The 70,728-nt window shown below is 38.4% G+C and overlaps 7 protein-coding genes across 8 annotated transcripts; 3 read left to right on the forward strand and 4 right to left on the reverse strand.

Moving 5' to 3' along the window:
• Positions 1-5,532: 5,532 nt before the first annotated feature.
• LOC131332650 (uncharacterized) lies at positions 5,533-8,935 on the reverse strand. The gene is made up of 7 exons (XM_058366947.1): positions 8,645-8,935; positions 7,934-8,573; positions 7,398-7,423; positions 6,763-6,825; positions 6,580-6,672; positions 6,335-6,424; positions 5,533-5,646 (listed from the first exon to the last, which is right to left on the reverse strand). Exons 2-7 carry the CDS (start codon positions 8,547-8,549, stop codon positions 5,533-5,535), a joined length of 1,002 nt encoding a protein of 333 aa, XP_058222930.1. The 5' UTR covers positions 8,550-8,573; positions 8,645-8,935.
• Positions 8,936-9,013: 78 nt separating this feature from the next.
• Positions 9,014-11,151, reverse strand: LOC131331866 (uncharacterized). The gene is made up of 3 exons (XM_058365809.1): positions 10,089-11,151; positions 9,754-9,979; positions 9,014-9,669 (listed from the first exon to the last, which is right to left on the reverse strand). The coding sequence occupies exons 1-3, from the start codon at positions 10,608-10,610 to the stop codon at positions 9,194-9,196; spliced, it is 1,224 nt and encodes a 407-aa protein (XP_058221792.1). The 5' UTR covers positions 10,611-11,151; the 3' UTR covers positions 9,014-9,193.
• A 2,698-nt stretch (positions 11,152-13,849) lies between these two features.
• LOC131331867 (guard cell S-type anion channel SLAC1) lies at positions 13,850-18,302 on the forward strand. 2 transcript variants are annotated; one of them, XR_009201542.1, is made up of 4 exons: positions 13,850-14,542; positions 15,159-15,964; positions 16,976-17,443; positions 18,212-18,302. XR_009201542.1 is itself a non-coding variant. In XM_058365810.1 (3 exons), exons 1-3 carry the CDS (start codon positions 13,874-13,876, stop codon positions 17,346-17,348), a joined length of 1,848 nt encoding a protein of 615 aa, XP_058221793.1. In that variant the 5' UTR covers positions 13,850-13,873; the 3' UTR covers positions 17,349-17,517. The 2 variants fall into 2 exon arrangements, 1 of the variants encoding a protein (XP_058221793.1); XM_058365810.1 differs by lacking the exon at positions 18,212-18,302 and having other exon boundaries at positions 16,976-17,517.
• A 5,638-nt stretch (positions 18,303-23,940) lies between these two features.
• LOC131331868 (1-aminocyclopropane-1-carboxylate synthase 6-like) lies at positions 23,941-29,001 on the forward strand. The gene is made up of 4 exons (XM_058365811.1): positions 23,941-24,653; positions 25,374-25,499; positions 27,289-27,449; positions 27,535-29,001. The coding sequence occupies exons 1-4, from the start codon at positions 24,207-24,209 to the stop codon at positions 28,388-28,390; spliced, it is 1,590 nt and encodes a 529-aa protein (XP_058221794.1). The 5' UTR covers positions 23,941-24,206; the 3' UTR covers positions 28,391-29,001.
• A 935-nt stretch (positions 29,002-29,936) lies between these two features.
• Positions 29,937-35,350, reverse strand: LOC131331869 (uncharacterized). The gene is made up of 4 exons (XM_058365812.1): positions 34,734-35,350; positions 33,353-33,589; positions 33,030-33,247; positions 29,937-30,451 (listed from the first exon to the last, which is right to left on the reverse strand). The coding sequence occupies exons 1-4, from the start codon at positions 34,995-34,997 to the stop codon at positions 30,271-30,273; spliced, it is 900 nt and encodes a 299-aa protein (XP_058221795.1). The 5' UTR covers positions 34,998-35,350; the 3' UTR covers positions 29,937-30,270.
• Positions 35,351-47,932: 12,582 nt separating this feature from the next.
• LOC131331871 (zinc finger A20 and AN1 domain-containing stress-associated protein 1) lies at positions 47,933-48,906 on the forward strand. Its single transcript, XM_058365813.1, has one exon. The coding sequence runs from the start codon at positions 48,189-48,191 to the stop codon at positions 48,654-48,656; it is 468 nt and encodes a 155-aa protein (XP_058221796.1). The 5' UTR covers positions 47,933-48,188; the 3' UTR covers positions 48,657-48,906.
• Positions 48,907-53,194: 4,288 nt separating this feature from the next.
• Positions 53,195-57,213, reverse strand: LOC131331872 (serpin-Z10-like). The gene is made up of 2 exons (XM_058365814.1): positions 56,804-57,213; positions 53,195-54,247 (listed from the first exon to the last, which is right to left on the reverse strand). The coding sequence occupies exons 1-2, from the start codon at positions 57,179-57,181 to the stop codon at positions 53,432-53,434; spliced, it is 1,194 nt and encodes a 397-aa protein (XP_058221797.1). The 5' UTR covers positions 57,182-57,213; the 3' UTR covers positions 53,195-53,431.
• Positions 57,214-70,728: the final 13,515 nt, after the last annotated feature.

The following is a 70,728-nucleotide window of genomic DNA, read 5'->3' on the forward strand; positions in this document are numbered from 1 at the left end:
TTATTTTTCAGGTTAGTTCATGGAGCATTATAGTGGACTCTGCGGCGTTGTCGGGACCTTGTGATTGGACCTCTAGGACGTCTGCATTTTTATTTCTTTTCTATTGTCAAAAGTTTCCGCACTTTTATTTATTAGCTTCCGCACTTTTATTAATTGGCAGTTCATTATGGAGTTGGAGATTGAAAGATATGAGTTATTGTGTCATTTGCTTAAGAAAAATATTGATTTTGGGTTTGCACATTTTGCTTTAATAAAATATCCAGTTTTTACTTTATTTGGTTTAAGTTGCTAAAACTATTTTTTTTTAATTAGGCTTCGTGTCTCATGATTGCTTCATGGTACACGGCCGGTCATGCTCCCGAATTTGGGGCGTGACACGAACAGGGTGAACTCTACACCTTGGAAGCCTTTGGAGCTAGCCAGGATAGAGGAACAAGCGGAGCAGTAGATAGAACCCTAGTTCCCCCTTATTTTGTTGAATAAAAGTACTTTTGTTAAAACTATGATGTAATAATGAGCCAGACTCTATTTAATTTTTCAATGAAATTGTTTATTTAACGTTTCCAAAATTCGGGACGTTACAATTACTACCAACAATATTACAACTACACCCAAACACACATTCAAATTCACACCCACCCACCCACACTACACACTAGGCCTGTCAATGAACCGGATCCGATCCGAAAAATTCGATCCGAATTCGGATCCGAATCCGATAACATCGATCCGATAATCCGATATTCCGAATCCGGTAATTCAATACGGATCCGGATCGGATTCGGATCGGATCGGATCGGATTAAATCCGTTATCAATCCGAATCCGAACTTTATTTTTTTTAAAAATTTTAATTTTTTTTTAAAAAATAGTAAAATTTTTATTTTGAAAAAAAAATGTTTAAGAAGTTGTATTTTTATTTTTATTTTTATTTTAAATTTTTTAAATTTTTTTTTGGAAAATAATTTTTTTTGAAAAAAAAATTTGTATTTTTTTCAAAAAAAATATTTTTTTTTGCTAAAATTTTTGAAGTAAAAAAAGTTTCCGGATCGGATTCGGATTTTCGGATCGGATCCGGATTTTCCGGATTCGGATCTGGATTACCACTATCGGATTTGAGTCTTATCGGATCCGGATCGGATTGTGTCTTATCGGATCCGGATCTATCGGATCCGGCCCATTGACAGGCCTACTACACACATCTAGTGTGTGTGAGCGGAGATGTGTGTATTTTAATGTGTGTTTAGATGTGATTTTATCCACAAACAAATTTTTTTAGTTTTGTCCTTATTTGAATTTTCTTCGCGTTTGTTTGTTTTGTGTCAAATTTTTTTAACTTTTTGATTCGTCTCGTTTTTTACTTTTATTCAAATATTTTGAACAAGGATCACTTTTAATATGGTGTCAGCCGTCCCCACCCTTTTCCATGTTACTACTAGCTAGCAAAAGAAAATATTAAATCTCATTTAATGTTTTCTACAGTTCACAATATTAAACTTTAGGCTGACGTTTTCTTGATTTCAAAGTAATTTTTGACAGGCATTTTCCATTCGCGTCTTTTGTGCATGATGAACAGTTTGGATCCGCTTCGGAATTAGGCTTTGCTTATAGTGGTGCCGAAACTTCACAGTTAAAGCACAAAAAGAAAACTAACAATACCGGAGTACATTTCCACACAAAAGAGTATAAGCATTTGTCATTCACACTTTTTTTTTTTTTTTTTACAAGGTGATTCACACTTCGCTAAACTATTTTACATATATCTATGCATATGACAAAATAAAAAGATTTTGAAAATGGAGCCGGGGGTTTAGTAGCGCCGGCCGCCACGACAAAATTTTTAGAAAATGCAATTATTATGTGAAAAAAAAAAATTATTCCCAACTTATATAGACCCGCCCCCGGTAGATATTTTTTCATTATTTTTTGCTATATACTAGTCCTTAATCCTATAATTTTTTTTTATTTTAAGAAAGGAGACCCAAAAAAGTATTCTAAAATTAAATTCAATGGGTCAAAGTGAAATAATATAAAGGATGAGGTCTAATTAAGGGACGGCTCACCTCTCACGTCGAGACTTCCGTAAAATTAAAAATTATTTATCATTTGGCGTTTTGTGTAAATTTCTCAAACTCCATTCAAAAAAGGTGGCCTAAATCAATTTTCAATATTCAATGGATCAGGAGCACACTGGCACGAAACCACCCGAGACCGAAGGAAAGGCAAGATGTCAATAGAAATTCCAAAAAGAGAACACAAACAAAACACCTAAGCAAAACCCAAAAAGACAACATAGCCCAAAGCACCAAACTAACCCAAAGACCAAAAAACAAACCTCCAGCAGCAACACCAAAAACCAAAACACTAGAAAGAAAACTGAACAAACCGGAAAGTCAAACACCAAAAAAAAAAAAAAAACTACTAAGCAAAGACCCGCACGGCAAACAAAAAACTGAACCTGAAACTCTAGCGAAAGAGAAGCATCATCTTCCCCATCAGAACGACATGAAAGAGTGTTGGACACAATTTAAGATGCCTCACTTTAGAAGATAGACTAAATTAAAGTTAGTCTTTTTTTATACTTTATGTGCAAATGACAAACATCATTTACTATAGTTTTTGTTATGTAATTTTAATTTTTCCTAGAGTACTCGATAACATTCATATTGTAATGGATCTTTTTTATTTTTTTTAGTATACATTTTGCCAGTACTAGGATAAAATCTTGACTCCGTCCCTATTTTGAATATATAACTCAACCAATCAAAATAGAACTCGGCATTTTTTCAAGTCATGAGTATTTTGGTTGACCCGTTTGTTTTTCAAATTCCTTTCTTTCAGTGACTAGTTTCTGTTTTCCCCAATATTTTGGAAGCAAGTTTTCCGATCTCTTTGATGCTTTTCTTCAAAATTTTAAGAGTTCATTTTAGTGTTGTGTAATAGAATTATATAGAAGTAAAAGAGAAGAAAAGTCTAAGCAATTGGGAAAAGGTTAAAACCTACAAATTCCCAACTAATTGGGTTAGAGCTAGCACAAAGAATAGCCCAATAAACTGTATTTTTTTTTTTTGGAATTTATAGAATGGGGTTTGGGTCTTGTCTGGTGGGGGTGCCATTGCCAATATCATGTAATCCTACATTACACGTCTCCCACTGGTTCGGATCATATTTGTGAGCCGCTGCCGCTATGGGCTGACAAAATTATAGAATAAGTAGAGGTTATGGAGGTATGCTGCACGTGCGTTATGGAGAGGAACTGATCCCTTAAATCATCAAGGCAGGGAAAAGGGTGAACAAAAACAAACCACAACTATATATCTGGCGATCGAATAGAACATGAAAGTGAAACTGTTCCTTGTATCGTTGGATCGCTCATCCATTCTGATTTACGAGGTCACTTTAGCTCATTGCCTCTAATTTTTTATTACTAGGTTGTTCCACTTTTTGAAAAAATTATTTTTTGAAAAAGAAGGTAAATTTCAAGGTCAAAAATCATGTGTTTATGCAAATAATTTTTCTACCAATATAAATCTTATTTGATAGATCTCATTGAGATCTTTTAAACGGTGCCAAAAAAATTAAAAAATTATTTTTCATTTTCGTTATATTTGAGTTTGAAATTACATTCTTTTTTTAAAAAAAAGATTTTTGGAGAAAACGTAACGGGGTTAAGCTTGTTAAAGATCAAGACATATGATCCAATACAACAGGCCTCATTTTAACTATAGAATAACTTCTTTACGAAGCTTTTCGTAAACTGAGTTTACTACGTACGAGGTCCAATAGCTCGTGGAAAGTGTTTTTGAACGGTCCGGATTGAAAATCAATTTTGACTGGTCAAAATTGAAAAGTAATCTCAACCATTGATTGCGCAAATGGACGTGCGAGATTGTGCGAAACCGTGAAAAACTTATTCTCTTTTAACCTCCGTGAATAAGTTTCTCTCTTTTAGCTAACCTTCGGCCGAAGCCTCAAAACAACCTTAGCCCACCGCCTCAAACAAATTAAGGGCCCGATTGGATGCGGTATGAGTTTTGGGTGTATTATTTATGAAGGGGGGATAAAATAATAAGGGGTATTAATTAAGAAGGAAGGACCCATATTGATGTGACATTTATAGAGGGTGTATTAAAAAGTAGATGGTTTGGATGATGTATTAGAGAAGGAAGATAAATTAATACTTGATTTGGATGAAGGATAAAATGGGTGTATAAGAAAGGGTGTATGATGTAAAAAGATGTCAAATGACTCATTTGCCCTTGTGCAGTGTATAATTTGATTATTTATTACGTTAAACATATAATTATGAAATCCAACTTTTAATTTATTTTTTTCACAAATAATCAATAAAAATTAGTTAAGTAATATAATAATATTTAAAAAATCATTTTTTAAACATATAATTCGTTTTTTAAATTAGTTAAATACCACCCACATGTTTCCATTTTTATAATAATATGAAAAATTCATTTTTAAAATGGGTTATTATATTTTGTTTTATTTCATTAATATTGGTTAATTTCATTATAAATAGCACTCATTATTCTTATCTCATCCCACATATCTCCATTTAAATATCTAGTTTTACATTTTTGTTTTTTTGCATCATTTGAATGGCACACCGGGCTTGGAGCGAGTAGGAGGAGGAGATGTTGCAATTCTATATACACTCTTGTTAGCAAAGATTTTTCATATTGTTCATGTATTTTTTTTGTAGCTGAATCCACGAGTTAGACACATGAGGGACACGCAATTTACCAATAAAAATCATTTGTCTAAAAAAAGAGTTATAGTAATGATCCAATGAAGAAATTCAAAATTAACAACTCGATTCCATTCAAGAAATGAACAACTCGTGTCCATTCACAAAATTTTGCTCTACATAAGACAATCTTCATTTCGAAATTCTCAAACTTATACTTACACCTTCATTCTGAATCGAATAAAATGTGCCAACAAAATACAACATATGAAACCTAAGAAAAAATTACAATGCTTCATCCTCTTCTTGGTCTTCCATTGCTTCTTTTTCCTGTAGGACTCGGTGGCGTGCTTAGATACGTGTCGAACAGTTGTTAACATTTGGCTCAGATAATTTGTAAGTTCAAGACCACTTTTTGAAGGACTAGTAGGCTGCAACATTAGTGCCCAATTTGACCTTCTAATGTTGCCCCGCCTAAGTCCTCAACACGTCTTTGAAAAATTTATCATCATAGCCAAAAAAATCTGGATAAGGGCCCGGTTGATACATCAAGCACAATCTTGGACACAGTTTGGAACCCAAAATGCATTCAAACCTTTATTTTTTTGAACAAAAAACCTGATTCACACACGACAGTTAGTTTGAACAAAAAATCGGCCATAACAGTAGCAGCACCAGATTTTGTAAAAGGTGTATCCTGTTTGGACACAACAGCAACACAAACACCTCTTTGGATGCTAAAACCACAAACACACCTACTGGAACACACACACACACATACACCTACTGCAAATCCCTCAAAAAATTGCATTAAACAACCTCCAATCTCCATTAAAACTGCAGTTTGGACACACACACACATAGAGCAGTAGCAGATGTTGCACTTGCATAGCAATGTGCAGTAAAACTGTATTCAAACCTCAAAATTTTTGAACCAAAAACCTGCTGCACACACAACAATCAATTTGAAAAAAAACCCTGTACACTGCATGCCGAAGTGTAACCAAAAACTTTCCAGAACAGCAGCAACAGTCCAAAAACTTTCAGCAGTCCAAAAACAACAGCAGCAGCAACAACACAACACACACAGCAGTCCAAAAACAGGTACCAATGCAATTTGAAAGCAACCTTGGGCTCAGATCAAATATCATCACTACCAAACCCACAAAACAGCCTTCTACATTGCAGAAAATAACATGCAGATCAAGAAAACAGGTTTCTAAACCCATAGCTAGACTGGATTGAGCTCAGAAAATTTAATTCGGGAATCATAGAGTACTCATGGTTGCATCTAATGATACCCCGCCATGGTATCTACCTTAATTAATAATAGAATTGATTCATCATTATCCATAAATAAAGAGAACACACACATTCATGCCCATATACCTATTTTCTGAGTTTAGCATGTTGTTTTCTGAATTTAGCATGTTGTTTTGTGTCCAGTGGCAACCACATACAGCCCTGCTGATGCACACACTCACAACAATAGGACGGTCAAATATATCTAAATCAGAGGGGCAGCCCAAAAACAATCCAAAATCACACCCCAACGGTGCCCGAAAACAGTAGCACACATTGGATAAGGCACACGTACACACACACACCCATCAGAAAAAGCATGCTAAAATACCTGCTGTACACACAAGCTTGAACCAAAAATCTGCCCCACTGGTTTTAAATCCAAAGCCACTTGAGAAGTGGGATTATAAATCGACAGTACCTAACATGTTTTTTTGTGCCTTTTGGCTCAGATTATTTAACATCATAGCCAACTATACAACCTTTTCATAACCCATAAAAACTGTAGAAAAATGCATAACATAACACTTAAACAACAAAAAAGTGCATGGTAAATGCAGAAAACAGCACTTAAACAGCAGAAAACTGCATGGTCAATGTAGAAAACATCACTTCATAAGCAGAAAACTGTCCTCCAACAGAATAGAATAGCATGGTAACAGCAGAAAACTGCCCTCAAATAGAACAAAATAACATGGTAACAGCCGAAAACAGCATTGCCAATCAAATTTGACTAAGCTTTTACAACATCATAGCCACCTGTAACACACACTCACTTAACATAGCAATTGAAACACCAGCAGCAACAGCATAAACAGAAAGCTAAGCTAGTCATAGCAAGACCATATCCACCAATATATGTCAAACCACCTATCCTTAGGCTCAGAACAAATATCATCATAGCCAATCCACTAATTTTACCAACTAACCTGCTATTCATGGGGTTTCTTAACCAACAAACCACTGAATTTTCAACCATCAACCAAGACTTAACTTGGACAAAAAATCTGCCCTTTTTTTAACCACAAAACCTTGACTTTTGAACCAAAAATCTGCTGCACACACAGCACTTAACTGAGCACACACACACACAGCCTGCCAATTGCATGGTAAACCCAGAAACAACACAAAACAACAAGAAAACCCATGAACATAGCCTGCTAAAAGGGTACTCAGAGCTGAAAACTTTTTTGGGCTCAGAAAATATAAGTTAGGAATCATAAGGGTACTCATGGCTACATTTAATTATACCCCGCCAAGATATCTACCTTAATTATTCATTGAATTCATTTATCATTGCCCAAATAAAGGTACTCATGACTGCATGTAGTTGATTTCTGGGTTTGGCATGCTGTTTTCTGCAGTTTAGCATAGTGTCTAGTGCTAAGTAAAACCTGTGATACTTGCACATTGCACTGGACTGCAATCACACACACACACACACACACACTGACACTGTCTAGTTGCCAGCAAGCACAACTAAAAAATGGTGAGGGCTCAGCAAATATAAGTTGGGAATGAAAATGGTACTCATTGCTGCATTAAATTATACCCCGCCAAGGTATCTACCTTCATTAACAAGTGAACTCATTCATCATTGCCCATAACCTGTCATGCAAATATTTTTCCCGTTAGAATCTCACATTCACCAAAAGGTACACCAAATGCAACAATACATAGCATTGTGATCATCGAACCAAGGTTTAGTGTCAAAATATTACAAGGTTTAGTGTCAAAAGATTACAAAGTTTAGTGATTACACATCCACCGGTGCTTAATTACACAAAAAATTGATACCACTAGTTATAAAATTACTTAGTTACACAAAAAATGCCAACCCTATTTATATCATTTGCAATATTGGCCTCTTTAAAAAATAGGTACCAATATTCTCACTGTTGGCCACTTCAAATTGGTCCATAGATCTCACCATTAAGGATGACCTCAATATATTCTTGCCTTTCCTCCTCTTTACACCCATAGAAGTTGTCCACCCTTTGTTCCTCTTCACAAATAACAGCACTTAACTTGAATTTTTGTGTAAGTGTGATATTAAGCTTCCCGAGCTCGTTCTGAACGTTCTGTCGACGTTCCGATAGGTGTCGTTCATACCCAACTGAGTTCACCATTGCCCCCATATGGCTGGAGGTATCCTTCATAAAAGCATTCATGTTTGCATGGAAGGATTCTTCCTCCTCACCCATTCTTGTCCTCTTTCTCCCCTTCTTAGGAGCAGGATTAGCCGGGGTCGAGGTCGGTCGGGGAGTGGTGGTCGGGAGTGACCTATGCGGTGTGGAGGTCGGAGGTGTGGAGGCCGGAGGTGAGGAGTTCGGACGTGTGGGAGTAAGGGTGGAAGTGGAAGGGGTTTCATTGAAGAATGAATCGTCAAATTCTGGACCAAAGTGGGGCATGTAAACATCATCCGGTCCACCAAATACATCCGGCATTGCCATTTGCACCGGATCCTTTGCACCCTCCCCCGTTGCCCTATCCTTTCCAAAGAGGACAACCCAATCATCAAACATTGGGAATGGCTTCATGTTCATGCCTTTGGCCTTTTTTGATTAGGCCTACACAAACATTGTAAGTTATTAGTACAAAATCACATGCATGAACTATCAAATAAACCATTGATAGTTACCTTTTCGTACTCCGCCCACACCGTTGGGTCATCGACCACAATGCGTTTGTTGGTATGGTCCCAACTCATCCCACTAAGACCAGTTATATCAAGTATATTATGGTATGTTTGTTTCCAATACCTTACTTTTGAGTCAATGTGGGGATTGGCCTTAATGTGTGCATCTGGTAACAACTTTGCCAACTCGACCTCACAGTGTGTGAAGAACCCGGGTCTAAACCCATTTTCAGCAGGCCACTTCCACTTTTCGGAAAGCTCATTGATCATAACCTTGAGTAAGGTATCCTCTTCCACTTGCCTCCAAGTTTTACGGGGCTTTTTGAAAGGACCTTCAATTTTAACAAGTTCGGGTTCTTCGGTAGTCATTGCTGCCAAGTGCATTCAAGTAGTACAAGGTATATAAAAGGAGTATAACATTGAATAATGACTTCGATTAACTAGGAAAGCTGGATGTCGCAATACAAAAGCATTAAAAGTTACAAGATCATACCACACAACAATTACTAAGTTCAATTACAAATACTTCAAACACTTATTAATACAAATGTCTCAAATATTTTCCACTAGTCCCCCACCATTGCCTAACCAATTGTTAAACATAGCGGTAGCCAATGCATCCCTCCCCGCAGTCCATTCATTGGAAGCCTCAATGGTACCAATGTTGTCATCAACCTCCACATTATGTAGATTGTCTTGCTCCCATTGCGTATACTCGGCCTCAATAGGATTGTTCGACATCTCTCTCTTAATGAGGTTACGGACAAGGCAACAAGCTGTCACAATACGACATTGAGTCCTTTTGGGGTAATAGAAGGCACATTTCAATAGTGTGAATCGCATCTTAAGAACACCAAAGCTTCTCTCAATGACATTCCTAGCTTGGGAGTGCTTCATGTTGAAGTACTCCTCTTTCGTAGCCGGGACGCCACCTTGCCTCCAAATGTTAATGTGATACCGTTGGCCACGGTACGGTGCTAGAAAACCATCCCCATTTGTATAGCCACCATCCACAAGGTAGTAATGTCCTGTAACCAATGGAAGTTACGACATTGACTGCGGAAAATGTAATGGACTCAAAAGGAAACATGAACTTAGGATTTGAAATGTACCATGCGGGACTTTCAAGCCAGTGGGTCTTGTAATGGCATTGTGAAGAATTCTAGAGTCTGTGGCCGAGCCTTCCCAACCAGACAATACATAGGAGAACTTTTGATCCCGAGTACAAACACCTAAGACATTAGTAGAGATCTCACCCTTCCTTGACCTATACCGTGGCTTGTCAACTGCCGGGGGATTAACTGGCACGTATGTCCCATCCAAAGCCCCAAGACAATTCTAGAAGAAATTATGAAACAAGTGAAGTGAGAACTTATGGGGAAGAGTACTTATGGGAGAGTTTATGATTGAAAATGAAAGAAATAACATTCATTGAACTTGAGTGTACCTGAAACCAACTCCATCTACTGTCGTGGTAGTTAGGAGGAATAGGCTTGGGCTTTTCTAGGAGCATGTTGTAAAGCCGCAAGATGGCTTGAAGCATGGCATTGAAATGCCTGCTTACTGTTTCACCCGATCTCCAAAACTCATATTTCGTACACCTCTGCTTTGTATGGTGTGAAATGATCCACAAGAAAATGGCAACCCTCTCCTCAAGACATACGTAGTGTGAATCCCCTAATCCAACACCTCGGACTAAAAAGCACAACCTCATAAACGTATGTCTATTCACCCTCAACTGATCGTAGCAATCACTTTCATTACCCCTCATAAGCCGATTGAGGTTATCTACTTGGGTCTGGTAAAAGTTCGGATTAGGAGACAAGTGTGGACATGGACGTCGTTTTGTGGAGGTGATGAAGAAGTAGAGGTGAAACACAGCCAATGTAGAACTAACGAAGGCGGATAACGCCATGATTGTCATTTCATTTCTTCTTCTCCTTATTTGGGTCCTGTTTAATCTTGCCATCCTATCAACCCTAAAGAACAATAGTCATAGAGCAGAGACGTTCAATAGGTGAGAAAGAACTTGCATAAAGTTCTGTCCTAAAATATAGGACGGTCAAATATATCTAAAACATAAACCATCTGAATTTGGGTATGAGATGTGGACATTTTAGTTCAATGAATTATTAGCATAAGCTTGTTTCTATATTCAACTCTCAAACTACCCAAACTAGTTAACCAACTATTTGCATCAACACATAGCTTTGTTTCTTCTCTCCCATCTGTCAGTAAAACAAATATGAACTGTGCAATAGTTGTTCCATTACAGTAATAACGCACAACTATTATTCAAAGATACCCAGTCTAGTATATATTAACATTCCTATCTTTACTTATGAAGCAAAAAAATCTACCAAACAAGTGCTTGACTGCTAGACATCTGCTTAAGTCCCCTTAGTAAAACGCTGTAAATTTATTGCCAACAGTTGGAGCAATAAGAGTGTCTAGTGTGATATGAAGCTGCTATTGGCAGGTCCGTATTTACAAATATAAGTGTTCTCTCCTTTTAGGTAGATCCTATTTACAATGAAGTAGGATTAATATCACGTAAAGATTTCAGCAAAATACAATCACGACACTATTTTAACTTATATATGAAACAACAAATAACGTGCCCGATTCGATGCAGCCTTAGCAAGGGGGATAAGCTTATCTGCCTGGATAAGCACATAAACCAAGGTTTGCCGTTTGGCAGCCCATTTCAATACCCGGATGAGTTATGCCTAGGACTATTTAATCCACCCAAGGGTGGAATTAATGGGCAACATCAACCTCAGCTAGCTCTCTCTCTCTCTCTCTCTCTCTCTCTCTCTCTCTCTCTCTCTCTCTCTCTCTCGTTTGTATGTCGTTAGGCACGTATGCCTCAATATACATAATTAGTAAATACCCACATATGTATACTAGTTCAGAATCTACAGACATGCTTGCACATGGAAAACAGACTCAATGAGTTACTAAAACATGAAAAGAAGAAAAAAACAATAAAAAGCAAAGGAAAAAAGGAAAAGGAATTGCAGAGCAAGATGAGTGAAAAAATGCAGTTGATGCTCAATGTGGCTAATGCTCAACTTGTTTCATCAACTATGATCAACTGAAGGCACCAAAACCTTTACCTGTACAATGGAGCTTAAAATGGACCTAAAAAACAAACACATCTTGCCCAAACCAGGCAACCTAATCACAAAAGGACACTACTAACCATATCCAAATTTTTCTTTAATATGTTTTCCAATGCAGAATGTTGCCATTAATAAATACTAACAATTTTTTTCAAAATGACAAGAAAACTACAATGGGAACCAAGTTATCAGTGATATACATGCAATGCAATGGTGACAGTAAAACTAAGAAATAAGGAGTATCTGGTACAAGATTATTGAGATACAAATTTAATTACCAAATTTCAAGGAACACATCTCTTTCTCTCTTCTTTTTTATTTTTTTTTATTTTTTTGTAATGAGCACATCTGTTTCTGTTAGTATATACAGAGTCAGACTTATATATTGCAAAACTAGTTGATGCTCAATATCAGGAAATCCTAACCAAAAAATGGCATAATCTACTGTTTTCTGGTTTGCATGTTCTGTATTCAAGTAATAGTTGATTTTTTGGGGGGTTTACAGTTGTTCTCTGGGATTAACAGAAGAATACCAACAAATCAGGCTGAAATCAACAAAAACGAAACCATAATCAAGTCCATATACAAGAAATCTAACAGAAATCGAAACCCTAACTACAAATCGAAATCGAAATCAAAAATCCTAACAAGAAATCACAAATAACAACAGATCGTTCCTGCTAGTGTAAATCGAAATCAAGAGCAGGTGTATATCTTACCAGAATCGTGCAAGAAATCGCTCAAAATCACCACCAAAATCGCACACAGAATCACACAACAAAAGACAGCTTTTTTGCGTTTTTGTACAGTGTGAAAGGAGATAAAGCGATCGAGGATGAAGAGGGGGATTAGGGAGGGCAGAAATGTTAGAAAATCACCTGTATACAACCAGATTATCTATTGCTCGGTCCAGAGGTAGCCATAGTTTAGTACCTCTTCCACCGTATTGGGGTGAATACGCGAAGAAGGGGGAGAAGCGAATATAGCTGCAAATAGCGATGCCAAAGCATCCTAAACCAGTCTCATCACCCCTTATCCGGGGTTATAAGCGAATACACCCGAGATATACTGGATCCAATCGGGCCCTTAAGGTAGTAAATTGGAAGAATTTGTGTTTGTTAGAGGCCCAAACTATGCAACGACTCAACAAACTAAGAAGTAATTAAGATCCGTTTTTAATCACCAACGTCATTACCTAAACTCTGCGTGGGCTACACACCGAGCTTCACTGTATAGTAATCTTAAAATTTCTAGTCTTGAATTTTAGACCATACAATTGAATACTTGGATCAAGCATTTATTGCTATTGCTATCCAATCTATTTGATTCTTCGTTCATCCAAATAAAATGTGAAGCCCTACAACACCAACGCAGATCTGATCATTCAAGTGGAGCTCGGTGTGGGCTGAGTGGGTAAAGTTCACCTACTTTTTTGGGTGGATGATTGAACAAAATTGTATTCCAAACTCGAACAGTACTGCCTTTTAAGTTTCGTACTTCTATACTAAAAATTGAACAATCTACCACCCAACCTTGCTCAACTCATCTCTAAGTCAATGCAACTTGTTAATTAGAAGTATAGTGTGTGTCGGGTGTGTATTAGGATTTTCCCTAAGGCTCCGTTTGGAACTTAAGGAAAGGAAAGGAAAAGAAAAGGAAAATGAGAGGAAAAATTTACTATTCCCTAAATTTGAAATTTTAATTTTCTTCTCTCTTTTTCTTCCATCCAAACAATAAAAGCCAAAAAAAAATAAAAAATCCTTTTTCTTTCTTTTCCTTGAGTTCCAAACAGAGCCTAAATTTTATGCTGTATGACTTCCCCTTAATTTCCAAGCCCCGTGACATGCTGAAAACCATCTTTCTCATTGCATGCCACACTCTCTTTTCTCCCATTCCACCAACTTGGACTAAACCCTTAAAACTACCAGCGCTCCTTAGCCACAAACTGTCCCATTTCCTCTCACGGGAAACCCTTCGTAAAGGAGACTGTTGGTTCCCATTTCATCTGCCAAACAACTAGCCAGCTAGCACCACCAAAATTAACACCTTCTGTAAGTCAATTGTATCTTTCTTTCTTTTTTCTAGATCTTCTCGTGATCCTCCAGTTATGTCTCCACATCACGATACACAAGCTTACATGCTTAAAAAGAAAGAAGAGAGAGGAGCATATGAACCACAAAGAAGACCTATAATGAACAAAGATCAACTAGAAACAAAAATGGACACTAGAGCAACTTCTCCGAATTCTCTCGGCAATCATTTTGTCGACATCCATGAAGTCCCGGAGGAAGAAGAAGAGGAGGAGGAGGAGGAGGAAGAAGGGACTCGAGCGACTAAACTGGCCGAGAAGGCAGAGAAGCGGTTGACCAAGCTGACTAAGACCTGCGAAGCCAAGAGACAACAAAGAAGTGCTACGCTCAGCAGGCAGGTCTCGTTAGAGACGGGCTTTTCGGTTCTCAACAAAGAATCCAAAGCTAAAAATGACAAGCGAAAAATGCTTTCTAGGAGTGGGAACAGCTTTGGAGGGTTTGGTTCCGTTCACAGAGGCGGTGTTGAAGGAAGGAGAGGGGATTTCAGCATTTTCAGGACGAAATCGGGTCTACGGAAACAGAACTCTTTGTTGCCTCCGAAGAAGGAGAGTGGTGAACTTGGTAGACAGAGAAATGATGGATTTGGGTTGGGATTTGGAGTGGCTGAGGATGAGTCTGTCAATAGAAGTGTCCCTGCTGGAAGATACTTTGCTGCTCTTAGAGGACCTGAATTAGACCAAGTCAAGGTAATTCAAATGAAATCCTTAACTTGTACTCCGATACTTTTATGTTGGTTGTTTTCGTCTCATTGAGTAGATGATTTCTAAAAAAAAATGGAAGTCAATCAGACATTGTTAGTCATGTGATCGGAGTATCTTTATTTTATAGTTTATTTTAAAAATCATCCTAGCTTCTTCTTTTTTTAAAGAAAAAATATGTCTTATTGCATACCTATAAATGTCCAAGTGACTTGAATTTCACGAGAAAATGCCTGCTTGGCAAGACAACAAAAGACAACATTTCAGATCAAATCAACAAATTTAGGATGGACCCAATGTTTTGCTATGCACAATCCGGTCTTAATTAATGGAGCCATTCTCATTGTATTCATAAAATGTTTCAATTAGCTTGTGCTCACCACTAAATAACCGGTTCAATAATTATGTACTTGAAGTTTCTCGTTCAATGCTTTGGAGATTCAAGTCTTCAAAGCCGCTTGGTGAGGCTAAACATACTGTTTCAGCGATGAGATCTCAGGGTTCAGCCCCGAGATAGATGCAGTAAAGTCCAACAATACTCCCATAGATATATCCATTTTTTTGTTCCAAACAAAATTAACTTGAGCTCCAACTGTAATTGCAGGACTATGAAGACATCCTCCTCCCAAAAGACGAGCTATGGCCGTTCCTCCTCCGTTTCCCAATCGGCTGCTTCGGCATCTGCTTAGGCCTCAGCAGCCAAGCCATCCTCTGGCATTCCCTCTCCGCAAGCCCATCCACCCAGTTCCTCCACATTCCCCCTCACATCAACCTCTCCCTCTGGCTCCTAGCCCTCCTAGTCCTCCTCTTAGTCTCCATCACCTACTTCTTGAAATGCATCTTCTACTTCGAAGCCGTCAGGCGCGAGTACTTCCACCCGGTCCGTGTCAACTTCTTCTTCGCCCCTTGGATCGTTTGCATGTTCCTGGTCATCGGGGTGCCCCCGAAAATTTGCCCCTCCGCCCCCCACCCGGCCATCTGGTGCGTTTTCATGGCACCCGTTTTCTTCCTCGAGCTCAAGATATACGGGCAGTGGCTCTCGGGGGGGAAGAGAAGGCTGTGCAAGGTGGCGAACCCTTCGTCGCATTTGTCTGTGGTTGGGAACTTTGTCGGGGCGATTTTGGCGGCCAAGGTGGGGTGGATGGAGCCGGCCAAGTTTCTGTGGGCGGTGGGGTTCGCGCATTACCTTGTGGTGTTCGTGACGCTGTACCAGAGGCTGCCGACGAGCGAGGCGCTGCCCAAGGAGTTGCACCCGGTTTATTCGATGTTTATCGCGGCTCCGTCCGCGGCAAGTGTGGCTTGGGAGGGGATTTATGGGGAATTTGATGGGTTGTCGAGGACTTGCTATTTCATTGCTTTGTTTTTGTATGTTTCGCTGGTTGTGAGGATCAACTTCTTCTGGGGTTTCAGGTATGCTTTTGATTCCGTGTGGTTTTCATGGCTTAAGATTTCAATAAGTTTTTAGAGTAGAAAAAGCACATTGAATTCAATTAAGTTGCATATCTATCTATTTAGCCTAAAAAAGATGGAATATGTTTCGCACACAGATGTCCGGAAACAGGGAGGTACTCCCTCCGTCTCAAATTCTTTGTCCGGTCCGCGGAACGGAGTGTTAAAAATAACATAATTTTTGCAAGAAAAAATCAAAAGTTTTTCAACAACTTACTAGATATCAATGAGTATTTTTAATTTGTGAAAAAAGTTTGAATTTTTTCTTGAAAAAATTGCATTATTTTTAACATTTCGTTTTGCCGACCGGACAAAGAATTTGGGACGGAGGGAGTAGTTGTTTCGACAACAGTAAGTTTACATACACAGATTTTTTTTAAACAAATCATGCACAAATCATGAGGTCCACTACAGGTCCTACACAAATGATTCAATTCATTCATTAAATGTAAAATATTTGTTAAGCCCCCCCCCCCCAAAGAAAATCAGCTCAATAACTTTTTATCATCCGAAAATCTTAATAAAAAGTTGAATGATTAGATCGAGTACCTATAGATATCGGATTGAGCTAATTTTTCACGAGGACCTTTGAAAAAATATTTTAAATTTAATGAACGATTTGGATCGTTTGTGTGGGACTTGTAGTGGGTCCCACATCATGATTTGTACATGATTTGTGTGCAAAAATCTATGTGTAGCAGCGTTGCTTCACTTATTTCCTACATGCTTCATCCATCCTGAAATTTTCCCCTGGAATCCCCTTGGTTAGCCATCAGCCCATCACTCGGTTTATGCAGTTACTGGTTGAAATTTCTACAGGAGTGGTATATCGTTCTATACACAAGGAGAGATCCACGAGTATTGTATATTCGAGAGTTAGACTTGTCTCGAAAAGTAACTATTTTACTTATAAAAGACAACATATATACAACACACGATTCTATATAATGATCGTTTTGTCTTTTTGGGCAGGTTTTCAGTGGCATGGTGGTCTTACACCTTCCCCATGACCACAGCATCATTAGCGACAATCAAGTACGCGGAGCATGTGCCTTCGGACATAACCAAGGGCCTCGCTCTGACTCTCTCGTTCATGTCATCTGCGATGGTGTGCGTGCTGCTCGTATCCACCCTCCTCCATGCCTTCGTGTGGCACACGTTGTTTCCGAACGACCTTGCCATTGCCATAACGAAGCGCAGGCACGGAAAGGACCAGAAGAAGCCCATCAAAAGAGCCTACGATATAAGGCGCTGGACAAAGACCCCTCTCTCCCTTGTTTCATCGTTAACCAAACACAGCTCTGGGAACAAGGACTCCGATGAGCAGAAAGAAGCTGAAAACTGAACCACGTACATATAATTTGGAGGATTGAACCCATATCCAACATAGACATTTGTTTTGTGCTTGTATTCAATGTAGAAGTAAGACTCTTTGTTGATGTACAATTAGAGCCCGTTCCAAAAACACAATAAGAACTTATTTTTTGTGTAATAAGAAGGCTTGTTCCTAAAAATAAGAAGGCTGGTACTTATTTTGGAAGAATTTATATAGGTACCGACCGGCCGGGAAGGGAAATCGTACCTGCGGTCACGTCGGGCCGTCTCCGGCCACCGGACGGCCGATCCGAGCCGTCTAAAAATTCTTTAAAAAAAAAACGAGGGGGCTTACGCGAGAATCAATGGCATTCGAGGTGTGTAGGGTGCTTGATCTGAGTACTCCTTTTTCATGTAGGGTGCTTGATCATATATACAAGAAAAATGGGTGCTCGGATCAAGCACCCTACACACCTCGGATGCCATTGATTCCCACGAAAGCCCCCTCCGTTTTTTTTTTTAGAATTTTTGGACGGCTTGGATCGGCCGTTCGGTGGCCGGAGCCGGCCCGGCGCGGCCGCCGTACGATTTCCCTCCGCCAACGCCCAGTATCATATCAACAGTCTTATTTTTTGTATAAGACAATTTCAAGCTCAAAAATCATGTGTTTACGCAAATAATTTTCCTATCACTATGGATCTTGTTTGATAGATCTCATTGAAATCTTTTATACGGTGCAAAAAAAAATTGAATTTTTTTTTTCATTTCATTATTTTTGAGTTTGAAAATGTGAAAGGAACTTTTTATTTGAGTTTTGTGGAATGACCCTTTTTATTTTTGAATGAGAAGTGGCAAAATAAGTACTTATTTTTTAAGAATGTTTCCGGAACAGAGCCTTAATGTGCAAAAGGTGTTGGACAAATAACGTTTCATCCTCGTAGTAAAAGGGCCAATTGGATGTTGCATCAAATGGGTTGAATCAACGGGACCCGGGGACCTTGCCGAGCGGCACCCCTGCCGAGCGGGTGCCGAGCGGCCAATCCGGCCGTTCATCTTGGAATCAACGGCCCGAATCGAAACATCTTTTTCCTTTTCTTTTTCTTTTTTTTTAAATCCGTTCGGTACCTTTACATCCGGGCCATCCAAAACACTTTTGGACGGCCGAGATGCGCTCGGCACCGCTGCCAAGCACCTCTGCTTGGCAGCATCTTCCAATCCGAATCAACGATGAACGCCAATCCAACAGATTATGCGCAAGTTGAAATTTATAGGAGTTCCCTAGGCAAGTTCTGTCGATAGTGATGGTTTGAGTTTTGATTCTCGCTTGTTCTCATTTTGGACTAGACTCGACACGCAAAATCCGACCGCTTATCTCGGCAATCAGTAGTCTAGATTTTTGATGTTATCTTACAGTTCAACAAATTAAGACTATTAATTGTTGGGGCGCGTGTACGGCCAACATTTGGATTGTCCTGTCCTGTCTGGTCCGGTCCTGTCCAAAATGAGGATTGGAGAGTCCTAAGCATACTAAGAGCAGAAGTCAAGCATAAGTCAGATGCATAATAACGGAGGACAGGATTTTCTATGCCGAAAATTTTTGTGCCTTTGTGCCGAGGGATTTTCCGGCTATTGGATTTAAAACATTAAAAAAAATCACACAATCCAACGGTCATAAAATCCCTCGGCACAGGAATTTTCGTGACAGAGGAGATCGGACCCCTAATAAGAGGGTCCATGAACGTTTTTGACTAAAAAATACCAAAAAAAAAAGAGGTTTATTTCAAAATACCCCCTAACCTTTACTCTAAATTTCAATTCAACTCTCAATCTTTTAAAAAAAATAATTTCACTCCCAACGTTATATTCCGTTAATCAAAACGCCTCATTCCGTCCGAATGACTAACGAATTTCGTTAAAGGCTCTGTTAAAAAGTAACCCGATTGAACTTCGATGATCCGAGCCGTTCAATGTGATCAGAACGTGATTTTATGGGTACTCGCGAGAAATAAGCAAAAAAAATTGACCAGGAAGGACTTCATCTGAATAGTTTTTGATTGAACAGTTTAATAAAAAACTGTTCAAATCAGTCATTTTTTTTTCTGATGTCTCACGGATACTTTTAAAATCACGTTCTGAACACATTAAGCGGCTCGGATCATCGAAATTCGATCGATAAAAGGGAGGTGCGGACCGATCCGGATTTTGCTTCGGTCTGCACCTCCTTTTTCTCATCGAATTTCAACGATTCGAGCCGCTCAGCGTTCAGAATGTGATTTTAAGGGTACCCACAAGAAATCAGCAAAAAAATTGACCGGAAAGGGCTTGATTTGAGCATTTTTTTTATTGAACTGTTCAATAAAAAACTGTTCGGATGAAGCCATTTCCAGTCTATTTTTTTGTTTTTGCTAATTTCTTGAGGGTTCCCTTAAAAATACGTTATGAACACATTGAGCGGCTTAGATCATCGAAATTCGATCAGGATGCTATTTAACGGAGCCTTTAACGAAATCGATTAGTCATTCGGATGGAAGGGGGCGTTTTGACTAATGGAAGATAACGTTGAGAGTAAAATTGATTTTTTAAAAGGTTGGGAGTCAAATTAAAATTTAGAATAAAGATTGGGGGTATTTTGAATTTTTTCCCCCAATTCTTTTACAATCGCAAACAAAAAAAGAGGGCGACTATTCGCAGCCCGTATTTCTCCCTTAGCCTGTTAAAAATTTTCAATTATACTCGACAGTTAGTTACCAAAATTGAGATATATTTTCAGCATACAATTACCGAAATATAATATATTTTTCAATAGCTATTTACCGAAAATGTATGTTCGGCAGTTATTTACCCAAGGTTGAACATATTTTCGACATATAATTACCGAAATATAATCTTTTTTTCAATAGCTATTTACCGAAATGTTATGTATGATTTTCAATAACTATTTACCAAAATATAGTGAACTAAGAGAGAAAATACGGAGCTGCGAATAGTTGCTCCAAAAAAAATCACGAAAAGTGAAATATATACCACAAAAAAGTTTAGGATGTGGCCTAAGTAAATTTGCTATTGTAAGAGATGCCGTGCAAGTTAAAATAGTTTTGGACTGAGAAAACTTTTGTAGGATTGAGACCGGACCAATGGCCCAAACAAAAAATTGTAAGGCAGCTTTTGTTTTGGGCTAATAGGAAATGGAATGTCCACCACAGAGTTCACCGCCCATCGCAATTGCCCAACAATGTCTTTTGCGCCGCCCCCCCCCCCCCCCCCCCCCCAAATATAATGGGATGTTAAAACATAGTAGTAGGGAAAAGTCTTCAATACACACTCATTTAAGGTGTGTACCATATGCATCTATTGTGTGATTTATATTGTGCCACCTCATAAAAAAATTATTTGTAGGACCGATCATTCATAACATTTTATTTCGTATCGTAACTTTTATACTAAAAATTCGTAACTTTTCATCATATGATTCGTAACTTTTGAGTAATACATTCATAACATTTTGGGAATCATAACATTTTAATGTATTTCAAAGGGAGTGCATATGATACACACTCAAATAAATAGTGTGTATTGTAGCACTTCCCTAGTAGTAGAGTTAAGATTACTACGGCAGGTCGACATCATTCCATCGACTTGAACCTGAGATCTCACACACTGGTAACTAAGTACCGACTCACGATCGCTTGAGCCACAACTCCAGGTCATCAATAATGTATATTCTCTTTATCGAAAAAGACTTATAATTTCTCAGTAATTTATTCCGTGTTCCTGGAATAATTAATATTGTCCTAGTTACTTCGGAACTCGAGCAATTCTGTAGTCCATACGTTATCGTTTGGGATCATAGGACGTGGTAGCGATGCACCAACAGCAACACGTAGCTTCTCAGGACAATGGTGACAGATTCCATTTTGGAGCTATTCCTCATTTGGAGTTGAGGGAGAAAATTTCTCCAGCCAAACACCCTAGCTTGTCAAAGGTTCAGACCCACAACAAAGGCTGTCTTATTAGCTAGCCTGGTGTTGTTATAATATACGCAACCAACTTTGGATGATTTATAGCCTCAAACGTTCACATCCATCACACAGTTGGGAAGTGTTATCTTCTTTCTCCATATATGGTGTCGATCATGCTATCTTGGCACGGCCAAGAATATTTCTGAACCAATCCTCAACTACATATATGGAGAGGAGAGACTTTTGCATTATTTTCTTGTTGTTTCTTTAACACCAAGCAAGTACTGTATTTATCGGATCACATCAAAGGAACCAATATTATCTTCTAATATAATATATATATATATATATATATATATATATATATATATATATGTCACTTTGTATGGATTTTAGAAAATAATGGGTATGTATATGTGTGATAAACAAGTGATGGACAACCCAAGGGATTGGCCTGGTGGTCTCAAGTTCAATTTCTCTTGCCAGCAACCTTTGGAGGCCACCTCGCCTCCAAGTGCAAGCGTATGAAAAGACTGTGGAATGAGCTGTAGGAATTAATTTAAAGTGCACGCAAGCTGACTTGGGACACTCTGGATTACTTTTTTAAAAAAAAAAAAAAAAAGTGGCTGACGAATTAGAAAATTGAGAGTAATTGCGAACCTCATCTTAGAAGCGTAGAATTGATGGTCAACAAAGAATGGGTATGTGCAATTTAATACAGCTCAAGAAATTTTCGTTCATATTTTTATGTTCACAGTGATTGAGGTTCGCAATGGCATATTGTTGCACTAGTAGATTTAAAAAGGCTAGTTTGAGCTTCGAAAGAGTAAAGCAAAAAACCGGAAAAAATAAATAAAATGAAAGCGTGTGAATTTTAGAATTTCGGTATTTCGAATTAAATTAGCTTTATAAAATGGGGCGATTGAAGGGCAAAGCTGGAAGTTTGTCATCTTAAGCAACTGAAAATTTTGATTATGGGATTACAAGAGAGAACATTAGATTAGTAGATTTTATTTTTTTTTTATAATCGGATGTCCAGGGCATTGCGCGCACCTCAACTAATTTCAAGGCCAAGAAGGTAACGACCAAGCATAACCCTCAATGACCCCAAGGCTTAAAATATTTAGTTTCCGTGAAAATAAAACCTGTGATCTCATAGAGGAACACTTATTACTTTCTCATAACTATTTGGCCCAATCCCTTGAGTTTTGTTAGATTAGTAGATTAATTACAACAATTAATGTTTCTTAGGTAAACAGTAGGATGATGGACCATTGTGATTGGAACTTACCACTAGTCTTTTTTTCTTTTTCTTTTTCTTTTGTTAATCATATATAATCTACTCTATTCTAGGAGACTTAGAAAGATGGATGAATGCCCTATGTGCATGGGAGTATAAGAGAGGCACTAATTGAACTACACTCCACTTGCTTACTACTAGTCGACTACATTGCTACTTTTTACCACAAACAGACGTCTACACACCCAGGTACATCGAATCTGGAACCCAGTTGGTTAGAAAAGGTTTTGTAAAGCCTCTCAGGTTGATAGGATGCATCAACTTAATAATTAGAAGAAAAAACCAATGCTAAAATTGGAAAGATAATAACTGTAATTGAATTGAAAAAAAATTACTACCTTTGTTTATTTAAATAAATATCCCATCGATCTTAACTAAGGATCAGTTTAGTAGTAATTCAAAAATGGTTGCCACAACAAATGCCTATCTGGCATAAACAATATTGCAAACCTCAAGTGATAATGAGGTGTTCTTTTGTACACTCGTATTTTTCGGGTACGTTTGTGAATGTAGTACCAATTTAGAAGTAATATTTGAAAATTTTGAACAACATTGCTCGGGTATGATAATTAGGCTTTAGATGTTATGTAGTATATAGTAATTTCTAAATTCTCATTCTTGACTATTGAATACATAGACATGTGCAAAAACAAAGTTGAAATGGCATATGAGACTTGGACTAAACTAACCTCGTGAAATAATAACATGACATTTGAGACTTCAGTATTGTTCTTATATCACTTTACTTTAATCCGAAAAATTCTCAAAAGTAATGTGGTTTTTTTATAACTGACCAAGCAAAGCGCAATTCTTTTTGGCACAAATTTAGGGGTGCAAATGAGCGAGCCGAGCCGAGCCTAACTAATTTACTTGATGAGTCTCTTTAAACAAGTCGAGCCTATATGAATGAGCAGAACATTTGCGAGCCAAATCTTGCCTTGTCTTAACAAGCCGAGCCACAACTGCTCGCAAGCATCTCAGATTGTTTGCAGCTTTAGCCACAATATAAAAGTTTGAAACGTGGTCATCAAATCAACATTTATTTATTTATTTGGCACATCAACATATTTTACTTATACAAATATTCAATTGAACTGACAAATATCGTGCGTCCCCTCAAATTTTATGTAAAGGCATGCCAACTTAGTCACATAATTTTTTGAAATTTTCTGCACTCATATTCTCAATTCTCGTACTGCTTTCATTAATTTTAATGATTTGAGATATATTTATAGACACTTTCACGCTCACGCTCATTTAAATGAGCGACTTTTAGGTTGTGAATGAATAGATCCCAATGGGCATTTTTGTAATAGTACTACATTTCCCACAAAAAGATCCCAACGACTAGATCCCATCCCGTCTCTATCCCCCCCAAAACGAGGAACGGCGCTAAATCGTCAAAATTTCTCCTGAAAAATCCAAAACCTGTAGAGAGAGAGGGAGAGAGGATCCATCTACTCTCTCAGCACCTCAAGAAAAAAGGAAAAGAAGAAAACTCTTCTCTCTCTCCAACTATACTTCGTACACTCCGTCAATCACCACACGCCACCACCTCCCAAAAGGGTAAACCCAAAACAAAATTCTCTCCGCCACCGCCACCTCTCCGTCGGGTCACCATGTGTAAGTCATGACCCGGACCCGAAACCCACCAACTCAACCCGACGAAGACACCACCAAACAAGTCAGCACCGCACGTGGCGGCGGAGGAGCTACAACAGCCATGAGGGTCATAGTGCCCTTACAGGGCGTAGTCCAGGGCAGGGGCGGCCTCGTCTTGGGGTCAGTCATACCCTGCGTCCTCTTCTACTTCTTGCAACTCTACCTCAAGCGCAAGAACCGCACCGCCTCCACTCCGCCGCCTCCGCCGGCGGCGGCGGAGGTGGTCTTGCACAGGGTTCAGTCTCGGTCTTTTATGTCCCCGAGAGGAGGGGCCCACTTGTCTTACAGGGCTAATTCTATTGCCAAGCAAGTTGATGGTCCGTACTATGTCGGATTAAACAAGGTTTCGGAGGATTCCTATGATTGTTTGACTAACCCAGATGGGATTATTCAGCTTGGATTGGCTGAGAATAGGGTGAGTTTGTATAAGTAGTTTTATCCCTCTTTATTTTTTGAAAGTGGGTGTCGAAACATTTTCTCAGCTGTGATTATCCGCTTATTTTGGTTTTGAAGTTATCTATTTGGGCTTGCTCGGTTTACTCATTTAGTTATCTTGCGGATTGTGTGTTGTTTTCGTTTTCGACACGCTTTGTGGGTAATGGATAGTGGATGGTAATCGTCTATGAAGCAGGGGTACTTCTAAAACCGGGCGTACTCGTAGAACGTACCAGGTACCGGTACTTGGCATGGTACCTCTAAATACTTGCCGGGTACACTAAACACGTGCCAAGATTTTTCCCTGTGATTTTTGCGGTACCCCGGAAGTATCCCAATATATCAAGCCGTACACGATACACAGATGAAGCGACGTAGTTTTCTCTCTCTCTAGGTCTCAACAATTGGGTGTCGAAAGTTCAAAGTTGAAACATTTTTTCAACTGTAATAGTCTGTTTATTGTGGTTTTGAGTTTATCTAATTGGGCTTGCTCGGTTGAGTCGTTTAGATATCTTGTATTTGGGTGTTTTGTTTCCGACACATTTCATGGGTCGTGGATACTGGATAGCAGAAAATCATAAAACCATTGTGGAATAAGGGTCGTGTTGCAGATTGTGTCGTAGAAATGTTTGGTTTGTTATGAATTGATTGGATTTGAGTTGTAATTGATGAATTTTTTATGGGGTTTTGGTGATTGTAGTTGTCTTTGGATTTGGTTCAAGAGTGGTTAGCAGAGAATGCAAAGGATTCAATTATTGGCGGGGATTTGAGCATCCGGGGTATTGCAACGTATCAGCCATTTGATGGACTGATGGAGATGAAAGTGGTAATGTTCAAAGTACTGTTATGTCGTTTTGTGGATTTCATGTGTTCCAGCTTGCCCACCCTATGAATTTGTATCGTTCTGTGGCGTTTTTCCATTAACCCTTTTTCTGTGGTGATGGAAATTGATCAGTGAAGTTCGTCAACAGGTTAAAATAAATTATAGCAAGAGAAAGTTGGTCTTGTTCTGCATAGATAGAATGTTAACTATATTTATGATGGTAGCTAGTGTACAACGTAAGGATTAGTGCAATTGACGTTAATTTAGTTAAAGATGATTATCCATCAAAAGTTGGTCATGATGCAAAGTCAAGGAACCAGTGCAATAAAATACTACGATTATACTTGGATGAGATAGATGTTTAAGTTTACTATTCCCATTGCCTTTTCATTGATCAGACCCTTACCAGAGAACAAGGACTTATAGTCTTATATACTCCATAGATACGTACAAGCAACTGAAATGTTATTTTGGGGGACTATTCCGCGCTTGGTTCCGAATACTTGAGTTCCTTGGGATCTTGAAAATATTGCTGCTCCCTGACAATGGTTCCAGTTCAATAGATGGCATGGCATCAATAGTTGGCTATAACACCTGTTCCACTCTTTTGGATTTTTTTGCATTATAGACATGCTGAAACGGAATAAAGTTGTAAGCAATTTGATTTGACTACTACTGTATTCATATAAAAGTGGAAGTATGTATTCAGTTGTTTATGTTTCTTTCTTGGATTAGAACATGATAATAAATGATTTTCACGCTGCAGAAACCTCACTCAGTATGCGAAAGCGCCATTATGCTATTGTTCTCAGTGTTTGCCTTGTATCTTCTCTAAGTCTAAATGCTTTTTCCATGTTGCCACGTTGGTTTAAATTTTGGTTATAGTTGTTTGGTTGACTTTAAAACTGTGACTATTTCTGGCATGAAGTTACATTTATTATAACCTGTCTGACTTCCCTTGTGTTATGGTCAACTTTTGTAAATGGGGTACTGCCAAATCTTTAGGCGCTTGTGAAATAGTGAAGGTTCATTCCGAAACACCTGAAGTTCCTGTTCTGTCTTTAAGCTTTGGCCTTTAGCTCTCCGGAATGCAGTGCTTGTAGTGTATGAGTACTCATGATCCGGCCTGGTCGACCCGATCATCATATTGAGGATGGAACTTGTTTTTGTGGTTGTTATCTAGTTTCTATTGTCTATTCCTTGTGTGCTCTCTAACCATTTTACTACTTCACTTATATTATAGTCAACTTCCGATAAATTGGGTATGCCATCAGAGCTTTGAGCACTTGCTAAATATTTGAGTCACTTTCTAGATGGATAAACCCTTGTAATTTCTGTTCTCTCATTAATTGTGGAATATTGTGGCAGGCAGACTGTTCCTGTTAATGTCCAAAGTTCTTTTGTTGCTTTCTGTTGTTTTGTGTTTGATTGTGGGTAGCTAGTAGAAGTATTTGATGTGGTGTTTATCTTGGATCCGTTATCAATTTCTCATGTCTCTAACCATCTAAACACCTGGCATTGGTATTCACACTCCCACATGTCTTCTGGGAAGCACATAAGTCAAATTAATCCCGGCTTTTCATTATTTTTGGTATTACTTCTAATGTACTCATGTATTTATTTAGTCTTCATTTCTCGTGGATATTAACCCTTAAAGCTGTGCAACCTATATTCCATGTTTCAATTCTGTGCACAGTGGATGTTGTCTCCGTGTATGTGAACATGATTTGTCTTCCAGTTTTTATTGTTTTTGGTCTTTCTCCCTTTGACACTAATTTTTCTGATAACAAAGGCTGTAGCTGGATTCATGTCCCAAGTCATGGATAGATCAGTGTCCTTCAACCCGTCACAAATAATCTTAACAGCTGGAGCAACCCCTGCCATTGAGATTCTCAGTTTCTGCCTGGCAGATGCGGGAAATGCATTTCTTGTTCCCTCACCTTATTACCCGGAGTAAGTTTGTAGCTCCGTTGCAAAAGTATGTTCTTTTAGTCATTTTCCCATATCTGAAAACTAAACCTCAATACACAATATCTAGTCTTGACAGGGACGTAAAATGGCGAACTGGGGTGGAGATCATACCTGTTCCTTGCCGCAGTTCAGACGGCTTCAGTCTCAGTACAACTGCTCTTGACAGAGCATTTACCCAAGCTAAAAAACGCGGTCTAAAAGTTCGTGGAATTATCATTTCCAACCCATCAAATCCTGTCGGCAATCTGCTCAATCGAGAAACACTTTATGGCCTTTTGGATTTTGCTACAGAAAAGAACATCCACATTATTTCTAACGAGATACTGGCAGGGTCCACTCACGGAAGTGAGGAGTTTGTTAGCCTAGCAGAGATCGTTGATTCGGAAGATTTTGACCGAAATAGGGTTCATATAGTTTATGGTCTGTCAAAAGATCTATCTCTTCCGGGTTTCAGGGCTGGGGTAATGTACTCCTATAATGAGAATGTTTTGGCCGCTGCCAAGAAATTAGCAAGATTCTCATCTATTTCAGCTCCAACCCAACGTTTGCTCATTTCAGTGCTTTCAGATACAAACTTCATTGATAAGTTCATCAAGACAAGTAGAGAAAGGCTTCAAAGGATGTATATTGAGTTTGTGACTGGGTTAAAGCAATTGGGTATTGAGTGCACGAAAAGTAGTGGTGGTTTCTACTGTTGGGCCAACATGAGTGGGATGATCCGCTCATACAGTGAGAAAGGGGAGCTTGAGCTGTGGGATAAGTTGCTAAATGTGGCTAAGATTAACGTGACTCCGGGATCTTCTTGTCACTGTATTGAACCTGGGTGGTTTAGGTGTTGTTTTACCATGTTGACTGAAAAGGACATTCCTGTAGTCATGGAACGTATTCGGAAATTTTCCGAAACTTGTAAACCTCACAGCTGAGACTTTCAAAAAAAAATAGTTCTTCAAACTACAAAATCAGAATCAATCAGTTACTTTGGGAACACACCGTTTTAGTAGTGGTTTTCAGAGCTGAAGTTGGAGGTTAAAAGCAACCCCCTTGGCTTAAGTACCAGGAATTGCTAATGCAGTGGATTAAGTTAGCTTGGATTTGTGATGATGGCATATGAAGTCTGATGGGTTCACGCAATTGGTTCATACACATACATCTGAGATAGCGATGGGATGTGAAATTGCATTCTTCCGTTCGCATATAGATGTCGAGAATCCTTGACCCATGGAGGGTAAGAGGGTCCCTTACTCCTTCCAGTTCTCGCCTCGTTAATTATTATTCGATATCTGTGATGTGGGATGTGAACCATTCCTCAGTTCTGCTAAATGTCAACTGTATCCACCTCGGGTTGTGAATATGGTCAATAGGAGTTCGTTGAATTGAAAATGCGAAAGCAGTAAAAAAAAAATAGAGATAATGTTGAAATTCATTTTGGAATGTCTTGTGCAGAATAAATGTAATTGGTATGCAGATAATTTGAAGTATAAATGATTCTATCTCGTACTCATTATTGCCTTGAACTGAATATTGAGGCGCCCAATCACTGGAAAAAGTTTGGATGGTATCAGCCAATCTCAAATAACATTTCATTGCCCTAATTGTAATTTCTTAAAAAAAATAAGTGATTTTTTTCTTCTGCTGCTTACGTCGAAATTTTCATGCAAGCTGATTTGTGTTTTGATTACATTTTATTTGAAGCAATTAATAATCAGTTCTTTCTAGAGGAACGTTATCTGGAAACCAAGAAGCCAAACATTCCAAATACTGGAACTCTAACATGAGTAAAGGTGCATGCAAACCAAGAAGCCAAACATTCCAAATACCGGAACTCTAACATGAGTAAAGGTGCATGCAAGCTGGCTAGAATATCCGGTTATCAAAGAAGAAGAAAAAAGGTTATCTGGAAACAGCGCTGTTCTGGATATCGAAAATCTTTACTACCAAAAGAATTTATTTGATTCTTCTTTTTGCTCAACAGGGATATTCCATGCACCATAAACCCTCACCCTATTTCCAGCCAGGCTACTGATTTCACTCTGAAGCAGGCCAAGAACCTACCAATATTCACCTAATTATTACCATTCCTCTCCACACTAATGGACTCATTACCCCAAAGCTGTAGACATCACAATTTGATGGAGTCTCAATTGTTTTAGGTAATTCTGGTGCAACATACACACCCAACTGCATTTAAATTCGGTTAACCATAATTACCCAGCAGGATCCCAAAATCAAACAACTTGGCCTCACAAATTTCATCCAACTGAAAACTCGACGTTAGAACAGCATGCCATTTTTTTATGATTACCCAATTCATGCATCTGAAACTGAAGAGCAGCGGACACACTCCATAAAAACACGACATTGTAGAACCATACAAGATCATAAAGTCAACAAGATCTCTCGCTCCATAGGAAAAATGGCCACCATCTGAAGGTCAAAAATAAGATAACGAATTTGAAAAAAAAACAAAGCTAACAGAAAACGCAGGCTTTAATCAAGACAATCAGGAATGTCATATATACAACATTTTAGAAGCCCGCAAGGCAAGAAAATGCTGTTCAGTTTCAAGTCTAAAGAATGCCAACTGAGGTCAATAAAACATTTAAGCACTATACTTTACGACATATACAAGAGACCAACTGGGAGATAAAAATGGCACAAATGTAAAAACTACTTTCTTTTGTTTTCCTTTTACAATCAGATATACTGGTTCACAGTAGATGTCGATCACATTAACCTTTTGCCTCGGTCAGCACTTTGGCCAGAGTAGTACCCCTTAAACCCGTACCAGAACCAGAATCAAAGCTTACCGCAACAGCACCTCCTCCTCCTTATGCAGTTGCTTGAGACGTCTTTTTGCATATATCGTAACTGTTATTGTGGTTGCCACAGTTAAACAGAAGCCAAGAACATTACAGATTATCTGTGGTGCTGAGAGGGAGCGGCGTTCATGTGAAGCGTCAGCCAAAGCTCGTATTAGTAAACCACTACAATGACATAAAAAAAAAAAAAATGCTTATTAGTTGGGAGAATATTGATGTTACTTAGAATCTTCCCCATAGATTTGTGAGAGCTAGCACAAGAGGAGTATTACACTGGTCTCTCTCCTTAAAATACCATAAAAGACAAATGGAAGTGTAAACCAGAGTAAACAAAATGCAACTTTATGAAACAGGCAAATGATCAAGAACAGACAGAGTACTAAAACAGATACCTCACAGTAACAACAGGAAGGAAGCTTCACAAACCAAACGCCCACCATCAAAACCCAAATTTTAAAAAGAAAAATGAAATAGACAAACAAGGTGCTATAAAGGCTGTAGAATCTGCAACATGTTCCCTATGGGAAGTAGGTTAACAACTAAAGAAAGGGTATCAGAAGGAGGTGTTCCTTGGAAGGTTGAAACAATGATATTCCCAGTTCAGCATTCTAAGAAGAAACTATTATACCCTCAAAAGAGATGATCTGCCGAGAAAGCAAGGGAATAACAGAAAATCAAGGTAATTGACAAAGAAAAACAATACTCAGATAAACTAGGAACATGCTTTGTAAAGGCTTTAAATTCAAGCAGAAAAGAAAAAAAAACAGTTTAAGAAGAGTGGTACAATATCCTATTAAACCTATAATTTCATGCGGGGTTGCATATATGACCGAACCAAACAGATACAACAGAATGGAATACAAACTTCATAGATTGGTCCAAAAAAACATTTTGTTTGGCTCTGGGTCAATTCTGCGTTGGGCGGTCAATTTGCCAGAAGCAATTCGAGAACCGACTACAATTGTAGACATCGTAATGTACTGACTTCATTGCCATGGATATCCCATAAGTCTGAGCTACCATGACCGAGGAACTAGGTAAAAAATAATTGATTTCCACATGATTTGGGATTTGTGCGGATCAAATCAAACTTGTGTATGATGTGTGTGCCAAATCAGTCGGTTTGTGTGTATGTTTTTCTCTCAAGGTTGTTTATTACATGGTAATCCACACTCTCATCGGCTATGACCAGAAAAAACAAATAACCTAGCATAATTTTTTTTTGGAACAAATGAGCAAAATATGGTCCTGCATTCCAAAATGGTAAACTTGGTAATCCACACTCTCATCGGCTAGGACCAGAAAAAATAAATAACCTAGCATAATTTTTTTTGGAACAAATGATCAAAACATGGTCCTGCATTCCAAAATGGTAACTAAGTGATCCAAAGCCATCCACAAAGTTCTTAGTTATTTCCTTAGCATTTTCTCCTACGGGGAAAAAAATCACGAGTACAAAACTAAAAATATGGATAGAAAGGAGCTTTTACGTGACAAAATGTAAAATAAAAAATTGGTCATAATAATAGTCCATTGCAATGCATGTTTATAAATTGACTGTAAGTACAACCTAGATCACAATCAGTAGAAGGCTACCCCTATTGTACCATAATCTAGGATATGTGGCCTAATAGTTTGTTGTTCCCATTTCTCGTACCAGAACAGTCCGTGTTCCAGGTAACTAGGTTAGAGTAGTTACTTCACTTGAACATCCTTTGTACAAATGTGGTCCTACAATAACAATGTCAGATTCCTTGGGCCTAGTTGATTCTGCCCACAATTCAAAATGGTTAACTTCTTTGGCATAATATTCAGTACGTTGGTTCAGTTTGCGTTGCAAGGTTGGAGATCAACTCAAAACTAATTGACCCATGTGCACAACAACTTCCATAAAGTCGAAGCCTTTGACATTTTCATCTTCCTACTACGGATTTATAAAGCCACATCTCTCCTTTTTTATGACATCCTGGGACACAGATACAGATCCAGTTACAAATACGGACATGTGACAATGAAACTCCAAATAAATGGCAACATGGACACGGCAGGGGACTAGGTAAACTTTAATAAATAGATATATTTTCAATTGTTAAAATTAATGTTGTAACAAAAACACTCAAAACTAATGACAACCAACACTAACTTGGAACAAAAATGAAAACTATCACTGCTTCTGCATCATTAAGAGATAATCCATAAAAAAACAAACCACTGGGCACAAGTGACAAGTTTGTCATAATTTTAAAGCCTTTAAATAAGTATTCAACGTTATAAAGTGACACCATGCCATGGCCTCATACGTGCGTCCCCAGTGTGACCCCTGCTCAAATTTTTGTACAATAATTGAAAAGCCACTTGTCTTGTCCCATAAGTATCCTAGTGTGTCCGTCTTTCCTAAATTTGCATAAAGTACCTCAGTGATAGTCTATAGAAAAGTTTCATGAACTGCTATTATGGTCAAGAATAAAAAGGCAATGCAAATTAAGAATTGCTGCCTCAAAATCTAACAATTGGACATGGTACAAAGATAGCAGACAATGGTTTCTCGCCGAAGAAGAATTATTTTGACCAATACGTCAGTTTAAGCAACCACGATTTTGCATGTGTGTACATTTATGTCTGTGTTGGATTAACATCAACCAGAATTCTCGTAGAGGAGATTCTTTTGCCCGCAAAGACAATAACACATAAGCTGTACATGGAAAAATCCACCCGACATTTGAGAGAGAAGAGAGAATCTTACGTGTAAATTGCAACGAAGATTTCTGGCACCATACCAATCAATGATCCCAGGAGATAAGGACCATACTTAACATTTGTTGCTACAGCGCAGTAATTGTATATTATGTACGGGAATGGAGAAATCCTGATTAAAGTGACATCCCGACACTGGTCAAGCCAATTTCCTTCACCTGCTAATCTTATCATGGAAGCTTTTTTTGGATATTTTGCTAACCAACCCTGCATATGATTAAAAGATCATATACTTTGAGTACCCAAATGCCGGGAAAATAATTGTTCAACAGAAGATAGGAAGAAAGACATAGAGAAACACAAGGTACGCACATGAATTTTATCATAGAAGCGTGAACCAATGAAATATGGAAGAGATACTCCGATAACGACACCACCAATGATTAGTAGAAATCCAAATCCATATCCGAAAGTCATACCAGCCAGCCACATTGACGGACTAGAAGGAAGCAGTAAAGATGGGAACAATGCCACAGAAGCAAAGATTAAAACTGCGAGCAATGGTGTGCTGAATGTTTTTCTCTCCCAGTTGATAATAGGGATAATTGTCTGTAAACGAACAAGTAATTAGTCAGTCCCCGCAGGAAAAGAGAATATGCAACCTTAGCACAGACAGATGAAACCATTAATTATGTTTGTACTAACAATCTATAGGCAGAAACATCAAGAAGCACCTCAAACTAGGGGAAATGTACTAGAGACAATTGTGAAGGGAGGAATCCATTTCAATTGCTGTTTCCCCTCGCATACCACAAAGCTACTAATCTTAATAGCTATGTTATAGGACATCACCTTTTATATTCAAAACATAATACTCCAGCAAAAGGCACACATAATGACCCAAAAAAGTGATCATACTAATCATACCCAGTGAACTTAGCAAAACATGCCTCCATTCAGCTGGAACACTCTAAAACAATCAAATCAGTCAAAGGATCAAAGGCTAACCCCGCAAATGGAATCATCATTCACCAACTAAGGGGCGAAAGACCATTCAATTGATAGAGAAAAAAATGAACATTCCATTCCTTTTCAAAACAATTCTAGCGAACCAAACAATAAATAACATAAACCATAATCAGAGGCAACTCCACCCTATAGGGTAAGGTGTCAGAGCGACCCCATGGGAATTTTTTTGGCTTTATTATTGTACAAAAAATTTCTTCTTAATTCATAAATGATCCCAAAAAAATGTATGATTGACACCACATTAAATTATTTCTCCCTCTTAAAATTCATCGCTCACAATATCGCTCAAAATGCAGACCAATTAAAAACAAAGCATAAAATACGGCCTTCACAATTTACGAGCACTAACAACACATACAAGTGATCATTTATCGAGTTATTATTGAGCAAAGCTGAGTCAAGCTTCGGGTTGCTCGAGCTCGGCCAATACATCAATCGAGCTTCATATTATGGCTCGACCTTGTTCTTAAACTTCACGGGCTGAACTTGGGAATCGCTCAATCGCTTACAACCCGATGAATGATCCCATACTCGAATATTCCTGGGGTCACCACTGACCATTATCCCATCTTTTTTTGGCCAACAAATCATCACCACATTGAATCAACCTACTTTTACTTCCACATAAAAAAGGAAATTTCTAGGTTATAAATTCTAACGAAACACACACAAATGCAACGATCTATGTTTTAAAAAAAAAAAAAGGGAGAGAGAGAGAGAGGACCTTATCCATAAAGAAGGGTCCGACCCATAAGAGAAACACGGCAGCCAGAACGCCGCCGAAGATCAACAGAACAAACATTTTAGCCCACCACAACAAACAACACCACCTGCTCACGAACACAGGAGACGCAGCCTGTCGGTCCCCACCAGCTTCACCGCAATCATCCGATACCCCCAATTTCACGCAATCATCCCCATTATCATCCCTAGGCTTCAACAACGGCACCACACAATCTTTTTCCTCATCGTTCACGACAAACGTCATATCTCCAATTCCACAGAAGAACCCTAAACAATCGACGCGATCGGGTCGACGGGAATTGGAGAGTGAAACCCTAGGGACGAATTTGGTAATTGGATTTGTGAAAATCGATGGATTTTATCGGTGCTTGGTTAACGGGAAGTTGCGTCAGCAATTGGGGGTCATGTGGGATTTACGCTTGGAATGGCGTGGAGTTTTGGCCGTTAGCTCTGCACCGAGGAATAGTAAGGGTCTGTTTGGTGGAGAGGAATGGTTGGGGGGATTTGGGAGTTTTAGGATAGTCGGTTTAGGATTGGGATTTTCTGAGAAACAAACGGGGGATTATTTTGGTGGGGGGATTATTGGAAGGTAGTTAAGGCATAATAAGATTATACTTTACTCCTACTTTCAAGAGTGACAGGCTGGGCGGTTTGGAATTAGTGCAATCGGGTTGTGACGCGTGCAAAGAGGGAGCTTACACGATTAAACAATTCGGATTATCATTCCCCAAATCTTTGGATGCCGGGTGAGTATTACGTGGTGTCTACTCGGAGCATTCAGGCCGTTCATTTTCGATTTTGGACGGTTTGGATTTGAAGAGAGAAAAAGAGAAGAGAAAGAATGGTGGGGTGAGAGAAGAGATAGAGTTTCAATCTAGACCGTCTAACACACTTTAGAACGGTCCGGATGAGCAGCTTAGGCACCACGTGGTACCCATCCGACACATAAAAATTTCTCATAAAAAGTAAAAACAAAAACTATGCATTTTTGGGATACCAAATGTACACTGCACTATGCGGAACCAACCTCAAAATCTTATATATACGATCAAAGTTTTTTAATTTATTTGTTATATACTTCTAAAAATCTCTATAGAAAGCCTAATCATTTAAATCTACATAAGTGCTTAATCGATTCATTCGGTTTTTGGTTTTTGAATTTGTAGGGACCAAAAATTAAAGGAATTAATTAAGCTTTTATCGATATTTAATTGAATTGGTTTTTTACAAAAATCTTCAAGAAATATTTTTCAATAATTAAAAAGATTTTATAAGATCTGAAGGTGGATACCATACAATTTGGCGTGCTCATGGTCGGGCTGATAAAACTTTTGTTATTATTGAGAGCAACTACAACCAAGTTTTATGACACTCTAAAATAAAAAATGGATGTGACATATGGAGAGTTAATTTGTAATTTATCTAATTTTTTTCAACTTTTTGTACTTATTGAAGAATCTTAGAGTGATCCATCATCCTATTTAGAGATTTGATTTCCCAAATGGAGGTGATCTCTACTTTTGGAGAGCCAAAACAAATTTGGAGACCAAATATCTAAAAAGAATGATGGGGTCAATATTCTTCCGGAAAGTATAAAAGTTGAAGAAAGATGAATAAATTACAAAATTTCCTCTCAATTTAGCACACATCCATTCTCCATTTTGAAGTTATAGAGCTTGGTTGGAGTTGCTTTGAGAGTATTCCTAACCTATTTCCAAAACTCCAATATGAAGAGTGTGACATATTGAGTAGAGTTTTTGTAATTTATTCCTTCTGTTCTTTTTTTTTTTTGTACTTTTTAGGAGAATTTTGGAAGGATCCATTGTCTTTTTTTTAGTGATTTAGTCTTTAAAATAAAAGTGTAGTCTCCATATTTGGTGACCCCAAATTTATTTTTGGGGAAAATATCTTGATTTGTTTTGATGGCGACAACCAAAGGAAATTTAATTGAACTGAAACCAAATAAAGTTTTGCATAGAAAAAAATGCACCGGTAATGAGAGAAATTATAAGCCACAATAGCAAGTAATTAACCCAGAAAACTAAGGCTCTATTCTGCTAAAATTCTTATTTTTTGTAAAAATGTTGAGACACATGACTCCCGGTCCATAAAACCATCCATGAAAGGAAATGAATGGTCTAAATTCATGTGAAAAGCCCATCTAAAAGAAGAACACTCACCAGAGGTGGGAGAATTCAAGCTCTTGACCTCCTAATGAGATACCAGAGTTCTGACCAACTAAAATAGTCTCAGTTGGTTCCCTCATAGCAATTGGAATTTAATTTCGTTCACCCTCCTTAAAATATGGTGAACAAAACTCTATTTTCTATTGGTTGAAATGATGTGGATCCCACCACAAAGTAATATCATGCTTACCAAAATGTATTGCAGGAATATGACCTATTTCATTTTAATCTATTTTAAGGAGAGTGAACAAAAGCCCTCTAGCAATTGATCACTTTTAAAATTTCTCATTTCAATCTCTTAATCGGCTTTCCTCCAACCCCAGTAGGAGGAGTTCGTTCATCCCAAAACACACGTCGGCACTTGATTGGCCCAAACCCCTTCCCTTTTTAAAATCCTACGGAAAGCTACCCAACGGAATTCAACCCTTATTCCATAGTTAACTCCAAATTGATCTAACGTGAAGTTCTACCTAGTATTTTTTAGAAAAGCTCCTCCATATTAGGAAATTATAATTTACAATCCCATTTTTCTAGGAATAGATTACCGTATATACCTATTATGAATTCTAGCGCAAGTAAAGAGTTGGGTCTCTAAAACTAAACCCTAATCATAAAAGAATAAATCATAGAAAAAAAACTACATTAGTTACACGTGTTATTGTTCATCAAAGAATAAATCATAGAGAATCGGACAATCTTTGTTTGTTTTGATTCAAGTTTTCCATTAAATTGCTACGACAGGTTATATTACACAGGTTATATTAAATTGCTTCTCGGGAGAATTTGGGCAAATTCTCTAGGTCATTCATGAAACTGGGATATAAGCACATGGCCGTAAAGTGCTAGCTTTAAACATTACACATTAGTAGAGTTGTGTGTGTAGTGCTCTCAGACTTAGAGTTCAAGATCACAAGTCACTCTAGTTACTATCTGAAGCACTATCACTATGTAAGGGTTCAAGTTGAAAGACTCCTTTGCTTATGCACAGCTTTATACATTTGCTCGAATATTTTGTTTTAAAATACAAGTGGGGAATTGTTGGAACTTGGATGTGTATTTGTAAAACATTGAGTTTTTCTCTAGTCCCACATTGGCTAGTCACAAAACTTTTATCTACTTTAAATGATTTTGCACACTAATGGGTTTGTGTATGAGGACCCAAGGAGAGGTCTCGCGCGCTCAGAAAAAATGGGCGGCAATTTGGAAAACTGATTCGGAAACCAGTTAACCGGGTGTGCGTCACGAGTTATTCGCGCAAGGAGGGTGCAAATCCGGGATTTGAGCCTCGCGCACGTACTAGTAAAGCCCACATTTTTGCTAAAATAAATAAACACGTTTTCCAGTCAATCAATTTTTTTTTAAATGGAAAACTGACTGTTACTGATTAATCAAAGCAATGTGATTAAGAAAAACGTGTTTAAATCTTGTGCATGATCAACGGGATTTGATTTGTGGCTGATTAACAAGTGATTTTCGGATTGATTAAAAACATGGCCTAAATCAAAGCAATTTGATTTTTGCTTCCAAAAATCAAGCCCAGCCGGCTCCTATAAATTCAGAGTTTCGGAATTGGTTTTAAACAGAAAAAACAACTCTCTCTTCCACCCCAAAAATGTTTTCCGAGTTCGAGCAATAGGTCGATAGTGTTTTTGTTTTCGGTTTTCTTCTGTGCAGAGAAGGCTGAGCAGAGGTGGTGGATTTTGGGCTGTTTTATCCTGGGGACGGCGTGGTGCTCAACGAACTGCTTGCACAATCTGGGCAGAGCCGCGAAACGTCTTAAAGAGAGCGACCTAGTCCGCGACTCAACCCAGCCGTCGTTCTTCATTTTGGTATTCTATATTTCAGTAGCAGATTCCGAGGTAATACGTTCTTGTTTTTTCGAGCAGTCAATCCAACAGGTTATATTAGAGAGAATGAAACAATGGCTTCTTTGCTTGTTAATTATATGCAGGCTAATGCAGGTAGGTGACAACACTTCTCCATAACATACATCGTCTACGTGTGAGACTAACTGTGGAGGAAGGGCAAGGCTAATAGGCAAAAACCACAGCTCAAGGACCGTGATGAGGCCCTTTTTGTTCAAGCTTTCAAACCATACGCACCCCATAAGCGCAAATGGGTGCATACTATTGAAGATAGTTGCAATGAACCTCATGTGTTTCGTGCACCGTAGCGTCGTGCGTTACACTAGTATCCTTTTTCTGCTTGTGCTTTTCTAATTGTTTTTTCTGTAGGTGGTAAAGCCAAGGGTCCTTATCCATCAATGCGTTTCGTTGCTTCTGTTTTCCTTTGAGAGTAGGCCGTTTGTTTTCGGTGCTTGTTTGGTTTTTTTCTGGCAGTCTTGTTAAGGCTTGGAGGAGATGCTAATTCGGTGATTGGCTAAATGGGCGTTGCAATCCCTCTCTTTGTCATCAGTTGCTCGGGGCATACCGCTTTGGACTTGAGCTTCTTCCACCACCGGCCTTTCATTTTTTGATTATATATTGTTGTTGTGTGTTTCCCTTATAAACTGTTTTCATATATTAATGCATTTCTATCGTCGTTTCAAAAAAAAAAAATTAGGAGTTGACTGTTCCGTGGGATTTTAAGGAGGGAAGGGACTTGGGCCGATCAAGTGCCGGCATGTATTATGGGTTGAAGGAACTCATCCTACTGGGGTTGGAGGAAAGCCAAGTCCTTTAATCTAGGCAGCCCTGGCCGGCACTAGATAACAAAGATGAAGAAACGAGAAAAGAAACGGATAGCGGAACTTGGGTTTCGTTTCTACTTCGGAATGATATAATTGAGTTTCAACTACTCCCTCCGTTTCAATTTGTTTGTCCAAACAGTCAAAGAATTAAGGACAAACAAATCAAGACGGATGGAGTACTAATCAAGACCGACTACACTGTCGAGGGGAAAAAGGGAAAAAGTTCGACTACAAACTTTTTTTTTACGAAAGGAACAAAAGGAACATGGTTCGCACCAGTAGCATCTTTGGCATGTGCAATTGGGTAAAGATGCTTTAATGAATGAATGATTGGGGGATATTATATATTATTTGATTTAATTCTGACCATTCGTCTTGTATCTCATTTAAGTGTACGATTAACAAAGGAAATGTGCCGTTTGATAAATTTAAAATTAATTGTTGAAAGCTGGATGCTGGATTTTTTCAATCGAAAAATATTTAATAAAAAAAATTAACAGCTTATTTAAAAAATAAGTTAATACAAAGAACAATATTGTTAGAAGTTGTATAGTGTACAATATTTTGATTTTGATGATGAACTTATTCACTATCATGTAGTCCCAAATAAGATTTTCTTATCTCCGTCTAAATTCAAATTATGATATTTCTTAATCTTCATTTAGATCCACATTACATATATGTCTTGTATGGAAATAGTGTATGGATTATGTTTTATGAGATACTAGTGCTTGCCCGTGCCTACGGCACTACACACTTCGGTTGGAATTGTCTGTGCCTACGGCACTTGCTAACTAATGGCTCTCAAACATTAGTATGTAGTATGTGATCATCTTCTTAGTGACACGAAAATTTAAGAGTGACAACATATGCAGAAACCAATTCAATCTCAATTTGAAGAATTTATTCAGCCCTTGCATTGTTGAATACTCCACAATCAATCTCAATAATTTTTGTATCATTTAGCAAAAAATAAATAAACTAAGTCGAACTCATGTGTGCTAAAATTTGATTGCAATATAGGATGCAAAATCACATGTCTTGGGCCATCTAACATAACTTCTTTCTTAAGATAGGAAACCTATGTAAATCAATATGGTGTACTTTAAGGAAATGAGAAATTGAAGTTTGTATTCTTTGTAATTTGATCCTAATAATTTACCCATCTTTACCATACAAATCAAATTAGGTTTCCTTTATTTTGAAAAAAAAAAAGAGGTTTTCTTTTATCTCCACCATTCGTGCCTCAATCGATAGGCTCAGTATAGTTGTTTTCCATTATTGAATAGTTAGCCCCAGGATTTTAAGCCCCAAGTTTGCATACTATTTACAAAACATGCCATTAGCTTGTATGTGAAGGGTAGAAAAATCTAGACTGCTGGATTTGTTTGTATGGGTAGATAAAATGAGAAATCTGAACTGTTGAAAGAGAATATTCTTTAGGAATATTCCCAAAGACCCTCCTGTTTTATAAGATAGATAAACAGTTGTAATCAAGAATGGAATGATTTGGAATCAATGCGCGATTCAATAGGATCATTATGGACACTTTAAGTCTTACAGAATGAAAAAAAATTGGTTGACAATGTCTGTCGGGTAAAAGACTTAACTACCAGTTAAGGAAGCAGAAGAATATACTTTGGCTTATATTTACACAAGGTTTGTCTCTCATTTTTTGAGAGTATTTAATTTCGTCTACAGATTTGATTCATTCAGATGAAGTTGATTCACAATAATATTTGTTTCAACAGTACTCGATCTAACCTATATGATGTATTTGGCTTTGCTTATAACAATATGATCTTGATTGTCTAAAAAAAAAAAAGACATTAGAAACAAAATTTAAGTAAGACTCCTCAAAATGGAAAAATAAAAGAAAAGAAAAACCACTAAAAATGCCATAATAAGATAAAAATAATCATGCGCTGCGGTTAATAAGAATTCATCCTCTGTCAGTTGGTTCAGAGTATACCGAAAGGTGCAACAAAATTATCCCAATTTGTTTATCAATTTTTTTTGCAAAAAGTTAAACGGATATAGCTAGTGAGTTGAATGCCTATCAAAAAAATGTTGTGAGTTGAATATTTAAATAATCTGAGTTGTCAGAATATGTGAAGTTCTAGTGAATTTTTTCCCAATGAAGTCCTCAATTTTCTATAATAGTAAAACCGATTTTTTGATCTCTATATCCATCACATACAGAAAATGAAACCATGGGAACCAGCAGCATACTTTCACATTCAGCGAGGCTTTCCACATCTCCTCCATGCATGATAAACGTCAGAGGAAAATTTCCAACTTCATAAGAACATCTAGAAAACAGTATTAAAAAAAAAACACGTAGTAACTAGTAAGTAATCCAGCTCTTACACGTTTAATTCTCACAAGTAAATAACACCAATCGTGCATGGTTCATGCAATCGCGCAATAATTTAGATGCAACCTCAACATATTCCAATTATGGTTACTTCGGCTAAGCTATGACCGATGTATACTGTAAATTAAAACATTCATTTTCGTAATATTTTGTAATATCTGCTTCAACTGATCATTTTGTTAGTCATCTTAATGTTACTTGGTCTACTAGATGAATTAACTAGAGAACTACAAAAGCAAAAGTTAAAACTTAAAAGAGAGGGCCGTTGCTAGAAGCTCAAACGAGCTCTTATTCGAAGGAGAGGGATTAGACACTGCCAAATTAGGATGGCGCCGGAACACAAGCAAAGTCACATCTGTCCCATAGAAGGAATCCATAGAATTGAGTGATAATAATTTACACAAACTAAAAAACAGCAGTCTTTTACTTAGTGCAAATAAGAGTGGAAAAGATTTTTTCCCAAAATTATTACTCTTGCATTGTTCCAATAAATATAGCTAAAAAATAAACTTCTTTAAGAATTGAGTTCACTAGATAATTCGTTGGTTAAGTTGAAAACGACATTCAGCCATCTCCACCCACCAAAAAATAGGTTTGAAAACCTCAGCAGATAATTAACTACTCCTTTCATCCATATTTAATTGTCCATTACGGTTTTGCATGTATTTTCAACGGTTTATATTGCTCAACATATATTGCTAATATGCAATATGAATCTTATTTGATAAATCTTAATTTTTTCTACTGTATAAGACAATGATTTCAAAAACATAAAACATAATATACGTCGAGAGATATAAACTGTTGAAAATGCACGTAAAACCATAGTAGATAATTAAATAGAGACGGAGGGAGTAGTAAATAGCCTTCTGCTAAATAACTACTCACCATATAAGCCATTGGTTATTAACTAGCCCATTAACATGTAGCCCGAATTGCCTTCAAATGGTCTTGTATGTATATCTTCCTTGGTGATTTTGAGTAAGTACTGAACCATATGCTTTTGGCCCAACATAGCAGCATGATGGAGAGTCAATTGACCAAACTGGTTCCACATATAGGGCAAGTCCGGGTTCTTCTTGAATAGCAACTTAGAGATCATAACGTTACCAACTCCTGTGATTTTGTGGAATGTTGTGTAACCATCCAAATTAATTAGCTCTAGTTCCTCAGAAGTCATCAATTCCACCAGCTTTTTGATGAAATAGATTGAACTCCGTGTTGCCGCCATATGGAGCAATATCTCACATTGTACCAAGATTCCGGCTGTGAGTGCGTTTGATCGAGCTTAAAGAATCTTTTTGCAGTCCCTCAGTCTTCTGCGATTATAGCTCTATATAGTGGGCGATTATAGCTCGATCTATATAGTGGGAGGTAACAGCTATATCCTTCTCTACTGCCTTGTTTTCCATCGCTAAATACATACCAAGGAAGACCAACAATGACAAGTAAATTGTGTGGCCCGTGATCCTCGATCTTTTCCTCCGCTGGTGGCCTGATGGTTGTTGTGACTTCTTCTCCTAGCCTGCACAAGGAGCGCACGACTAAGACCTGGCCGGGGGTTGCCCGGCAAGGCCCTCCGGCGTGATGATAAGTATGTGCAGGAAGAAAGGGAAGAGACTAAGGTTTGAGTGGGTAATCACGTGTATCAATCCGTCTTTGTTCTCTTGGATTCTTTATCTGGGGACTTTTCGCGGTTTCGATGTCGGAGTTTGTCTCGTAAATCTGCTGTCACCCGGCGATGTTCGTCAACTGTTTCTCCTCTGTCCTTACGGGATTTGGTCTCGTTGTTTGGCTCGTCAATGTGCGCGCCCCTTCCGTTCCGTCGAGCCTGGTTGCTGTTGTCGAACTTTTCTGCAGGGATTTTCCCGAGTCGTTCAGATACATGGCGTCTGGTCTCCACGGAATCTCGGCTACGGTGGAAAACCGTTGTGCCAGAGAATTCTGCGCGGCCAGTGGAGTATGTGCTTGTAAACGACTCGGTATCCCTAGTGTTGGTTCGATCGTGGTGTTCTTTTGAGCAGTGTGTTCTGGATGCGGTGGGTTGCTTGTAAAGGATTATTTCTCTGGCGTCGCCCGGTGCCGAGGTGAAGCCTAGGCGGTCTTTTACGGATCCGCGTTGGCCTCCCTCGTTCTGACGCCTTTGTGGTGGTGGTGGTGTTCGCCTTCTCCTAACCCCTCCTCCACCAGATCTGGATGCGGCGGGGGTGGTGTCTTGCTGCATATGCTGTTTCATTTGGGCCACCTCCGCCCTTAGCGCAGCTAACTCGTTATCGTGTTCGTCGTCGCGATGTTGTAGCAAACGGATATAGGCCGCTGTTACATCGTCCGCGACTGGTGATAGACCAGATCCTGGGGCTAGGGACATGGACATGTGCCTCTCATGGGGTGTTGAGGGGATGACATTTCCGCTAGCGTCTTTGGTCCCTGAGATGGCTACATCCGTCTGATCTTCGCCCATTGTGAGTGGTTTGGTCGTTGTTTTCACGGAAGAGTGAGGGGATTTGGAGGATGTGAGAGCCGTTTGAATCAGAAGCGTTTCACGTCGGGTTCACCAATTGTGTGGCCCGTGATCCTCGATCTTTTCCTCCGCTGGTGGCCTGATGGTTGTTGTGACTTCTTCTCCTAGCCTGCACAAGGAGCGCACGACTAAGACTTGGCCAGGGGGTTGCCCGGCAAGGCCCTCCGGCGTGAGGATAAGTATGTGTAGGAAGAAAGGGAAGAGACTAGGGTTTGAGTGGGTAATCGCGTGTATCAATCAGTACCTTCCAAAGTAATCACCCTTCAGTATTTATAGAGTCTCTCCGACTTGCCCTCCAAGTATCGTCATATGCCTTGCACGAGCCAGGTGGTGTCATCGTGACCTCATTGAGCAGATCTGATAACCGTTTTTGCATGAGCTGGCACCTTTCATGTGCGCTCATCATTATCCTCTAGCATAACCGCTTTTGTCACGTGAAGGGTCATGTGACCCAATCGGGTGGCCGAGCCTTATATCTAACCGAGCCCCATCCCCGGCTGAACCTGGTACAGAGCCGAGCCCGATGGGCGGCATGTAAAAACCAAGAGAATAAATGCTCCACAACCGATGGCCGAGCTCGGACCACATACAGCGCTAAAGGCTCCTTGAAGAATCTTCACACAGACGAGTCTTGGCCAGTAGCCGAGCCCCAATCCAGATGCGGCAGTGAAGGCCGGATAAGAGCGGTTACGTTCGGTCTGCCACATAAATATTCACCAGTAGTTCCAAGATACGAGAGCACACAAGTTGGAGGAATTTTGAAGACAACCATATGAGAAGTTTGCTACTTCCAACAATTGACCCTACTCAGGAAGACCAAACCTTTTTTACTGCACATAACTCCACTCTTTTTGATAGCCCATTTCCAGTATCCCTCGATGTAGAAGAAAAGAAGAAAGAGCGGTTTCAAAGGGTACCAACAATTCAAGTCGAATGTCACGGCCTTGGTTAATTTGAAGCTAACCGTGAGACACTACTTAGGCACTCACACCTGCTCTTGTGGTGCTAAGTACGCCTATAAGTATGAAGAGTGAGTAAGACAAGAGTGTATACAAGTGCTTTTGGAGCAGTGTGCATTGCCTAGATGAGGCATCTCTCTTTTATAGGTACCTAAGGGGGTTCTAGAACATCATTTACAAACTTTCAATCTCCTCAAATCAATCATTTAGAATGTTTGTGGAGGCTTTTGAGAATCTTCCAACACTTACAAAAAAAATTCTCTACATAGTTCTTTTCTAAAATCAAGAACTCTCTAGATAAGACTAGAACATTCTATGTAGCCTCCATGCCTTAGTTCTTTTAGAGAATTTTGTGTGGGACGTAGCACAAAACTCTACAAAATCGGGTGCATGCAGGTTCTTCGGCAAGGCGTGGACGATGGATTCGTGCTCCTAGTGCTATCAAGAATCTACGCATGCATCAAGGAAGAGCAAGCGATGTCCAGTAAAATTAACCGTGATGGAGAAACTGGTCGACGACTTCAAGTTCAGAATTTTTTATTATTTTTTGATAAGCAGGAGAATTTTATTAATCATAGTAAAAGAGAAATTACAATGATTAATAGGATAAAGGAAAAAAAAGGCATCACAATCTATACCATATATCCAAACTATGTTGGTACCTATGGCAAGGAAAATCATATGCCACCCTAATTAGCCAAGAGGAGAGGTTAATTAGCAAGATGCCAACCAAAACCCCCAAACGAAGAAAACTAAAGTAACCATAACAATTATCCAGATTACAATTGTGTTTGATCAAAACTTCCCAAGACAGGGCTTGACGGAGAATCGCAATAAGAAAACTTCAGGTGCATCTAACTTCAAAATATGTCTCTGAGCAAAAGCATCCAACAGGTCCTATACCAAAAGGAAGAAAAACCCAAAACCCTCCAAAGTTTCTGCAAGAAGGGAGGGCAAACACCGATTCTTTGATAGAGAAAAATTGTTCACCGCAGCACCAGGAATATCGCTAGGTATGGATATCAGAGCATAAGCAGACTTCAAGTTCAGAATTCGTGTTGCTTCTTCGTCGTCACCTACAGGATCAATAAAAAGGTTAAATGGGTAACAACAGAAATAACAGCAACCAAAGCTTTGATTTCCATAGTGGTGGCACTCTTGTGGTGTTATTTGCCATGTCAAGGGTTCGAGCCATGGTATCCACCATCACCCAAAAAAAACAGTAATAAGAGCATCTGAAAATGCTGTGATATGCTTGTAATAACGGTAATTCTCAAGGTTATCTTGAAGAATCATTTGTGCTTTGGATTTATCAAATTGGATGGAAAAATCGATTATGCTTTTATGGAACGAAAGAAGAAAAAACAGGTCAAGGGAAACATAATGGAGTAAATGCTAGGTGTTTTTTTTTTTTGGTAACCAAACACATCACAGAATACATTCAAGCTTGATAATTTTTTTTCCCTGATATAACATTAATATTTGATTGATCAATTATCGATTTTAGATCTTCCATAGCCATAACATACTGAAAAGATTATTTTGTTCATTAGACACGTACTGAAAAGATCAAGTAGCTAGCTAAGGCCCAGTTCTGCGTTCTCAAATAAGTATGTACTCAAAAAAAAATGATCTATTTTCAAGCTTAAAAATAATAGACTTACAAATTTGATTTTTTAATTTTTTTCAAGGTCAAGATCTATCAAACAAGATCAATATTGTATTTTTTATTTATTTCAGTAAGCCTAAGTTTATCAACGTTTATGGGAGTTCCATAATTTGTCTCTGGATTCTTCCAGAAGCTATGTGAATTCCTAGTTTTCCTATTTCTCTTTAGCTCCGTTCAGTTGTTGGGAATGTTGTCTCGGAAATAAATTCTCAGGAAATGGATTCTCAAGAAAATTGGCAAGAGTTGAAGTAAAACAAAATGAAATCTATTTTTTTTGGGCGTTCTTTTAACAAGAAAATCTGACAAGAGAACTAAAGTTTCTTCTTTTAATAAGATATTTTGCAAGAATGTGTTTCTCGGTGGATACGTTGAAGCTGTGCGTTCTATAATTTTTTTGGTAACTGAACACACACAAAATTACAAAAAAGTTGATTTTCTCATCTTTTTAGCGCAACTGAACGGGGCCTTCTTGTTTGAATTTTTTAAATGATATCCACACTTCATTTTTTACCATTCACACTTCTTCTTTTAGTCATTATTCACATAAATTTACTATTTTGCCCTTGAATGTATGAAAAAATAAAATGAAAAATGACAAGAAAGTATATTCATGTAGATAAAGACAAAAAAAAAAGTGTGGATGGTAAAAAAGGAAGTGTAAATATCAATTCCTTTTTTTTAATTTGATTCGATGTTACCATCTTATCCATCTTTGTTTCTAAAATAATTGATTTCCAGGGTTCCTTAGGACTTCCGTTTCCAGAAAATAATTGGACTTTTGGATTAGTACTGTTAAACACATTAATTGTCTATAATACCCCCAATAATTTTTTTCTTCGTCTTAATGTAGAAGGGTTTATTTGTCCAAACACCTCCTTCCAGTGGCTTCCTCTGCCGACATTAGCATATGTATAATCTATAAATCCCCATAATCCTTCAATCATGGAATTTATTAATCACAAAGCTTCCAGTAAATTTACAATTAGAATAAAAGAAACGAGAGAATTTTTTTTTTTTTTGACAAGAAGCGAGAGATGGGTTCTGAAGGATTCCAACAATCCGAGCCAAGGCTCTGCAAAAACGGGTGCGGGTTCTTCGGCACGGCGGCGACCATGGGCTTGTGCTCCAAGTGCCATCGACATCTACGCGTCGAGGAAGAGCAAGCCGTCTCCGACAAAACCGCCATGGAGAAACTGGTCGGCGACTTCATGTTGATCAAAACACGCGTTGCGTCTCCGCCGCCGTCGTCGGCTGAATCGGCGGCGGCCGTAGGGGCGGCGACTGGGGTTGAATCGGTTAGTAAAGCGGCGGCGAAAAGGTGCTCGAGCTGCAACAAAAAGGTGGGGTTGCTGGGGTTCCAGTGCCGGTGCGGGGTCACGTTTTGCGGGGCCCACAGGTACCCAGAGGAGCACAATTGCAAGTTCGATTTGAAGGCGGCGGGGAAGGACGCCATTGCTAAGGAAAATCCGGTGGTCAAGGCAGATAAAGTGGTGAGGTTTTGAGATGGAGGAGTGTACGTACTGGGGTCCCGGTTTGTTTTGGATTTGGACGGTTTCATTCTTTTACTCGTATGTTATTGGTTTGGGTGTGTTTTTGGATTGTTTGAAGGTGATGATAGGAAAGGCAATTTTTCTTTTATTTTGGGGTAAGTAGGAAAGGCAATTTGTTTTTTGGAACTTTTTTTTTTTCTCCTCTGTTCTATAATGTCTCTGTTCAATTACTTTCAGTTCAGTGTTTTCTTGCTTTGTTATAGCTCATTGTTATATGTAGCTCATTGTCATTCCAAAGGCTCCTTTCCGTCATCTAGCCCTAATCGATATAAATAAGGGGAAAGTGGAGAGCTTTCTTGATCCTGGGAGATCGGGCCATAATCTAATAGCGGAAGGCAAGACCTGAAAGAGTCAATTTCAAATCCCGATCAAAGCTTAACTACTTTTTATAAATGGCAATCTTCAGTCTTACAATTTTTTTCCTAAAGTCAAGTCTAATAAGGTGAGGAATCCTTATCCATACCCCTATATTTTTAATACTTATTATTTTGGCAAATAATTTTCATTATTCATGTAGGAATTTAGCAAACCAAAAGAGGAAGGTCAAAGAAAACATAATGGAGTAAATGCTAGGTCAGTAGGTTTTCCTTGTAACCAAACACATCACAAAATACATTCAAGCTCGATTACTATTTGAGATCTATCAAACAATATTTATATTTGAATATAAATTATGTTATAAATGGTTTTGCTAACAAGTGTCTATTACACGGTATTGGTTAGAACTCAACCGCAAAAGCTTGCTATTGAAGTGAATGTGCTCTCACGCTTAAATTTTTCATATTATTTTGGTATCCAAGCATTGTAGAATTTCGCTTTACACCCTCCCTCATGCCTAGCATGCTCACTCGACAGCACTTGTCGCATACAGGCCAGAGACATACATCCTACCCATCCTTGAAAAATCTAGCTCTGATACCATGTTCAACAGTTTGGGTAGAAATTAACCTTAAAAGATAGCTATTGAAGTGAGAGTACCCTTACATTTAAATTCTTCATATTACTTTGATATCCAAGCAATGTGAAACTTCGCTTTACAGTGCCCCGAGCACAAGTTAAAGTAGGCCTGAGCAAAATACCCTCCCGCCCGCGGATCTGACCCGACCCAACCTAAAGAGTTTCAGGCGGGCTCGAAGAACTGGTTCGATCGGTTTACGGGTTGTAATGTGCAGAAATTCCAATTTTCGGTTCAGGGTGCAGGTAGTGTCTGGGTAAAACGGCGGATCTGACCCGACTTATATATATAAAATAACCCTAAACGGCTAGAGGGTGTTCTGGATACTAAAAAAGAACTTTTAGAAAAAGAAGGTTTTTTAAGCTCAAAAATCATATATTTATGTAAATAATTTTTCTACTAATATGAATTTGATTTAATAGATCTCATCAAGATCTTTGAAACGGTGCCAAAAAAATTAAAAAATTATTTTTCATTTTTATTCCATTTAAACTTGAAAAACTTTTTTTTTTTTTAAAAATTCTTTTTACTGTTGAGTTGGAACGGCAGCTAAAGTCTCCCACTTTCCGTTGGAACGGCACCTAAAGTCTCCCACTTTCCCAAAAGCCAAAGCCAGATCTGATCTCGCCAACCCCCACACTCCTCCACTGATGTCGCCACCGTGAGCCTCCGGCGTGACTCGCGAGCCGTCCAGTGATCCAGTCCACCAACTCCACTGTCTCTCTCTCTCTCTCTCTCTCTCTCACGGACGAACACCATCTGGCGTAGGCGTTCACAACTCCACCTCGCAAGCGTCCCCTCCTCCTCCTCGCAATCGGTAAATTTTCTGCATTTTCTTGGCTTTACTCCAATCTGCATTTTGTTCTGCACTTCTGCCTTTACTGGTCTAACCCGACCAACTCGGCCGACCCAACCCGATTAAAAGAATCAGTTTTCCGAACGGTTATCCCAGTTACACGGGTCGGTGTCGGATCAGAAAATTGCCAACCCGAAAAGTCGGGTCGAGCGGCGGGTCCAGGCAAGACCCGAACCGACCCGTGCTCGCCCCTAACTGTTAAAGTGCAATAACTATGTAATAATCTTCACCATATAATAAAAATGTGTGATCGCTATGGAAAGTCTTGTCTTTCTATTTTTTGGGATTGAAAACACAATTAGTTCTTTGATTTACCATATTGCTTTTGAGATTATGAAACTAGTAATTGTTTTCAATTTCATTTTTGTCCGTATCTTTTGGCGGTGGTCGTGGTGTTCGTGATGGGGTGGCAGGGGTTATTAATTATTATGTACAACATCTCATGATTCAAATGTGGTGAGTTACAGAAAGTAAAAATGTTGATCTCAATTGGTTCAACTGGAATAGATTACGAATTTGTTGGCGCAGGAATCGTTTCTCCATCTTCTATTTTTTTTCCCTAGAAAATCTATGGGAATTTCATGCCCTCGAACATTGTAAGAGCCAGTAGTGTATAGATTCGGAATGTTTACCACTTATTTTTTGGAAAGTTTCAGAATTTGAAAGGGCAAAGGGAGGCTAAAGATCCGAGGCTTAAAATCGTAATTACCATGAACCATATTCTCCATTTATAGCCCATGAAAAGCTATAGCGATGTGAAAATAGTCTTCATAGGCTAAAAAAAGACAGGTTGGTCCATTGTGTTAGGACTTAATGACAGATTTCATCAAATTTTCTAACTTCTATATCATGGCATAATAGGGTTTAGGCCGTCTTTAGGTGGTGATTTTGGGCAGTCTTTAGGTGGTGTTAGTTTCTGCTTTTGGATGGTTTTGTTAGGCTTTAGAGTTGGGTGCTTGTTGCTTCTTGTTTTGGTTTAGGAGTTGTTGTGCTACATTCAACCTTTTGTTGGACGTTTTTTCTTTGGTCTTGTTTTGGGTCTATCGCTATTCTTCATATACCCTTTGTCGAGTATCTAATAAAATCTTTTTTGCCGTTCCCAAAAAAAAATATTTGTTATGAGATAGGGGGTTGACAACAAAGCCGCCTAGATAATAAAGAGAGATGTACTCGTCGCATATTTACCTTTCCTTGATATTAATTTCTTAACTAAATGATTAATTGAATTTTAGTACAAAAGTCTACAAAGATTTCGTGTCTGATTACTTTGAAAACTCATTATTTCCAATCCCTCATCATAGCATTATACGACCATAATTCAAATCAAGATTGTGGAGTTTAAAGCCTCACTTTTTCCAATTGGGACATAGTTATCGTCTCACTTTTATAACATGCTAAGGGTCCGTTTGATTAGAAAGAATTTTATGTTGGAAAGTGAAAATGATAGAAAATGAAGTAAAAGAAAAGAAAGTGAAAATAAAATTTGTTTTCTTCTATGTGTTTGATTAAAATAATTTTTTTATAATATAATACCAGTGGTGTCTGTTGCTATATAAAAGCATCACTTTTAAACCTCTTGAAAAGTTTGGGAAGAAAAAAGAAAAACACATCTCTTCTCAGCTCAAGAAAGGGGGCGCGGGGAGGCTGCTGTGATTAAAATCACACCGTTTCATGTCACTTATTCTCCAATTGCCAATTGGAATCCATAAAAAAAAATTATAAGAATAACTTATGATTTCTATCATCTTTGTACGTAGGACCCCATAATAAGCCCCACAAAAATAAAAATAAAAATATTCAAATGTATGCTTTTTGTGGAACGGCCATACAGAGGCTTAAGGATGAGTTCCAATTGGCAATTGGGGAATAAGAGACATGAAATGGTGTGGTTTTGATCACGGCAGATCACAGGCAGCAGCCCCCCGCGTCCCCCTTCTTGAACCGAGATGATGTGTTTTCCTTTTTTCTTCCCAAACTCAATAGAGGTTAAATGCAATGAAATTCTAACAGTAATTCAAACAGTAACAGTAACTTGGAGCTTTTAGAATTGGAACTGATGGTTAAATGTAATGAATAAAAAAAAAATAGTGGGCTTTTAGAATAGTGCTGGGCTAAATTATGTGGCCTTCGAAAAATTTTGCTCCGGCATTTTTGTGATAAAACATTGGCGAATGATGTCAACATGACATCATTGAAATGGAAACATAAGACGACGGCCACAAAAAACAAACGTCGTTGGACTTATGCGGGCGTTTTGCGGGTCTTTAAAGGCGTTTTTTAAACGCCAGTAGACGTAAAATTCCTTCTAGTGCTCTCAGGTATGCCTTATGAATGAAGACCAAAAGAAACAAGAAGATAAAACAACAAAAGAAGAAAAAGATTTCATCGCAGCAAATTTTTTTCATAAAGTATTCTTGCTGATAACAGGATTTCATTGCAGCAAATTGGCATAAAGAACTACATCATAAATAAACTACTTTATTTCCATACAGAAATTATGCCCACACAGATAAATAGTGCACATATCATGCACTGAGTGCGATGTGAGACCTACAATGGATTTCACACAAACGATATGAGCTGTTCAATGAATTTAGAATATTTTTTCAAGCGCCTCTGTGAAAAATAAGCTCAATCCGATTCCTTGAAGTACTCGATCTAATCATCTAGTATTTAATAGTACTTCTAGGTATTAATTGGATTGAGCTAATTTTTTGAGGGGGGCTGTTGAAAAAATATTTTAAATTTAATGAATGGCTCGGATTATTTTTGTGGGACCCGTAGTGGGTCGTGCACTATTCATTTGGTTCAATAGCACCTTTGATTTCAATAATCTTGTAAACATTCATACGTACTGAAGATGATGAAACTCAAGTAATAGAGTGTCTTTTTGGCTAATTAAAACTCGAGTAATAGTTACCATTCCCTTTCTAGAAATAACTCACCAGAGATTGGATTAAGTACAGCTCCAGAGAAAAAAACTGAACCTGATGTCTCTTCCTTGATCATGAACATAAAAGGATGATCAGCAATGAAACTTGCAGTTTTTTGCCCGGGCATGGATGAAGCTCCTAAGACCTTCCTTGTCGGCATGAGCATGGATGGAAGTTCTAAGTCCATCCCTGCCGAAGAATTGGGTTTTTCGTCTACCTCAATACAAGCTTTTTGAAACATTTTTGTGTCCATGAATGAGACCCTAGCGGGAATATCAATCATGTCAGACCAATCTTTTGGATTTTCCAAAAATGATAGCGGTACCCGCATATCTTCCATGACCCTAGAAACGTCAAAATCAGATGAAAATTTAAATTTTGGGATCCAAAATTGGTCAAGCTTCACTTCTCTTAAGTTAAGGTTCTGCTGTAAGAACCTTGGATTTGTATTGAACTCTTCTACAAGATTTTTCAACCCACATTTTTCATTTGGGAGAAAGAAATACATGTTGAGTTTCTGGTTGAGGCATGGGATACCAAGGACCTTGAAACCAAGAAATGATCCAAAGTAGTACCTTCTATGGCTAGACATGAACGGAACTAAAACAGTCCTGCCTTTGGAAAGATGAAAATCCCTCTTATAAGTGCGGCTGGCATCAAATTTGTAACTAAAGTATAGCCCATTCGCTAGTATGATTGATGTGTCTCGAGATAGGGACTCAGGTCGGAGAATCTCTTTGATAAGTCCCCTTGATGCAACACTAGCCCATGAATTAACTTCATTTTCCACTTGGCGAACCTGTACATAGATATTTCATGAATTACAGTGATCAGGAATTTTATTTTATTTTTTAATCTGAAAGAGCTACTTTTAGACATTCAACGCAATTCTAAATGGAAACCACTCCTACTTTATTCCATGAATGTCACTTTTATACCGACACACAAAAAAAGATAAAGAGGAAGCCAGCCATTTATTTAGCATAAGGTAAAGCTAGCTAATGTAGTCTCATAAAGTTAGGTATTCCTTTTTCCTCCCACTGTAAATTCAAGCATGACTATGGAGGAATTTGTGGAAAAAAAAAGAAAAAGAAAAAAAAAAGAAAAAGTAAGGAATTATGTTTAACATCATTTTCTATCTACTCTAATCTTTTACTAATATATATAAATGGAGAGCATCAGTATAGCGTCTCCCATTTTTGAAGCCACATTACAAAAGTGATTTCCATAACCGTCCCTCTAAAATTTGAAGCTAAAATCTAAAATCTGCATTCACATCTATCGGAAATACTCCCATAGTATATTTTGTCAAAAAAGTTAATAGTATCGTCCGGTCTATTTTGTGAAGTATCTGTCTTTGGTTAGATGTGATTTTTGGCTGTTGCTTGAGTTTTCTGTTATGACATAAATCTTTCGGCTATGGTAGTTGGGAGCCAAAGCGTGGAGGATGGATTCCTGTGATTAACAAGCAAAGGAATAAGAATGGTGCGTTAGCGAGTAATAATCAATCTTTGTTCACTCTATTCATTGACAACTTGCCAAACGAGGTTAATTAATCAAAATTGGCTCAGGAGAACTTTCACTAATTATGCTTTTATTCCTAATAAGTGTAGCAAAAGAACTGGTTCCAAATTTGGGTTTGTTAGATACGATTGTCATGTCTCAGCCGGGGTTGCAATATCAAAATCCAATGGTTTGTGGGGTTAGTGACAAAAAGCTTTTTGTCAAAGAAGCATCTTTTGATCAATACAAAGAACAAATCAGATTTGAAGATTCCTCTTTTTTAGCGACCTGATGTGGCTACGAGTTCTAATGGGATTCTTAGGAATCAAGGTATTCACTTTGATACGGACAAAAGTGGGCAAAAGAGTTACTTTCATGGAAAATCTTTTGCCCAAATGGTTTCAAGCGAAACAAATAAGGTGGTAGCGATGGGAAAGAGACAGAGAAGGGGTTGGAATGTAGTGACCAAGCGTGTCGAAGGGTATCACTAAAACTAGCTTGTTGGTAATGGGTGGCTATACTGTAGTGCGGTGGCAAAATTACACAAGTTAATCTCAATCAATGAAATGAAGGTCCAGATGGCAGGGATGGGCTTAGACAATATTGATATTAAGGCATTGGGTGGACGGTCTGTGATTTTAACTTGTCCTAGTAGAGATGAAATGGAGAAAATGGTTAAAGAGCGTTGTCTTCAAAGGTGGTTCTCTGAAACTAATCCATGGGATGGTCAAGCAGCGTGTGTTGAAAGATTTGTGTGAAAAGAAGCAAAGTGGTGTTTTGTTTAGATCAGCTGTTGCCGCTGCTACTTTACCAATCTCTTCTAAAGGCGTCAACATGAGCCATCTAAATGAGGCTCAGGTTGTTTGGACCGTAAATAAGATCATGGGCCTTAGTTATTCAGGCAATGAGGAGGACCTTATTCATCGATTGGCGAGTATGGAAGCCAAAGATGAGGAAAGAGCCAAGGCGCATGAATTTCAACATCATGATTGACTCTTAGGTGTCTCTTTGGGTGTTATCGTTTGATTTTTTTTAGGTTTTGTTGGGTGTGTCCTTTCTGGGTTTTAGGTGTTTTAGGAGTTGTATTCTTGTTGGTTTCTTGCAACCTTGGTTGTTATTCTCCTCTTTGGATCCGGGTTGGCTTATGATTGCTGGAGCTGTTGTTTTCCCTTGTGGGTTTTCTTTTCTCCAGTTTGAAGCTAGTTTGGATTCTTTAATCTTTGTAATTTGTTTTCAAAGATTAATACATTTTTCGGCTTTCAAAAAAAAAAATTTGTGTTTTCTTTTCGCTTTACAAATCCAAGATCCTACAACATCGCACTATCTGTCGACTACTTAAATTTTTTTGTTAGCAAAGAGAATTCATTCCCATAAACATGAAAACAGAAAGGAAAGGCTTGACTATCTAAATTTATAGATCCCCAAAGATTAGTCCGAAGTAGGTTCATTTTTCTCAGGGAAATATCCTAATCTCGATGACAAATTAATCTAAGAACTGAATTATTACTTTTATTCTAAGAAAATGATTTCACACAGATTCTAATTTTATACTGTACTAATTTATTTCGATTAATCAATTTGTGTTTCAATTCCAATCTGTTTTACAGTCTTTGTAACTAGGTAAGTTTTGGATCACTAACTGGTTGAACCACACATGATTGGCATCTATCGAATGTGCCAACATAATTGAAATGTTCCATGAGGTACAATGATGCCGAGTATCCTCGATCGACGGTGTAAGGATGAACTTTGTACAGGTATCTTGGCCGGTGATTATTAATATATATACTTTTTCAGACTTTCAAAAAAATGGAAGATAAGAGAATTGTTGAAAAAAGGAGAGAAATTTCACCTTATTCAAGATATCAACGGTTTTAACTTCACACTTGTGAATACCTCTAATAAACTCTTCATAAGACGGCCTTAGAAGAATACATTTATCGACCCAGACTCCATTGACCATGACTACCGTCGAATCATTCTCAGTGTTGTTAGGTGACCCACCAACGGCTGCCACAGCCATCATCTCCGAGGACCTGAAGTTAATCTCATCGATGTTTTTGGATCCGAGAAAGTCAAGCATGTACTGTAAACTACGGCCCTTTGATCCGGCAACCACCATGTTTAGAACCAAGTTGATCGATAAAGGAGACGACACAGTGTTTCTATCATTGTGCTTTTCAATCTCCTTGAGCATCAACTGGTTGGAAATCCTTGTGCAGAACTCCATTTTTTTTTTCTAGGGTTTTTGTTTTTAGGAGAAAACTCTCGACCGGTTTGTTTGGGGTTAGTGAATGTACATCTATATTTATAGCATTTCTTTCCGTGAAAATAGGAAGTATATACGAATTAGGCATCTTTCTATTTTATGTATAACTTTACGGTCTATATATTTTAACAAAATAAGAAATAATTTACTCCTTTCGTCACAAACTATTGCGACTATTTTCTTTTTGGGACCTCTCAAAAACTTATTTATATTTCACAATCTATAATATTTTTTATGATTTTAAAATCTTTTGTTTAATCAAATTAATTGAGATCTATGAAACAATATTTATATTTGAATATAAAAAACAGACGCCCGAAAAAAGAAATAGACAACAATTTGGGATGAAAGAAATAGTTGCAAAGAATGTCAGAGTATCCACAATGGCATAACCAAAAGTGATAGGTTTTAGAGTTAACAATGTTGGTGCAGACCAACACTTTGATCGACGTGGCCAAGACCAACACTTTGATCGAGCACACTTACCGATCAGCAAATCAATGTGCAGACCATCTCGCAAGAATGAGAGTCGAGCAGCCATATAAGCTCATTTTTGTTATGGACATGCCCATCTCAATGAGAGAATTTTTTCTTAGAGATAGCCTAAATATTAGGCATGTGTTAGATTAACAATAGGTACTTTGTTTAGGCTATGGACCTAATGACTTTGTGTGTATCCCTGATGTCGTACTCTCTTTCGTAATCTAATTTGATATTCCGCTTAACCCAAAAATAATAATAATAATAATATTGTTGCAAAATATGACTCACAATGCTATAATTAAACTTAACAACCTCTTTTTAAAAATAATCAAATTCTGGACTTTGAATAGCCAAAATTAACAATCTTTTGTCAATAACCTAATTTAATAAAGCCCACATTCTAAATCAAATACACACATCATTACAACAACAAAAAAGCGTTCTCTCTCTTCCCTTTTTCCCTCTCTCTCTCTCTCTCAACAATGTTTTCAAAAAAAACATTTTACTTGTAACTTTTTTTTTAAAACTGTTTCCCCCTCCAAAAAAATTTTTAAACTATTTTTAAAAAAAAAATTTATACAAAAAAAAATTGTGCTTTTTTGGAAAACCAGTTTTGTATAAGAATTTTTTTTTTCAAAACCTTTTCTTGTATGAAAACTATTTTTTCAAAAATCGTAGTTACACAAACTCTTTAAAAAAAATTTAATTTAAAAAAGTTCAAAAATTATTTTCTATTTCTAATAAATAGTTTTTATTTGTCTCAAATTTTTTAACCAAAAGCTATTTCTATGTTCACAATTATTAGTTTTTTTTTTGTAATTTAAAAAGGTGATGTCGCAACTTTTGGTTATTCAATTTTGATTATGCTATGGTGGATCTCTACATTGCTAACCTTAACAATTTCTTAAATGAATAATTAAAAAGTGATGTTATAACTTTTGGGTATTCATTTTTTATTATAGCATTGTGGATACCTTCATAAGTAGCTTTTAAATAAATCTACTAACTATAACAGGAAAGATTATTAATTACCATAAATTATCAGAACCACCCCAAAGCCCAAATATATATTAGGTAATAAAGAGAGATGCACGCATCGTGCATATACCTTTCCATCATATATTGATATTAATTAATTTCTTAACGAAATGATTAATGGAATATTAGTACAAGAATCTACAAAGATTTTTTGTGCTTTGAAAACGCATTCTTTCCAATCCCTCATTATAGCATTATTATGTGACCGTAATTCTAATCAGGATTGTGGAGTTTAAAGCCTCACTTTTTCCAATTCGGACATAGTTATCTTCTCACTTCTACAACATGGGTGAGGGTCTGTTTGAATAGAAAGAATTTTATACTATAAAGTAGAAATGATAGAAAGTGAATTAAAAGAAAAAAAAAGTGAAAATATTTTTTTTTTCTTTTATATGTTTGATTAAAATAAACATTTTATAAGAATCTTATACGAAAATGCTTATAGTTACTAACTTACCCTTAACATACAATTTGGATCCTGGTAGGAAAGAAAAAAAAAGAGTATAGGGATACTGATAAGTGTCATAAGATGAGGCAATTTTAACAATAAAATAGAAAATTTTGTGGTTTTAGCAAGAAAGTGAAACCTATGTAATCATACTTAAATTGGTTGTAAAAGAAAATGTACTTTTAGCCCTTTCTACTATTTTCATGCTAACAAAACACCTAAAAATTGTCATTTTTTTTCCTCTTTCCTATATTTTCTATCAATATTTCACTATAATCAAATGGACCCTAAAAGACGGTGCATTTTTTCCGTCATTGGTTTTCACAAGCATCATTTTTTTGTTGTCAAAATGACTACAATTTCATTGATAGGGAAATACATATACACATGATAATCACCTAGAAGTAGCATATGTCCTTAATCAAAGGACTATAAAGCCATAAAGCTAAGAAGGAAGTCTTTCCAGGTACAAGCACACACACCACTACTAACTCTCCTAATCAAAGAATGGGCCATGCACCCAATTCGCATTACTACATGCTACGTCTTTGAATTTGAATTTGTAAACCTCCATGCAATAATGATTTTCGGTGAAGTCTGAGGTCGATACACAAGGAAAGAGAGAATTAAAGCACGTGCAATTGATTAAACAAAATAAATAAACAGAAGATATATTTTGTGTGGATTCTCAAGATAAAGATTGAAAATATGTTTGGAAAGGCATCAAGGATTTATGTACGCTCAATGTATCCATGATAGTTATTTTTGATTCGTTCATTTAACTCAATTGGAATCACATAAAGGGCATCTCCAATCGGAAGATAAAAAATAGGGATTGCATCAAAATATTCTGTAACGATTGATTCTATTGAACAATTGATTTAACGTTAATGATACACCCACCAAACAATCATCAACCGCACGCGTGTGGGGCCCATTCCGGGCTCCGCACGGATGATCCGAGCCGCTCAATAATTTTTTTTTAAAAAAACCTGAGTGGGCCTATGCAGAAATCGTCTCAATCCGATATGTGTAGGTGCTCGATCCAAACTTCTAAAAATCAGATGATTCGAGCAGTTCACAAATGGAAGATTGAAACGAGCACATACCCATATCGGATTGAGATGATTTCCACGTGGCCCACTCGGTTTTTTTTTTAAATTATTGAGCGACTCGGATCATCCGTGCGGGGCCCGGAGTGGACCTCACACGAGTGCAGTGGGCGTGTGGTGGATGGGGTGTTTGGTGGGTGTATCATATCTCTTGATTAAAGCACTAAAAATTCAGTCATTATTTGCAGAAAATCATGTGAATTTATAGCACCTCAAGCATTTAACGTATCCAAAATCAAGATGAGGCTCAAGATTTTACCCAAAAAATATAAAAATTCTACGTTGATAAAAAGATCAACAAGAATCTTGTATCAAAAATAGAGATTATCTTTCTCACGGACCCTCCGGAAACATTTGTTTTACAGAGACCAATGACACGATGTCACGTCATCAATTTCTGGACCCCCAAGCAAATTTCAATCCCCTACCGCCCACATTTGATCACTCCTTCATTCTCTCCCTCCCCCAAAACTCATCGATCTCTGTCTTTCCCCCTCCTGACGAACTCTCTTCCTCACCTGCGACCCTCTTCCCCGGCGAACTCACCTGCAACTCCCTTCTTCGGCAAACGCATCTTTGTCAAGCCCATCTCTTTGATCAGCAATTTCGAAAAGCACCAAAAAAAAAAATTATTAACACAGAGACAAGCAAGTAAAGTAAGAACAAAACTAACCTGATTCAAGTATGTGAATGAGCCAATTTGAAGTAGGAGCCACTAAATTGGTTCGAACACTTAATGTAGAGAGAGGAAATGGACGAAGGAAGAGAGAGAGAGAGAGAGAGAGAGAGAGAGAGAGAGAGAAATTAGGGCTAGATTCTGAAGCTTTTACTTCGAATTTGTTTGTCTTTGATAAAGTATTAGGGCCCGAAGTCGGAAGTCATATTATAGTGGGGTTGGGGATCGAAATTGATTAATTTGTTGGATTCACAATGTTTTCTTTCCAAACAATTCAAGCCCGTCTCTCTCTACTCCCACCTGTTCAAAATTAACAGAGGAGAGAGAGAGAAAGATGGGCTCGCTGGCGCGAGAACGGGAGGATGGCTAGATGTTGGGGGAGAGAGAATGTAGGAGTGATCAGATGTGCGCGGATAGGGGGTGGAACTTTGCTTGGGTCCTGAAATTGATGACGTGGGAGCGTGTGCGTTCGCCGGGGAAGGAAGTTGCCGGAGTTGCAGGTGAGTTCGCCAGGGAAGGGAGTTGCAGGTGAGGAAGAGAGTTCGTCGGGGGAGGGGGGAAGACAGAGATCGATGAGTTTTGGGGAGGGAGAGAATGGAGGAGGGATCAGATGTGGGCAGTAGGGGGTGGAACGTTGCTTGGGGTCCAGAAATTGATGACGTGGCAGTATGTCATTGGTCTCTATAAAACAAATGTTTCCGGAGGGTCCGTGAGAAAGATAATCTCCAAAAAAATAAGTATGAATCAATAAACTAAAGGTCCTGTTAATATCTGCCCCTAAGCCATATGATAGAAATGCATTAACACTATTGTTTGACTCCATTATCATGGGGAATGTAATGGTTTTCTTTACCGTCATAAATTACATTGTTAGAGAAATTTACTTATATTCTAGACAAAAATACCCCAGATTAATATTCTGCTACAATATCCACCCAACATACACCCTGAATCCTGATCATCTCAATTCCGTACATCCCGCTAAGAATTAGGCACAAACCTAACCAATACTTGTTCCCTTATATATATATATATATATATATATCGGGGCGGTTCCGGGGACACCCATAAAAACACCTAAAAAAACACCCCATAGTTCCGGATTAAATTTTGATGATCCGAGCCGCTCATTGTGATCAGAACGTGATTTTAAGAGTACCCATGAGAAATCAGCAAAAAAAATGACCGGGAAGGACTTGATCCGAACAGTTTCGAACAGTTTTTTATTGAACGGTTCAAATAAAAACTGCTCAAATCAAACATTTCCCGGTCATTTTTTTTGCTAATTTCTTGCGGGCACCCTTAAAATCACATTCTACACACATTGAACGGTTCGGATCATAAAAATTTGATCGGGAACTATGAGATTGAGATTATGGGTGTTTTTTTAGGTGTTTTTTTAGGGTGTCCATTGAACCGTTCCGTATATATATATATATATATATATATATATATATATATACACAAATTATCAAGTGAGGGATCCCTCACTTTGTTAAAATGCGGGACTTTCATATCCCGATCAAATTTTGAAAATCTGAACCGTTCAATGTGTGCAGAACGTGATTTTAAGAGTCCCCGCGAGAAATCAGCAAAAAAAATGACCGGGAAGGGCTTCATCCGAGCAGTTTTTTTTGAACCGTTCAATGAAAACTGCTCGGATGAAGCCCTTCCCGGTCATTTTTTTTGCTGATTTCTCTCGGGGACCCTTAAAATCACGTTCTGATCACTTTGAGCGGCTCGGATCATCGAAATTCAATCGGGAAGGAAAGTCCCGCATTTTAAAAAAATAAGGGATCCCTCACCGGAACCTGACTGTATATATATATATATATATATATATATATATATATATATATATATATATAGTTAGGTTCCGGTGAGGGATCCCTCATTTTATTAAAATGCGGGACTCCCCTTCCTGATTGAATTTTGATGATCCGAGCCGCTCAAAGTGATCAGAACGTGATTTTAAGGGTCCTTGTGAGAAATCAGCAAAAAAAATGACCGGGAAGGGCTTCATCCGAGCAGTTTTCATTGAACGGTTCAAAAAAAACTGCTCGGATGACACCCTTCCCGGTCATTTTTTTTGCTGATTTCTCGCGGAAACCCTAAAAATTACGTTCTGCACACATTGAACGGTTCGGATTTTCAAAATTTGATCGGAAAATGAAAGTCCCTCATTTTAACAAAATAAGGGATCCCTCACTTGAAAATTCCTCTATATATATATATATATAACCAATTTTTGTGGTGTTACCCTTGAAGGCCTCTTATGTTTTTTGTTACTGTTCTATTGCCCTTGTTGTAAAAAATAACCAATTCTTGTGGTGTTACCCTTGAAGGCCTCTTATGTTTTTTGTTAGTATTGATCTATTGCCCTTGTTGTCAAAAATAACCAACTCTTGTTGTGTTACCTTCGAAGGCCTCTTATGTTTTTTGTTACTGTTTTATTGCCCTTGTTGTCAAAAATAATTATAAAAATGTAGTCATGTAGATACCCGGAATCGTTATTGCTACATTGATGTTATATAGCATAAAAGAATACCAAAAAAAAGAAGCACCCTGCATTTACTTACCATATATATGGAACACATTATACATATATAGTAAATCAAATAGATAAATACTTTAAATACAACCTGTTTCAATCAAAAAATAGAAGATGCCTTCATAATCACTTCAAATTTTATAGAGTACTTTTATCTGTAAAGTTTCTTTGGCCGATAAAAAAACCCTCTCTAGCCATGAATAATATTTTTACGGCTATGTTAGGAGACCAACTTAAAGAAAAGTAATCACACAGTTCAAAATATCAACAACTAATTAGTGAAAGAATTAAAATATTAATTAAATGCCTTCATTAAAAAAAAAAAATCATACATTCAAGTTTACCAACCTGTAGCCCCTTTTCTCTTTTCTACTCGCTTTATTGTATTCTTTTAAGTTCCGGTCATGAGGATCAAAAAAAAATGGGTGTGTATTCTTTGGAGTTGAAAAGGCACGGATTGGAAAATGAATGGCAACAAAATGAGCATGGAGGGAAATGATAAGTAAAAGGGTACGTGTTTCGGTCACACAAATATAAGTGATTCTCATAATCAGAGAGAGAGAGTGAGAGAGAGAGAGAGTCGTCCAATAATGGCAGAAAGGAGTAATCTAGATGCAAGATCTGCAGGAGTAACAACAATCTTCATTGGTGATGTACCAGATGATATGGACGAATCATGGCTGAAACAGATTTTTTCAGGAGCTGGAAAAATCATTGATGTCTACATTCCAAGGAAGAGATCATTTCGGGGGAACCAAAGATTTGGATTCGTAAGATGTGGAGACAAAGCTGAAGGTTTAAAAGCAATAAAGATGTGGAATTCGGCTCAAATCCAAGGTCACAAACTGTTGGTAAATGTTGCAAGATTCTCCAACACAAAATGGGTTAAACAGAGCGAAAAATCTGAAGGAAGGAACATATACAGAGTGGTGAAGAACATCACTGGAGCTGAAAGACCCAAAAGGATACCAAATCAACAGAACACACTTAGGTTGGTGGTGGTGGATCAAAACAACATCGCCGATGAAACAAGGAAACGATCTCAGCCGTGTATCAATGTCTCTGAGGTTGGTAACGAGTGGCTCACCAGAAGTGCTATTGCCAAGCTTTCTCCTCTTAGGTCCATGGTATACCTGCAAGACCATCTCAAAAATCTTGGATACTCTTAACATTCAGGTACGCCCAATTGATGCTAATAAAGTAGTTCCAACATTCCCAAGCATTGAAGATAGGGATTCCGTTTTCAATGGGGGTAAGATGAGTTGACTTAAAGATTGCTTTTTGGAAATTCAAATGTGGGATGATACCATATCTTCTCAAGGTTCAAGATTAGTTTGGTTAAACTGCTATGGCATTCCATTTCATATTTGGAATGTAGCTACTTTTTGAAACTTCAGAGAAGAGTACTTCGTATTGTATTCCTTAAAATATATATATTACAAGAATAATAAAGAGGTTATATTGGCTAACCCTAATAACGTTAGATAAACCTAATATAACAAAAGGACTAAACTACCCTTAAAATAATAAGAGATATCAAGAGACACTAAAACCCTAACCCTAGATTAACACACAACCCCAACCCCCCCCCCTCAAACTCAGGAGGTGAGCGCAGAGAGTATCAGGAGTTTGCCAAGAAGAAAACAGAAACGAGTAGCAGTGTGAGTTTTCGTGAAAAAATCGGCCAGCTGCTGCGAGGATAGAACAAACGGCAAGTCAATCGTGCCTGACTGTAGATGTTGGCGCACAAAATGACAATCAATCTCGATATGCTTAGTAAGCTCATGGAAGACGGAATTATGGGCAATTTGGATGGCGCTCTTATTGTCACAATAAAGAGGTGTGGGAGATACAAGAGAGACACCCATATCAGATAGAAGCCATCGTAGCCAAACTATTTCAGCTGTAGCCGAAGCCATAGCACGATATTCAGCTTCAGCAGTAGAGCGAGCAATAACCGATTGTTTCTTGCTTTTCCAGGAGAGAAGAGAATCCCCGAGAAAAATACAAAAACCTGAGGTAGACTTCCGATCAGAAACATCACCAGCCCAATCAGCATCAGCATAGGCCCGAAGAGTCAAACTGGAAGTGGAAGAGATCAACAAACACTGAAAGGTAGTGCAACGAACATAGCGCAAAATACGTAGGAGAGCAGCCCAATGAGTAGACCGAGGAGCAGAAACAAATTGGCTGACGATATGAACCGCATAAGCGATGTCCGGGCCAGTCACTGTCAAATAGACCAAACAACCAACCAATTCACGATACTGGGTAGGATCATCTAAAGGAACACCATCAGAAGGATTGAACTTGATATGCAATTCAAGAGGAGTATCAATAATCTTGTCATCAGTGAGATGAGCACGATGAAGAATATCAGAGACATATTTAGTTTGCAATAACAAGTAACCTTTGGGGGATGAAGCCACCTCAATACCGAGAAAATAGCGAAGCAGACCCAAATCCTTCATTTCGAACTCGCGAAACAGATGAGACTTAACCTCAGTAATAGCTGTAGAATCAGAGCCCGTAATAATCATGTCATCCACATACAATAAAAGAAGAATGATCCCTGCAGAAGTCTGACGAATAAAGAGAGCTGAGTCATGCTGACTAGGGCGGAACCCAATCTGCAGTGCAACAGAATGAAACCGCTCATACCAAGCACAAGGAGACTGCTTAAGGCCATAAAGAGCACGGCGGAGACGACATACAAGATCAGGAGAGTGAGAAAAGCCCGGAGGGGGCCGCATATACACTTCTTCAGATAGATACCCATTGAGAAAAGCGTTCTTGACATCCAACTGAAAGAGAGACCATTGGTGCACCGCAGCAACAGATATCAATGTGCGGACTGTGGTCATCTTTGCAACAGGAGCAAAGGTCTCCTCATAATCAATCCCATATTCTTGAGCGAAGCCTTTTGCAACAAGCCGAGCTTTATACCACTCTAAAGAACCATCAGAATGAGTTTTGACTTTATAAACCCACTTGTAACCAATGATATTCTTACCATCTGGTAGAGGTACCAAATCCCAAGTTTGAGTCTTAGCAAGAGCAGTGAGTTCATCATTCATAGCATTGACCCAATTGGAATCATTACGAGCTTCTTTATATGACCTGGGTTCAACATAAGTATGGATACGAGAGAGAAAAGAGCAATAGGTAGAAGAGAAACAGGTATTAGTAAAGCCAAGTCTTACCGGTGGGCAACATTCACGAGTGGGATACCGAGGTTCAGGACCAAGGTCCAAGGAGGCAGCAGGAGGATCAATAGAGTTGGGAGGAGGAGCCGGAGAGACTGCATTGTGTCGATTCCGAGAGTATGCATACGGAAAGGGTGGAATGAGTGTAGACCGAGAGGGAGCAAAAGACGCCATAGGAAGATCGGACACTTTGACAGTAGAAATGTACTCTTCAGAAGGGACCTCATAAGGAAATGGGTCAATATGAACCAAGTCTGCCTTAGTGACAGGAGCAATTTTGGGAGGAAGGGAAAAATAGGGCAGACGCTCAAGAAAAGTAACATGCCTCGACACATACAGCTTTTTTGTCACAGGGTCATAACAACGATATCCTTTCTGATTGATACCATACCCCAAGAAAACACAGAGGACACATCGAGCACTAAGTTTAGTGCGGTCCTTCTTAGGAAGAAGGACAAAACAAGAAGAACCAAACACACGAAGGAGGGAGTAGTTGGGAACTTGACCATAGAGACGCTTGTAAGGGCAAGCACCAGAGAGAAGAGGGGTGGGCATCCGATTCAATAGATAAGCTGCAGTGAGAACAGCTTCTCCCCAAAATATAGCGGGAACAGAAGAAGATAGAAGAAGAGACCTAGCAGTGTTAAGGAGATGGCGATGTTTTCTTTCAGCACGGCCATTTTGGGAAGGTGTATCAGTACACGAGGATTGATGAATTGTTCCATGAGTTGCTAAAAAATCTGTAAAATCTGTAAGAGAGTACTCCCCACCCAAGTCAGAACGAAGAATTTTAATCGTACTGAAAATTGAGTTTGAATCATCATATGAAATGTGCGATAGACTTTATAAAAATCAGATTTATGTGTAAGCAAATAGACCCATGTATATCGACTGTAATCATCTACAAAGGAGATATAATAAACAGAACCACCCTTGGTTGCAATTGGGGAAGTCCCCCACAAATCTGTGTGAACAACTTGGAAAGGTGAAGTGAAAAAAGAAGTACTTTTATTAAACGGTAAAGCAGACATCTTTGCTAACTTACAACCACTGCACTCAGAAATATCACTAATAGAAATGTTACCCAAAAAACCAGACTGAACAAGAAATTTCAAACGCTCACTAGACAAATGACCTAATCTAGAATTCCAAAGATAAAAAGGAGAGAATTTTTCATCCAAACGAAAAGACGACAATGCAGTGGAAGTAAACTCCATAGGAACATGCAGGCTCTCCAACACATATAGATCACCAACTCTACGGCTGGTCCCAATTTGCTTCTTGGACACCCAGTCCTACACAATACAACTGTAGGGAGGTATTTCCGAACAGATACATTTAGTGGCCGAACACGTGGAGTTTGGGAGCATGTGATAAGTACGACAGGAGTTATCGCCGGGCAGTGTGGTGAACGGCGATATGGATAAAAAATATGGGAGATCATTAATCCATGCAGACTGTTCGGCTGATAAGGACAAAAGACATGAGAAGTCATTTTGTCCAAATATAAATAATGAGGACCAGATACATGTAAATCATTGGTCCGTGTGGACTGTTCGGTAATGAGATAGCCGAACAGAGAAAGAGGTTGCCCTGAATTCATGAGGCGGCAAGGACGCTCTAGAAGGTTCCGGAATCAGTGATTCAGTAAAGGAATAAGATCCCGAGAACATAGGATCTGGGAAAGATACCCAACGAAAATGGGATGTTTGGCCAGTAATGGAAAAGAATCCTAAAAGGACTCTTTTCTATTAAACTGATAAAGGAAACGAGAATCCTTGATATCCTGGGTTTCCTATACGAGTTGGGAATCCTAGGGCAACGGGGATGCTTGGGCAGCAAGCATACGAAAATCTATAAATATGAGGTAAACCTAGAGGCAAAAGGTACGCAATACACTGCATTCTTATTGCTTTCCTACTAATAATTAGGGTTTGATTGCTAGTACGTGATACTAACTAAGGCATCGGAGGGCCTTTGCCACGAGAGACAAAGGTGCACTCACCCCCTGTCTATTTTGCAGATTAGGGTTCAGACGACGAATTAGGGTTCCGATGAAAAAGCACGAATAAGCCGTGGCAATCCAAGGTGATCCGAAGCATCAATTGTTTTCATCCCCCTACAACAACCAGAGGAAGAGAACAAGACATCAAAGCAAGAGTCGGACGACCGACTTATCGAAACAAGGCTTAAAGACAAATGGGGCACATAGAAGACATTAGGAAGTGATAATAAAGAGGAAGCTGTAGGAAGGATAGACCCAGCAAACACAACATGCATATAAGATCTATTTGCAGTAGCAATACTAATGGGAGGGACAGGGGAGATAGAATTACAAAGCAACGACAAATTAGGAGTCATATGATTTGAACAACCAGAATCAAAAATCCATGTGGTGGGTAAGATACTTGTGGTATAAGCACTGTGCAAACTTGGCAAGGTAGCGGTCATAGCAGAAGCCTGTGAATGATTCCCTTGGGTAACTATAAATGCCTGAAACTGCTGTCACTAATCAAATAAGGGAGAAGGTGGGACTCCGTCAGCGGTTGGAGTTGCAAAGGCTGTTGGAGGTCGAGGAGCCGGGGATGGTGGCCGAGAAGATGATGGTGCAGTAGAATTACGTCCTTTTGGCTGCGAAAGCTTAGAACATGCATGCTTCCAATGTCCCTTTTGACGGCAAAAACTGCACTCATCCATGGCAACCCGAGGCTTGGGCTTGCCAGTAACCTGTATCAAATGTGAAACTAGAGTGGGTAGAAGGGATGCCAAGTGCTGAATAAGAGCTGCTGGAGTGACAAACACAGATTGAGTAGGAGGAGCAATGAAGGATACTTTGAATCTAGTTTCCTCTGCAATAAGTTCACGAACTGCACAATCCACTGTAGGTAAGGGAGACCGATGTAAGATAGCTCCTCGGAGGGGTTCAAATTCACCACGAAGAACCATCAGAAACTGAACAAGACGATTTTTCTCACGATACTACAAATAGCTATCAAGTAATTGCAAGTCTGAGGGTTCCATAACAGCCAACTGATCCCAATAATTTGTCATCTCATTATAGAATTCCTGAATCGATTTATCCTTTTGAGTAGCACTGCAAATAGACATCTCAAGCTCATATTGTTTAGCAAAGTTTGATTCAAGATACATAGATTTCAAATAATCCCACACTTTCTTTGATGTGTCATATTTCGAGAAATTCATTCCAATACTTGGTTCAACAGAGTTGTGAATCCAAGTAAGTATCTGTGCATTTTCAATCTTCCATTTTTCAATAGTAGTGGCAGACCCTTCGGACTTACTATCTAAAACAGGACATGGTACTGAACCATCTACATGTCCCCATACTCCCTTACCCACAATAAAATTCTTCATAACATATCCCCAGTAAGAATAGTTATTACCAGTTAAACGCACACTGATAGCTTGAGTTTTATCATCAACCATGATGATAAACAGATAAGAAAATTCAGTACTGTACTGAAGAGAATTATAGAGAGATAACTGCGGTAACCTGGATCCGGTTCAAAACTGATATGAAGAAAGAGAGAGAGGGAGACCCCAACCAGTAAGAGAAGCACCCAAAGTTATCACTGCACAACTGATCGAGGGATTTTCAAGAACAACCCAGTGTTGCCGGTGACTGGAACAAGGTCTGCGATGGTCAAAAGGTGATCGGAGGTGGTCGCTGATGATCAGAGATGTCGGTGGTGGTGCTTGTTAGATCGAGTGTGGCGTACAAGAGTGAGAGAGAGAGAGTGCATCGTATTAGAGAGAGAGGGGGCTTTTGCTGTCGTATGAGAGACGCTATTGTGCAACACCGGCAACGGCAGCCGGTGCGTCTAAGAAGACCTGCTCTAATACCATGAAAGTTCAGAGAAGAGTACTACGTATTGTATTCCTTAAAAGATATATATTACAAGAATAATAAAGAGGTTATATAGGCTAACCCTAATAACGTTAGATAAACCTAATATAACAAAAGGACTAAACT

This window comes from Rhododendron vialii, chromosome 7a, assembly GCF_030253575.1.
Source record: "Rhododendron vialii isolate Sample 1 chromosome 7a, ASM3025357v1".
Classification (NCBI taxonomy): domain Eukaryota; kingdom Viridiplantae; phylum Streptophyta; class Magnoliopsida; order Ericales; family Ericaceae; genus Rhododendron; species Rhododendron vialii.

Coding starts and splice junctions, on each gene's coding strand:
- LOC131332650 (XM_058366947.1), bottom strand. CDS start 8,549: ATGAACATGAAGCCATTCCCAATGTTTGATGATTGGGTTGTCCTCTTT. Junction 7,424..7,933: donor TATTGAGGTCATCCTTAATG/GTGAGATCTATG, acceptor GTGTGATTGCAG/TCCAGTGCAATGTGCAAGTA. Junction 6,673..6,762: donor TAAGTGAGTGTGTGTTACAG/GTGGCTATGATG, acceptor ATTTGAGGGCAG/TTTTCTGCTGTTACCATGCT.
- LOC131331866 (XM_058365809.1), bottom strand. CDS start 10,610: ATGGCAAGATTAAACAGGACCCAAATAAGGAGAAGAAGAAATGAAATG. Junction 9,980..10,088: donor GTAGATGGAGTTGGTTTCAG/GTACACTCAAGT, acceptor AATTTCTTCTAG/AATTGTCTTGGGGCTTTGGA. Junction 9,670..9,753: donor TGGCTTGAAAGTCCCGCATG/GTACATTTCAAA, acceptor CATTGGTTACAG/GACATTACTACCTTGTGGAT.
- LOC131331867 (XM_058365810.1), top strand. CDS start 13,874: ATGTCTCCACATCACGATACACAAGCTTACATGCTTAAAAAGAAAGAA. Junction 14,543..15,158: donor CTGAATTAGACCAAGTCAAG/GTAATTCAAATG, acceptor CTGTAATTGCAG/GACTATGAAGACATCCTCCT. Junction 15,965..16,975: donor AACTTCTTCTGGGGTTTCAG/GTATGCTTTTGA, acceptor CTTTTTGGGCAG/GTTTTCAGTGGCATGGTGGT.
- LOC131331868 (XM_058365811.1), top strand. CDS start 24,207: ATGACCCGGACCCGAAACCCACCAACTCAACCCGACGAAGACACCACC. Junction 24,654..25,373: donor TTGGATTGGCTGAGAATAGG/GTGAGTTTGTAT, acceptor TGGTGATTGTAG/TTGTCTTTGGATTTGGTTCA. Junction 25,500..27,288: donor GACTGATGGAGATGAAAGTG/GTAATGTTCAAA, acceptor CTGATAACAAAG/GCTGTAGCTGGATTCATGTC.
- LOC131331869 (XM_058365812.1), bottom strand. CDS start 34,997: ATGACGTTTGTCGTGAACGATGAGGAAAAAGATTGTGTGGTGCCGTTG. Junction 33,590..34,733: donor GACCCTTCTTTATGGATAAG/GTCCTCTCTCTC, acceptor GTTCGTTTACAG/ACAATTATCCCTATTATCAA. Junction 33,248..33,352: donor GCTTCTATGATAAAATTCAT/GTGCGTACCTTG, acceptor AATCATATGCAG/GGTTGGTTAGCAAAATATCC.
- LOC131331871 (XM_058365813.1), top strand. CDS start 48,189: ATGGGTTCTGAAGGATTCCAACAATCCGAGCCAAGGCTCTGCAAAAAC.
- LOC131331872 (XM_058365814.1), bottom strand. CDS start 57,181: ATGGAGTTCTGCACAAGGATTTCCAACCAGTTGATGCTCAAGGAGATT. Junction 54,248..56,803: donor CCGTTGATATCTTGAATAAG/GTGAAATTTCTC, acceptor ATCTATGTACAG/GTTCGCCAAGTGGAAAATGA.